The 71,485-nt window shown below is 47.5% G+C and overlaps 4 protein-coding genes across 4 annotated transcripts in view; 1 reads left to right on the forward strand and 3 right to left on the reverse strand.

The window, feature by feature from the left end:
• Positions 1 to 18,927: 18,927 nt before the first annotated feature.
• LOC149333556 (uncharacterized) lies at positions 18,928 to 22,679 on the forward strand. Its single transcript, XM_089558711.1, has 3 exons — positions 18,928 to 19,353; positions 19,996 to 20,069; positions 21,513 to 22,679. Exons 1-3 carry the CDS (start codon positions 19,105 to 19,107, stop codon positions 22,621 to 22,623), a joined length of 1,434 nt encoding a protein of 477 aa, XP_089414837.1. The 5' UTR covers positions 18,928 to 19,104; the 3' UTR covers positions 22,624 to 22,679.
• A 5,774-nt stretch (positions 22,680 to 28,453) lies between these two features.
• Positions 28,454 to 33,766, reverse strand: LOC149333557 (uncharacterized). The gene is made up of 4 exons (XM_089558712.1): positions 33,422 to 33,766; positions 32,359 to 32,511; positions 31,448 to 31,524; positions 28,454 to 30,381 (listed from the first exon to the last, which is right to left on the reverse strand). The coding sequence occupies exons 1-4, from the start codon at positions 33,633 to 33,635 to the stop codon at positions 29,320 to 29,322; spliced, it is 1,506 nt and encodes a 501-aa protein (XP_089414838.1). The 5' UTR covers positions 33,636 to 33,766; the 3' UTR covers positions 28,454 to 29,319.
• A 3,800-nt stretch (positions 33,767 to 37,566) lies between these two features.
• LOC149333558 (uncharacterized) lies at positions 37,567 to 38,397 on the reverse strand. Its single transcript, XM_089557751.1, has one exon. It carries the CDS (start codon positions 38,395 to 38,397, stop codon positions 37,567 to 37,569), a length of 831 nt encoding a protein of 276 aa, XP_089413877.1.
• A 32,668-nt stretch (positions 38,398 to 71,065) lies between these two features.
• LOC149333559 (protein Skeletor, isoforms B/C-like) overlaps positions 71,066 to 71,485 on the reverse strand; it is a 2,528-nt gene continuing 2,108 nt past the window's right edge. The window contains exon 1 of the mRNA XM_089556079.1: positions 71,066 to 71,485. This exon is cut by the window's right edge and continues 2,108 nt beyond it. Coding sequence (XP_089412205.1) covers positions 71,232 to 71,485 — 254 coding nt within the window. The 3' untranslated portion in view covers positions 71,066 to 71,231.

Below are 71,485 nucleotides of genomic sequence, written 5' to 3' on the forward strand. Positions count from 1 at the left end.
GAAATAAAATTGATTGATTGATTGATTGATTGATTGATTGATTGATTGATTGATTGATTGATTGATTGATTGATTGATTGATTGATTGATTGATTGATTGATTGATTGATTGATTGATTGATTGATTGATTGATTGATTGATTGATTGATTGATTGATTGAATGATTGATTGATTGATTGATTGATTGATTGATTGATTGATTGATTGATTGATTGATTGATTGATTGATTGATTGATTGATTGATTGATTGATTGATTGATTGATTGATTGATTGATTGATTGATTGATTGATTGATTGATTGATTGATTGATTGATTGATTGATTGATATGCTGCTTCTCGGGAATATTTTCCTCACAACGCCGACACCGACGGCGCCGATGCCAACACGGACGACGCCGCCGGATTTTCAGCATAACGGAATAATCCTTAACGCTATCACGTTAAAAAAGGCACCTCGCAGCAGTGGAGCTCTCGTTTGACAGTGCAACCTCCTCTCCTACTTGGACACAGGGATTCCATGAGCTCTTCGTCTGGAGTTGATTTGTTCAACATTTTCCTATTTGCATAATTCTTCCTTGGAAAGATTCGAGGCAGAAATCACTGGTAAATAAGTAAAGGCAGCATCCCTTTTATGAATTTATGGGCTTGACCAAGGTTCTTGATTGGGTTCTTACGCAGGCCGTGTTGAAATTGTTCAGAGGTAAATTTTGGCAGTGACGTAAATGCCGCTTTGGCTTTGAATATGACAGAATGAGCAGTTATGCTGTGACTTGATCTGTGTAGTGTTTCCTTAGTCAGTAGATATAAATTTATCGTCTTCGTTTTCGTCATCATTACTATACATTGTCTGTTTTGAAAGTAGTAGGACTGATTTTTTTAAACAAAATTTATTCAAGAGAATAATACAAACGATTACCATTTTTGAAGGTAGCACCCTTCCGCACCTACACGCTGCTGTCTGTGAGTTTTACATTTTTTGTACGCCTCCAGGAACGCCTGGACCGGAATGCTGTTTAGCTTCCTCGTCACGGCCTGTCGAACCACCTCTACCTATCCGTGATGTTTCCCCTCGAGCGTCGATTTTATTCTCGGGAATAGAAAAAAGTCTGGCGGGGCCAAGTCGAGGCTGTAGGGGGGCTGAGGCAGCGTTGCCGCCTTGTGCTGGGCAAAAAATCGGGGTCCTCATTCACATGATGAAGAACATTCTACCGGTTGGCCTTTTCCTCCTCTGACAACACTCCCGGCACCAACTTCACGCACGCTTTCCTCATGGATAAGTTTTCTGTCACGATCTCAAAAACTTGGGTTTGAGGAATGCTGAAGTCATCAGCAATTCTCTGATACTCATTTTAAGATCACTGTTAAGTAAATGTTTCACTCGCTACACATTTTCATTGGTCTTGCTGGTCGAAGGGCGTCTGGAGCGGTCGTCGTCCTCCACTCTTTCCCTACCTTCTCGGAACGGCTTGTGCCACTCAAAAAACACCTGATCTACCCATGGAAGCGTCACCGTAGGCCTCCTTAATCATACTGTGAGTCTCTTCGCGCGTTTTACCAAGATTTACTCAAAATTTGATCGCGTATCGTTGATCGATTAAACGTTCGACTATTCTGCGTGACGAGACGTTTCGACAGGGGTTCACAGTACAAGCGACCTCCTCTCTTCAGCGGCCGAGAGCCTACTGCCGATTTTCCCTCGCATTCCCGATATCCCCCTTCAACGATCCTGCACGCGCAGACCAGCTCTCTTCCGCCCGTTCGCCCAGGAAAAAACCAGTCCTACTACTTTCAGAACAGACCCTGTATATTCATCATCATCAACGTCATCAGCCTGACTACGGCCACTGCAGGACAAAGGTCTCTTCCTTGTCTCTCCATCGGTATTGTATCGAACGTATCGGTATGGGAACCGATACGTTCTCCCTCCTTATGCAATGCCTTTAGGCGCTTAAGAACACAATAAATAAAATGCATTTAACCCAGTCCTCTACTAGCTGCGGTCTCCTTATCCCCGCAAACTTTCTAATCTCATCCGCCCAAATAACTTTCCGCCGCCCTCTACCACGCTTACCTTCTCTTGGAATCTACTTCGTTACCCTTAATCACCATCGACTATCTTGCCTTCGCCTGGCGCGCCGTGCCCAAGCCCATTTCTTCTTCTTGAGTTCGATTAGGATGTCACTGACACGCGTTTGTTCCCTTACCCACTCTGCCTTCTTCTCGTCTCTTGAAATTGCTACATACGTAAAGTATATATACCCACAAATCCCGAAAAAAACGCGCAAAGGGAAACGATGACCAGCGTAGTAAGCATGTGAGTTTGCAGTTTAACCAGCGCGCTCGCCGTCTCGCGAAAGCAGAACCAGTGTGGCAGCGACAGCCAGAAATTAACAGGCAAGTCGAACGCCTTTAATCTTTCGTATCGCACTCCTATTACTTTCTACCCCAAAGTGGCTGGACAGCAGGTCTGAGCTCCTTGGAGAAAACGGTACCCGTCATTTATTCATCGGCGCGATTTCCGAGGAATGCCCTTCAGCTGTAGCGAGGATCCGCAAAATTTACGCGGGAAGTCACCACTATATGGCTGCACCTAGGTACAGCTTGATGACGTGGCGAAATACGGCAACTTCGCATCGGCTGACAGGTTAACACTACAATGCTTCATTTTAACTGTTTGAAATCTTACCACGTGAGCGTTTTCGAATACCCCATTCAGAAACTAGCAGAACTGCACCCCCGAAACACCACCGAACTCTGGAAAACTTACCTGATACAAGAATGGTTGCAAAAGAAAGAGCACCAAAAATAAAACGAGGTGGTGTAATTTTTGGTAGGCTCCCGCATATGAGGCGGATGCTGTACAGCTACACATAAGGCGATCGCACCCAAACACCCTTCTGGCTGATCCCGCCCTCGCTCAGCCTTATCAATGCGAACCTTGAGTTGGTGCGGGAAAAGATGAAGGTGGGGGAGGTACCTTCAAGAAATTTTACAGTATTTAAAGTTCCTCAACTTGTCATCAACGTGAAATGTCACATGCGGTATTCAGGGTTGCCAGATGGCTCTGACCTCAGGTAGCCAAATTGGCCTCCGTAGTAGCCCAAACGTAGCCGAAAGCAAAATTTTTGCGTAGCCCAAAAGTAGCCAAAAATATTTTTTTGACGACATTTCTTAAGCATATTGAATTAATTTTCGGCAAGAATATTTACATATTAGATTTATTTCACGCAGATGATGTCTGAGGGGGTGCGCACAGCGTGTTCTTTGCGTTGTTACGTTTCCCATCCGTAATGCGCGCTAACCAGTGCGGCTAACAGGTGCGGCTAACCAGGTCCTAAAGACGGAGCCGCAGTTCCAATTTGCAGGCGCGGCAGTAGGCCATATCACCTGAGGTGGTGGTGGTGGTGAAAACTTTTAATTTCTGAAATAGAGTTTGGGAGCCACAGAGTGGCCACGCTACATGGTCGGCGTCCCTAGTCCGGGACACCGCATGACAATGCCCCGTCTCTAGCCCGTTTCACCAGAGCCCTTTGGGACTCAAGCGAGGAGAAGTTGAGAAGGGCAGTCTCCCATGCCTCTCTGGAAGGGGTAGGGGAAGGGGGGAGGTGGGGATTTTGAGTACATGCCCACACCATGTGGAAGATATCACAGGTCTCCCCACAGTGTGGGCATCGCCCATCCGTGTTAGGATCGTAATGCTTTAAGATTGCAGGACAGAGTAGAGTACCTGTCTGCAGGCGCCTTAAAGTTCGCTCCTCCGTCTTACTCAGCCCCTTTGCAGGGGCCGGGAAAAGGCGGTGGATGTCGCTATAATGCGTTATAATTTCCTTGAATCGCAGCAGCGGCTGGTTAGTCTCCGAGCCAGAAGAGCTGGGATGAGGAGCCCGGTGAGTAAGCGCTCGGGCAGCCGCGTCAGCGGCCTCATTACCTCGTAAGCCCTGGTGGCCAGGAGCCCAAATGATTCTTTTGGGTGTTGGATCAGTGGCAGTCCGTCTTAGAATGCAAGCAGCTAAGGGGGAGATCTCCCCTGCCAAGTAATGATCACATGCTTTTCGGGAGTCCGTAATGACGATTCTCGAATTGGCGTGGGCGGCAGCAAGCGCTATCGCTACTTCCTCGGCTCGCATTGAATTCGGGGCTCGAAAAGAGAATCCATCAACGTGCATTTCCTGGTGAACGACCGCGGCCGTGTAAAATCCCGTGGGCGATGGGCCTGCTACGTCTACATAATATACACCGGGTCGGGAGCCGTGTTGTCTCTCAAGATCCCGAGCCCGCGCTTGTCGCCTGTTTACGTGCATGTCGGTGTCCATGTTACGAGGGAGCGGGGAGACCCAGAGCATATGGCGCCACAGTACTGGGATACGCTCCGCCTCCTCTGGAGTGCAGTCGTGTTGGATGTGTAAGCGGTTTAGCACTCATGGCGGAGGCAGCGCGCAAAAAATGTGTTCAGGCCAAGCTGACCGATTGGCACAAATTCCGAAATCACACTATCCCTCCCGTACTATTTTCCGGCGGCTACGCGGAGTGGGCTAACCACATATACAACATTCAGAAACAACACGTCACAACACTACAAACCACCGAAGAGATCCCCGCAGTGGACACCCACCTCCTGCATTTGTGGGAGGCGCGCCGGAGCTTAACTAAACGGTGGAAAAAGCAGAAAACTAATCGCAAATTACGCGACCGCATAGTCAAACTCACAGAGCAAGCTGCAGCGTATGCTGCCGAACTCTCAGATTCAAATTGGATAGCACGCTGCGACGCCGCAGCTCATCAGATGAGCTCGAAGGGGACGTGGCGTCTCTTTCGCAGTCTAATCGACCCCTCTCAAACGAGAGGGGAGACGCAAAAGCAGCTCCGGCGGGCTCTGCAAGGGTATCAAGGTACGACGGCGCAACTTGCGGACACTCTGTGCGACAGATATCTTTGTCGTACGGAGGACCCGCCTGGGCCTGAGTACATGTACTCTGGCAGGCCTAATGAAACACTTGATGCCCCTTTTGAGTTGCACGACCTTAAGGCGGCCTTAGCAAAAATGCGCCGGGGTACGGCTCTGGGACGGGATCACATAACAGTGAACCTGTTGGCGAACCTACCGGACTCAGCCTACCTCCATTTATTAGAATACATCAACCAGATCTGGGACGGGCGTCCACTCCCTCCCGAGTGGAAAACGTCACTTGTGACGTTTATCCCTAAAACAGGTAAGGCCGTGAATACGGACAACCTGAGGCCCATATCACTGACCTCATGTGCGGGCAAGCTTATGGAGACGATGGTACGGGATCGCCTCTCTCCATACCTGGAGAGTAAGGGCTTCTTTGCAGTTACCATGTTCGGGTTTCACCCCCACATGTCTGCACAGGATGTCCTTCTCCAGCTGCACAGGGATGTAATACGACCCACAACTATGCAACACAATGACAAAGCCATCCTCGCCCTTGATCTGAAAGGAGCTTTCGACAATGTTAAACACGGAAGCATCCTGGCCAACTTGAGTTCTACCGATTGTGGGGCTAGGGCCTACGCGTATGTAAGAGATTTCTTGACTAATCGCCAGGCCTTTCTTCGGATTGAGGGCGAGGAATACGGCCCTTACATGATGGGAACACGGGGTACCCCTCAGGGAGCGGTGTTATCACCGCTCCTGTTCAACATAGTTATGATGCACCTCCCAAGCCAACTGGCCCGGGTGGAAGGCATTCAACACGCGTTGTATGCAGATGACATTACAATTTGGACCACTGAGGGGAGCCTTGGGGACATGGAGGCCCGCCTTCAGCAGGCCGCTTCCATAGTCGATGCGTATGCCATTGACTGTGGGCTCCAATGTGCTCCAGCGAAATCAGAGCTTTTGCATGTCAGAGCGAACCCAAAGGATAGGACAGCAATTCACATCTCTCTGTCAGGAGGTCCTATTAGAGAGGTGGAGGAGCTCCGTATTCTGGGCCTTTTCATTCACCACAGACTCAGACCGGACTCCACCGTTCTGAAACTCAAGAGAGTAGGCGAACAGGTAGGGCGCATGATCCGCCGCGTTTCCAACAAGCGGTGAGGCGGGTGACGCCCGCCAGTCTGCATGCGGAAAAGAAAGGCGGCGCTAAAAAACGCAATTGCAGCTCTAGTTTAGGGATATTTCACCTTTTAAATGTTCGCGCGCAGATTAGACACATCGACAGTGGAAATACCTTACTGTATACTTACGCAGCCTCACATTTCAATTTTATGCTTTAAGAAAAAGGTTCTCACTGAGAGCGTCGCCTCAAAGCATCGAGCATGCGCCTTCTTGAAGCTACATTCTACGATATGCATGAGCTCAGAATAAATCAAGGATATATGCCATTAGATGATAATCTATGTCGATTTTATCTTCAGTCTAACAGTACGTTCACAATAATGAGAAAAACAATTACCCTTGAATTCCGGCTCCTTTTTTCATTTCTTTTTGTAGTTCCGGATGTACCTACATCGCCCACTTGCCCATTCTGAAAGTTCTCGTAGCGACGGATCTAATGCCATGTCATGCCACTAACTTCCGCCGCCTTCGATAGTTACAGTGGGATCCGCACAGCGCCGAAGGATGGCTCCGCATGAGTGCACGCAGATTACGCAACGGACACGGCGCTCTCGCGTCGCTTGCAATGAATCTCGAGGGCTGCACGTGTGCCTTTGAGGCTGCAGAAAAAGCGTAGGCTCTTGCGAGTGGCACGCTTGCTGTGTCCACCACGAGAATAGTAAGAAACAGAAAAGGACCTTATTAATGCACGTAAGCATTACTTGCCTCATGCGTGTCTTGAGCAGAATGTGTCCACAGAACCAGAATAAACAATACAAGAAAAGAACATGCCTGCCGGTGGGTTTCCAACCAGCCACCTACCGCAGCCGAAGCGGACGCCCAAACCACTAGGCCACGTCTATGGTTAACGGTTAACACGTGAGGATCACGAAACCAGGCAACAGAAGCGAAATAGTAGCATTTAATGCTTACGCATTCGCACCACGTAGGGAGACTTAAGTTCTCTTAATGTTTTCTCTCTATTCTGGTACCATGGTTGTCATGTCACCCGAGGTGCACCGTCAATGGGAGAACGCTCACATGTGCAGACGGCAACAGTCTATATTCGGTGGCGCGCGCGCGCGGGGGGGGTGGCGTTAGTTCGCGGATTAAGTGGAATCCATAGGCCGTGAAGTGTTTCCGGGGGGCAACTTTCACGTAGTGTCCACTCTTTAGAAATCGAAAGGCCATGATCCTTGACCGCCTGAAGTACAAGTTTTCTCGAACACAGCGTTTACAAATTGTCATTTTGTAGCAGAGGCGTTCAATTTCTTTAACCTTCTATAGCCTGCATTTTGTTCCAGCATGCCTTTTATTTCTGTCACTGTACAATTGTAACAGAGCACATTATAACTACTTTAACTTTTTTTTTCACGCATGAAAAAGATGTAGCCCAAAAGTAGCCACATAACCAAAACGAAATTTCTGACGCCAACTCGGACAACAAGTAGCCCAATTTGGCTATTAATAGCCCAATCTGGCAACCCTGGCGGTATTGCTACTAACTCGTAGAGTGGTCTAGCTTTGATAACTATTACCGATTTCTGATACAATCAGTATCTTTTTAGAATAGCAGATTGGATTCTGCGTAAGGAAGCAGGTAATCAGAAGTGCCAGAGGTCATGTCGAGAAATGAAACAAGGATGAAAATAGGTGAGGTGGAGAGGCAGAAAAGACCAAACAGAGATCAGTGGGAGAGACGATTTTTTGTAAAATGGACGCAACTCTTCGAGCGTTGAAGATGCTGATTACATCTCTGATAATCACGCTACGTTGTTTTTGCTGGGGAGACCACGTGTTCAGAGTTCTAGCAAGCATGTGGGGCAAAGACAGGCTTTAAGCAGCTCACGGAGAAAGCCTGGGCGACATTGCAAGCTGTCGGTCAAATGTTTAGGGGAAACCCCCAAGGTGGAGTAGATTTGTAATAAGGGAGTAATTACTCATTGGCATCCACCCGAGCGCAGCGATACGGCTACAAAGGAGAGCTATTCAGCTTTCTCAGAAACTTCGTAGTTAAAGAAAAATTCGTCCTGGTCCGGGGTTCGAACCCGGGACCACCGCTTCACCGGAGCAGTCGCTGTACCAACTGAGCTAACCGGGACGGCAAGCTTATGGTAGGGCGAGAGCGAATTGATCAGTAACTCGAAGTGGGAACAGTGTTGGTCAAATGTTTAGGGGAAACCTCCAAGGTGGATTAGATTTGTAATAAGGGAGTAATTACTCATTGGATGCCAATGAGTAATTACTCCCTTATGACATTGCAAGCTGCCGTAAACTAGTGCTCGGAGAAAAGTACCTTCCGCTGAGTGCCTGAAGCGGTTCCGCCGGGCGACTCAGCAGTTACATCTGTCCGCCATTTCATTGCGCGGTGACCTATTCACTGCTAATACGTATGCATTTGCATTTGGATGGGCATGAAGTGCGAAAGTGCCGCTGTACTGAAACTTCAGTTTACACTGAAGAATTAAAAACGGATTAGTGAGAGAGTGTACCATCATCAACCGCGCAAGAAACAACCCAGTCAGCGCATGATAGGCCTCAGTGATAGACCAGCTCGTCGTTCTATCTAGAAAGAAACCGTTCAATACCTCGCCTTTTTCCGGGAGGATGCCGCATCGAATATGAAATGCGCGGAGAGTTAAGAGGAAGTTCTAAACACTACACTTAACTAGAGGCGCGAGCACAGAGATTACAACCATACATCTAGCTCTTGTGATAAGAGGGAAAAAATATACGTTGAAAGCTTCATCGCAGCTAAAGATGCGTTACCCCCATCGCACACGAAATAGCCGACACTCCGGGAGCGCCGAGTGAAAACGCGGTAATCCTCCCCCCACGCGCACCGACAAGCCTGTAAACAAGCGGAACCGAAGTAACTTCCGTATACGCAAGGCCAACCGGCGATTCATCACAAGCCACTGAGTGCGCAGTTCCCCTTTGTGCTCGAGTCCACTCAATCAGCCGAGCCGCGGCGCTGCCCCCCTAACGAACACCCGGCCACGCTGAACATTCGCTCGGGACTAGAGGGACCCTGCGCCCAGCGCGTACTCTAAGACGGAGCACTGCGCTGTCTGGGCCTGTAGTTGTGTGCGCGTTTTGATCGCCGCTTTTTTATTGCGAAAGCAATACTACTTGCACTTTCACGCCTTTGCCGTGCCGCGGCGACGACCACCATCGTGCCGCGGCGGTGACCACCATTGACCTTCATTTGACCTTGATTGCATTATATTAGATTAGATTGGATTTGATTGGATTGGATTGGATTGGATTGGATTGGATTGGATTGGATTGGACTGGACTGGACTAGATTACATTACATTACATTACATTGGATTGTATAACCGATGCATCGCCACAAGTCTAACCACAAGCACCACCACCAGCTACACTACCAGCTGTACCATAGCGTAGGTACGGATATTGCTTTCGCAATTACCGGGCTTAACCAAGCTAAGCCACAGCGAATTTTTGTTTTTTTTTCATATTGGAAAGACTACTTGCACTAAAGGACTGACTGTTCTGCGAAATAAACAAAAAAAATTAAGTCAATTTTTGGCGCAAAACTACGTTTTTCGTTTTTAAATGAAGCAAGTTCTTTGCTAATTCCAAAAGAAAAATAGATCAAAATAGCTGCCAAGAAGCGTGTAGTAAACAATGCGACGGAATTAAGCGATTTTGATTGGATTACATGATAGATGATTATATCGCTTAACATGAAATTATTTTGAAAGATAAAAGGTTAAAATAACTAACTACTGCTACTGGAACGGCGCTGCAATTGTTGCAGTCAAAAGACGCAATAAGAATCTCTACCCGCTGGTAGACATTAGAAAGTGAGTAAATAAATCTATGATCCTCATGTGATGCCCACAATGAATAACCTAGCGTCACATCCCATGAAACAGGCAAGAACTACATATGAGCCATGTCTTGGAAGATCGCGCATCAAAGCAACCTTTGTTGAAACTTTCCTTGGTAGCCATGCAACCAAAGTTATGCTTCAGCAATAACTCATGTAAGCGTACTGAGTTGCTGATTCTCATATTCTTTATGCGGCTGTCTAAACGCTTTGATGCCTTCTTTGTGAGCTAAGTCCTACCAGTCTGCGCAAGTATCAGGCAGCTGAGATTGATTAATATCTTAAAAATTGTTATTTTGCTATTTTCCTGTTAAACTAATTCTACTTAGAACAATGTATAGGTGATTAGTGTTGTAATTAAGGATCCTCTCTTTCTTCTTTTCTCGTACTTAGTCTACCTATTATCGAATTGTATCAGTTGCGTAAGATAATTTTGCAGGACCTATTTTCTCTTGTTTCGCTCTCTATGCCTACACTGTTCGCTTTGTTGTGTTAAATCCAAGAGTACATGTTTTATTAGAATACAAAGCTGTCGCCACAGTATGCCATAAAGAAAAAAGGAGTTCGAACAAAATCAAGTGACCTTCTTCACTCCTTGTTGGAACCTCCTCCGTTGTTTTACTGAAAATAAACTGATTTTGAATTTGAATTGAACTTGAATGTTTCTTGTACTGAACATAGTACGACACCTGCAGAATATCAGCGCAAATATTTCGTAGAAATCTCCTGTGATCAAGAATGTGACCAAAAATGAAGCTTCGTTTCACTTCACTTACGTAAGAGGCCAAGGCCCGCGTTTGTTTTTCGACGAGAGCGAAAAACAGACTCACGAGTGAGACAATTCCCAGGGCGGTGTTCATGAGCAGTGACTCGAAGCAACACCTAAATATCCAGATTCCTTGTAAAGTATGTTAGCTTATTAGACAAACTAAAAGAGAAGGAAAGAATATATTTATAGATAAAAAAGACCGACTATGAGTTACACTTAAGAATAAGGAAGTTTAATATGTACTCCTGCTCCGGGCCACACAAAGGGTGATGTGCTCTCGGTCAAAGTTGGCGCTCTCAGAGTTACCAACCCACAAGTACGCTCAGAAAACACGCAGACACACACAGAGAGGACGAACCTGCGCAAGAGCCGTAGGAGATGGGAGCAGTCCCGCATCCGAGCTCCGTGCCTCCCTTCGAAACCGGGAGCACTAACTACTTCGGGGCACAGCACGCCCCGCCGCAGCTTTCGCCGACCGACTCTCGCACAGGGGAAAAGACCCGCACCACCTCGCTCGTAAAAATAAAGGAGGGACGGTTGTCACAGCAACAAGTGCAAAACATGAAAATGACACCCGCTAACAATTAGCACACGGAAACACGGTCGCTGATACTAAGCTCGGCAGGAATAATCCAGTTTCCCGAGTAAAGAAATTGAGAACGAAGCTACGCGACACAGCGGCGGAGCACGCAGCAGACACGCTTGACGAAATCAGCCGCTGGCATGTCGCCACATTTAGCGCGGAGCCGCATTCAGGGCGCTACCTCTCAGGCACACGAGACACCGTGGCTCCCACTCCCCAGCTCCATCCGCTTTAGAATTTTTCCCAACAAAACGGTTCTTCTCGCGGGACGCAGACACAACCTAGTTACGAAAGCTCAGTGAGGCTGAATGAATCAACGAGGCCCGCGAAGTTCGCAAAGCGTTGTCTCTTGTGTTCCGCACACGCAAGTCTTGCAATCGCTTTTTCCCAGCGAATAGGGAAGTGCAGTTCTGACTAATTCCATCTATGCAAAGAGAAAAGCGAAGAAATTTCGCACGTTGCGACATGCCGTTAGTTGCTGTCACGTTCAGCGTGGTGCTTAACATTCAAACTAACGGCGAGAGTTTCGAATCCTCGGTAGACGGCATTTATTTTCTATGACTGTCTAAAATTATTGGTGTGGCAGGGAGGGATAAATACAGTGCGATAGACGTTTTTTCTAAAATGTACTCAACTCGGTAGGCGGTGGAGATGCTGACTGCACGTTTGATAATAACGCTACGTTGCTTTTGCTGGGAAGATGACGTGCTCAGGTTTTTAGCGACCATGTGGGGGCTAAGACGGTCTTTAAGCAGCTCACAGGGAAAATCAAAGCAGCATTGCAAACTGATTTGCACTGCATGCATTTGCATCGCAAACTACTCCTCGTAGAAAAGCAACCTGCGCTGAAAGCCTAAAACTGTCCTGCCACGGCGGTTCAGAAGCTACACCTCTCAAGCATTCCAGTGCGCGGTAACCGGCTCACTACCCATCCGTAGCCGTCGTATTTTGATGGGGGTGAAGTGCGAAAGTGCCGCTGTACTGAAACATCGGTTTGCGCTCAATAATTGCAGGCAGATAAAATTTATTAGAATCTGTATACCACACGACACGTCTTTAGCCCTTCTGTGTACATAGATTTGGTATTTAAAATGTATCAGCGAGAGAACGTGAGCGCATGTGAAAGGAATTTGTGAGCGCAAGAAAATTTATCGTCGGATTTTGCAGCGTAGAGAGAGTCGGCTATGGTAATGATCAAGTTCACATGGAGTCTCTTGAGACTCGCTATAGTAATCGCAAAATTACCAGTTTAAAATGTCACCATTGAGTCACGCGGCGTTCTCTATATATACCCCCGGCCAATTGATGACGCTCTCTAGTTTCTGATATCCAGCAACACTCGGAATAGGCGGAGGCCAGAGCTGCTCAGACGAACTTTCCAAGGCACATGGACGGGGCGTACGAGCGGGGGGAAGGGTGAAGGGAAGGATATTGCCCGCCCATGTGAAGCAGCGAGTTCCACAGTCGATGAGTCCGGTTTTGGAGAGGCACACTTCTCGAGTGTTTCTCCGTCAATGGCGCTGTATGGGCTTGCCCGAAGACAATCAATAGCAATGCCAAGCAGCCGAAGAACGGAGCCGCGAATGAACATGGGACAAAGAGCGCCAAGCAATGCGCGGGGGCTACTGTAGAGTCAGCGGCGACCTTGGCTCCCTAGGCTGATTGGGAGCAACTATAAGATAGCACGTGCAACTAACAAAGCGCATACAGGCCCTCTAACATATGCACTGCACCTGGCTGCAGATTAGTTGGTTGGTTTATGGGGTTTAACGTCCCAAAGCGACTAAGGCTATGGGGACGCCGTAGTGGAGGGCTCCGGAAATTTCGACCACCTGGGGTTCTTTAACGTGCACTGACATCGCACAGTACACGGGCCTCTAGAATTTCTCCTCCAAAGAAATTCAACCGCCGCGGCCGGGATCGAACCCGCGTCTTTCGGGTCAGCAGCCGAGCACCATAACCACTGAGCCACCGCGGCGGGTGGCTGCAGATTAGAGACATAGAGTAGTGTGCCTCTATCGGTTAGGGGCATAGGAGAATAGCGAGGCGCCATTGCGCTGGACAGTAATGCAACTCCGGTTATTGTCCCGCGCATGCGCGCTGGCACTCTAATATTACCCTATGCCCCTAACCGATAGGGTCACCCTACTCTAAAAGTCCCTATTACATTAACTAGGCGGCTTCCTCCTAACCTCATTGTGAAAGAATGTATGTGTCATCATGAATTCTGCGCTAGGTACTCATTTGACACTCTTTATCACATTCTTGAGCAAAATGTGTTCGCGGTTGCCAGGATTAAATTTCAACGCTTTAGGTGGAGCACGGTCTTTTAATACCGTTTCCGGTTATGTGACTTTCCTCTGAAACTATGGAAAAAACTTCGTACCAGTCGTGCAGTCAGCGCGTCGTGGCACTATAACACTATAACATAATCGCGCCAGTAATAAAGCACAGTACAGAACTGGGCTACAGTAGACATAATGTCCTGAATGGCATTTAGAAACTACTCAGATTGTTTCGATATGCTTTGGAATGCGGTATTGAGCCTAAAGTAAGAAATCAAATGGGGGCTGTAAGTCAACGAGAGAGCGACGAAATATGGCACTCAGGGCAAAACCACAAACGAGACATTGCAGCTGCACATGGGCCGGACATTGTTTAGAGATCAGGAAGAGCCGAACAAAACCTATATGAAACGCGGTTAAGGAGGTTGGGAAAAAAGAGACACTCCGCGTGTTGACTTTTAGGGACGAAAAGCTGGAAAAGTAACCACTGTAGTCTTGGGGAACCAGAATGAAATATAAAGAGCATGGAACGTAACCCCAAAGAGGCAGATGGTGCGAACTGAATCATTTTTACGAGAAAGCAGGCTATGAGCCAGTAAGGAACAGAAACAAGTTGAAAAAGGATCGTTTCATAGTAATTCAGGAAACAGCGTCCTATGGCGTGGAGCAAAGTCAGTTACAACTCGCAGTTACAAATATATGTTCCCGTCGATGATTAATATGCAGTGCCGTAAGTGTGAAAAACCAATGCAGCGCATCTTGTCAGATAGTCGCAGCAACCGTGTAAATGTCAATGCAGGCATGATCAGTATTTCTGAAGCTGAGAGGTTGAATCATAACGAAGGTAAAGCGAATATATCCGCAGTAGATGGCAGTAAAAGGACTTTTGGCGGATCCCTTCCCTTACGGCACGGTTCGCATGTCCACCGAGATGTGTGACACAGTTACTGCGTCCCTTCCCTTCCTCAAAACGAGTTTTCTTTTTCGTTTTCATTTTTTCGGTGCCTGAAAGGCATGGAAGTGACGTAATGAAGAATCTGGCGATCCTGTTCGATGTAACCTAAATGTCATTAGAGCGCACATTACAAAATTAAGGGTGACGTTGAAATTGAAACCTGTCTAGCTTAAGACAAATTTTTAAGTCTCACGGCTCCCGCCACCACCCCGTTTCAAAGGGAACCCTCATAGCATCTGCCTATCCAAGGGAAAGGGACAGTTGGGAGGATGACTTTAAGGCCGTTCCTCGTTTACGGCCTCGTTGGCTTTGTTTTAATTACATTAGCTTGAGATCGCTGTACCACTCTGAACTTCGCAGAACTTTCTCGAAGCTCTCTGCCCGCATAGCCCGCACAAACGTACTCAAAAGAGGGGCGCATTCCGAAGTCATTGTCGGCTGAACGGCTCCAATATGATGGGGATGTCGTTTTGCATAATGAAAGCGGGTGCGGCGCTAGCACCTAGGAAGGAGAGCACACAACGCATAGCGAAAGGCGGTTGTTGACAGCCGTCTCCGCCCGAACGAACCGTTCGAACTACGAAGGTATGCAAGACTTCCCCCTATATTTCGTGGCATTCTCGCTGCGTCTACCTCGTCCCATGCCTCGCGCACCCATCGCCTCACGGCGCCTTTTCCCACCGCACCGTGGCCATCGACACTAAAGTAGATAATTAGCCAGCGTGTTTCGCTCGTGCAAGACTCACGTCCTCAAACATTCTGAAAACCCGGGAGGATTCACTGAAGAGAAATTTACGCGTCAATATCTAGCGTGTGAGGGCGGTAGGGGAGTACAAGTAGAAAGAGAGAAACCCATGTGTGGAGAGAGATTTCAAATATTTCGTTCTTTTTTCTTTGTTTTTACCACAAGAGCCCAGGTTTCGAGGTTGTGCCCAACCCTCATGAGATGGGCTGTATAATAGTTTCGCTGGTACATGGAAACCTGGGGCGGGTCATTTGAAATGACCGCCCCAACTTCCTTATTAACGGAACGTTTAAAATGGGATGCAAAATCATCAAACACCAGTCTATAGTCAATTTCTTAAGTTCCTTGCAGCGCTATGGAAGGTAAAGACGCCTTCAGCCAATCAGGAGAGCGCATCAAACGTGTTTCTCGCAAAGCCTAAATCGACGCCGTCTATGTACCATAAGCGTATATGCACGCTTACGATGCTAAGCGCAAGCATTTGCGGCATGTAACGCCTTTTGTCCCATTAGTATCCTTAGTTCAGCGTATGCAAATGAAGACGCAGCGATAAGCTCAGCCCAGTGGTGGCATCTGTTTGCTAGAACGAGAACCATTTTTGTGAACAACCGACGCTCCTTTTAAACTAGACGTCGTAGAATCATCCCTCTAAATAAAAATCAAGCAAATTTATAGGTAATGTGTTTTGTTATAGGCGACATCAGACGAAGCGAAAGGCCAGTGGCCCATTTACGACCATTCAACGCACTGAAAACGGCCGTAACAACGACGAAATAAGTACCAGGAGAGGAGTCCTGCTTCGATGGGGGCCGCCATATTGAAAACGTTTGAACGTACGCAATAATCGCACACGCTAAATTCGGGGAATTGCGTACGTAATGCGAGCGCACGTTAAGGCTCGTCATGAAATAGCGTTTCGCGCATGCGCACTTTAAAGCACACTATCCCATATACTCTTATACCTATATTATATTGGCACTACATTCTGCAGCGTTGGAACGTCGCCTGTGCACTCATCGCAGCTTTCTGTGCTTAACGCGTACTACTTCTGTAGAGTGTCATGTAGAGTGTTTTCTCTGTGTGAGATTGTTTAGTTTAACTTACAGTTTTGTATTCGTCTGTGTGATTTGTCTAACTTAGAGTTTGTTGTATATTTCTGCAAATACATTTCTTCGCTTCATCGTCAACTGCATCTGAGCTTCCGGTTTCATTACCACTGCATCATACGTGTTTGGAATGGTCTAAGCCGTTCCGAAAAATGAGAACAATTCGTTAACGTGGGGGCGCCACGAAAGTTCTGAGCAATTCGTTAACGTGGGGGCGCCACGAAAGTTCCTAAACACGGACGCGCAATGGAGTGTCGTTGTGGCTTCAGAAATGGCGAAGAAAGATCTCTTCTGGTCTTCTTTTCCGTCACACGGTAACAGGCAAAGCAAGACGTCGCACGGAACCAAAGCAAAAGAAGAGGATTGTAGAGTTAGCAGTAACGGAAAGAGAGTTGGCCGAAATAGAAGAATACTTCTATTTTGCCTGCGTTATTCTTTATGACGAATATATGGACGAGAAACCTGCGCTCCTGATACACAAGCAAGACAAACTCAACGCACACATTGCCTCTTAAGTTTTTCGAGTAGCAAAATGTGCATACTGCTGCGAGAAAAAATATTTTACCTTGCAGGGGTAATATGCTCCAAGTACAAGCTCCAGTACGGCGCGTTACATGGGTGCTTTCTGGCAATGTGCCTTTTATACTGTAAGCAAAACTAGAATATTCGTAGGACAGGTAAGCACACATCTCTCTTTCTCGTTTTGAAGCGACGGTTATCAAAATCACGATTAGCACTCAGCGCTGCGCGCTTAATGCCACAAAACAGAACGCGTGGTTCAACCGCGATTGTGTGTTCCGTTGCATTGTCCTGCAATACGCACGATACAACGGGTGCCTACGGGCAAAAGACGCCCTAATGCCAACTGGGTGCTCACAGTCGCGTCTTACCAAAGCGGGACATACCGAACTCGGGTGTCACACAAACAGGAATGAGTTTGAGGGCTTCATGAAAAACGTTTTTATCAGATTTGAGAAATGTCTAAGGAGCGTTCAAGTCACGTCACCAGAGTCACTGCGTCAGATGTATTGCGCAATGGTGATGTCAAAGAACAAATGTGACAAAAAAATAAGCAAGGAAGTTTGGTTTTTCACTGGGTTGTATGGTCATATGGCTCACATGGTTACGGAATCTGACGCATTGGCCATTTCTCCTTGCTATGCGACGACATCATTTTATGCGGACGTCGACCACAATAGCTGGCTCTGTATTTAACAGCTGACGCTCTAAATGTGTGTAGTATGAATGGGCACCCATGTAGAACCACCAAACGCATCAATATAGTTTTAAGATGAGCTGTATCGCTCGAGCTATGAGCGAATAAAAATTGCCCTCCACGGTCTCTACGATTTCCACAAACTATCGTCATCGTTCCTACTGTACTGGAAGGCAGTGAGTCAACGCAGCCGCAACGAGGGGTTCTCGATGCACCTTCCAGTGCCTTTTGTTCTTTTCCGCGTGTATACCGCGATTAAAGGGAAACTGCATAGGTTTTAGAAATCAACGAGCTTAAGAGGGTCGAATGTGTGAAACTCGCAGGTAAAGCATGCGAAGTCTTTTTGGGCTAGTACTTGAAATAGTGAAGCAATCGCCGATTAAAATCCGGACGCCCTTCAAGCTTCTCCGCAGCGCCAACACCAAGTGGGGGGCGCTTGATGACGCCATCGAAGGTATCGGTACATTTACAACACACAAACGCCTGCTTTGAAGGAAAAACAACCAACGCCACCGAAGGCAAACCCTGCCGAGATTTGTTTGTCAGCGTTTAGGGCAGGGTGTGACTGACGACAGCGGTAATTTGAATTCTTACCTTCCGTGACGTCACGCTGAATTTTTCTGCACTCCTCTGGTGCACTAAGGAGAAGCACAAAATTCAATCGTCGATTACGTCACTATTTTACATGCTAGTGCAAAAACACTTGGCATGCTTTACCTACAGCCTATACAGATTTGAATTCTTGAATATCGCGAAATTGTCAAAAAAGTGCTGCAGTTGCCCTTTAATGCCGGCTATGGTGCACTACAGAACAGACTTCTTCAGCCTCCTTCTTCTCTCACCTGCAACGCTCTTCCGCGCCTGCAATTTTGCGAATCTCAGCGGATTTATCCAGCTGTCTGCCGTGTCGTCAGAACTCTGGAAGCCGTTACAGCGGGGCGAGAAGCAACGCCGCGGGAAATTCAAAAGCACCAAGAAACGAAAACAGTTATCGAGAAGGTGCGATATAGTAAACGGGGTTTACCTTCCGAAAGTGACATGGGTTAATAGGGATGCCGTAGTGGAGTGCTCCCGAATAATTTCGACCACCTGGAGTTCTTTGGCGTGCATTGACATCGTTTAGCAGTCATGCATATATTATGGAATCAGGGTGTAGGTGAGCCATATGTCAAAATACTGGATATCTATAACGGCTGCACACCACTATATTCCTGCAAAAAGTAATCATTAAAAATTTCAGTAAGGAAGGGTGTCAGGCAAGGAGACGCGATTTCGCCAATGCTCTTGACCGCCTGTTTACAGGAGGTATTTCGAAGGCCTGGATTGGGAACCGTTGGGTATTCGCAATGTTCGTGGCCTATAGGTGGCGCTGTGAAATTCAAGATGGCTGTCCGGAAGAGGGTCGCGCGCTGCGCTGCTCACTGTAGCGCTGCAGTGGTCGCGCCTTGTTTACACCGCCTGGCCTAGCGGCGCTTAGCACGTTGTTGGAGCTGTGTGTCGGGCACCTTCATCGGCAGCAACATGCCGCTACCTTTCTCAAGACCGCTCTCGTTGGGAGACATAATGCGCCACATTGGCGCTGAAGACACCAGGATAAGGTGCTTGGTGGAAGGCGAAGAAGTGCTGGATGCCCGTCACATCATCTGCTGCGGTGTAAAAGCCTCCACTGCCGAATCGGTGACAGTGCAAGGGCTTTGCGTCCAGACATCACACGTGCATAAAGAGCCACACGAGCTGCAGTTCATTTACGGACTGGACGCCTCTATCAAGGTATGTGAGCTTGCCGTATTTTGCTTCTTCAACGCAGGCAACTAACAAGCAATGATTTGTCCTACAAAAAGCTTCGTGATCGTGGTGCGCTTTAAACATAGCTTCAAACAGCAGTCAGCCCACGTTTCACGTGCATTTAGTAGTTCTGTCGAGAGTTACTACGACTCGTGTGAAATTCGCTGGTAATTGTGTTGCCTGGCGCAGCAGGACTCGACAGTTGGACCGATCGGAAGAGAAACGATCTACAAGCTTGCGTAGTCGATGGGGTTGATTGAGCTAGAGCGGAGATTTTAGAAAAGGACGCTCGCAGCACCTACGTTACTTCGGAGGGAAGCCAGTATCCTGTCCGCTGCGGCCGCGCGTTTCAATGACGGTGAAATGACGCAAAGCACACCCGTGTGCGGCAAAATAATATGGTGCCTCTTAAGGCTGGTTCGCATGCAGGCGACTGAGCGATTGAGCGGCGCGTCGCAGCGAAATTTTCCAATTTGTTGAAACCTCGCCGCGACGAGAATCGGGATTTTCCGCCGCGGCGGCAGGATTCGCTAGCGTTTTCGCTCGCAGTGAAAACAGCGAGACATGAAAACTGCAGTTATAATTGCAGAGAACCATGTTTGTTTTATTCCTTCTGTGTATTTCTAGGGTCACTGCTCCTGCAAAGCTGGCAATTCTCAAAGATGCAAGCACCTGGTAGCAATGTTGCTGCTGGCTCACAGGCAAGAACACTTCCTTTCTTGTCATGACTTTTATTGAATCAGATATTGTCAGAAGCATACAAGTGCCGTGGAAAACATGACATCTAACGACTACATGATGCAAGCATGCAATTTCATGAAAATAACATCACTTGGCAAGTTGTGTTGAAAAAGTTGCAATCCTCTAGCACTTCATGGTTGCAGCAAACTTGCTTGTCACTCAGCAAGGCACGCTTTGCTAATACAAGCCCTCAAGAGAAGAAACATGAACAGGAAGACAGTCCTTGCGCAAATTGTACTTTTGTTACACCTCTGTCGCATCAACACTTTTGATCCTCATTGAACTCAACCTGCATTCAACTCAAACCAGATCGAGGTTGTCACACAGTAACTTTTAGTACAAACGAGCTCGAGTTTGCTTGGCTCAAAGCCTCTTCCTGTAGCGCTCTTAAGTCTTCAAGCACATTTGAGAGGGTGTTGACACCTTCATCCTCATTGAGTTCTAAAAAATAAAAGCGAATTAATGTAATAAAACCTCAAATATTAGCATAGAAATGTATTAAAAGGCATGACAAAACATTGTTAGAACATTATGCTTCTTTATATTAAGGCATTTTTATAATCTCGACACGACCTAATGCGCACAAAGGGAACTTCTCAATGGCCATTCAAAATGCCCGTGTAGAACAGGAGGCTTCAATCCTTGTTGAAAACCTCAGTGAACGTTGTGTTCAGTGAGGATTGAAAGTGGTCGTGTGACACATAACATATGCAGTTATGAAGTAGAGATTACTAGTGTTGCTCCAATGCAGAGGTAATATCCTACATTGGCAACTACTGTCTCATGACCTATTTAAGCATGTTTTAATGCGCTCCATTTGGTCAAATACACTTTTTCATATTTAGTTTCCTGAATACAGCCATATTATCACTGATCTATGACAGCAGCCTCTGAACAGGTGCACCTTATTGCGCACTAGTGCCATGACACAGAAGCATGTGTGCTCTATTAGTTTGTAAATAGTGAAAAAGTCAGCAGTTATACTGTCACAAAATGCTAACACGTTCCAGTAGAGGACTACTTCATTCTGACGTGGCTTAGTGTCCTGAATAATGGTCAGATTTATAATGGAATCACTACATTTCTCAATTTAAATCTTTTCAGGTGAAGCTGCATATAGGGCTCTTTCATATTAGCTATGGTAGCGTTGAAAAATTTTTTTTTTAGCACAATGGGGCCTAGTCGGTACTAAAAGTGTGATGATGCATTGATGCTTTGTAATGACAGACTGTTTGTGAACTAGCCATAGCACAAAACAGTGAAAGTCCTCCTAAACACTTTTTTAAATCCACAAACTATTTCTTAGCAGATTTCAAACCAGCATTGAAAGTTAGCATAGCAAGTGCTGGTGTTATATTCAGAACGACTTTTTCAATTAATAGCAATTACTTTTTTGCCAACAGGGTTGGCATCCAAAACCTGGAGACCCTGACGAGCACAGACCTGAAGCAAGCCTGGGGCAAGCTTAAGGCGACTCCCATGTACCAGGCACGGGAGTTGCAAGAACTGTGCCATGTACAGGCTGTCCCAAGACTGTGCCTTTCAAAAGAACAACAAGATGGCATAAGGCGCAGATTAATAGTAGGCCTGCCACAGAGTGCATTGGCACTACACTTCAATGGCAGACAACAAGAGAGAGATCGAAGTTCATTTGATGCAACTCTCCAGGAGCAGGCTTTACTGACTCACATGATGGAGCAAAGTATGAGCCCGTATACAGAAATGCTGTTCCATGATGTGGCATTCAGCAGTGCATTGCACTTTAAAATTTATAAGTTTGCTGAGGAACAACTAACAGAGCCTGAAAGGCAATTTTATCATAAACATGTGGTGGTGTCACATGACGAAGCACTACAGATTAGTGCCCAAACAAGGTGCCAAAATAACACAAAGTGGCACCGAGAACGGAAAATAAGGATTACTGGCAGCAAGTGCCACTCTTACTTTACATTCATTCCCAAGGAAAACAACACCTGGGAGATGAAAGTTGCCAGAATGATGAGTGAGAGCTTCCGGGGCAATAATGCCACCAAGTATGGCAAAGCCTCGGAATCAAAAGCCGTCGAGGCCTACTCGTGCTCATCAAGCAGCACGGTTGAAAGAATGGGCTTCATTGTGCATCCAAGTGTGCCATGGCTTGGCTACAGCCCAGATGGCATTATATTCAAGAAGGGCGAACCAGCCATCTTACTTGAGATCAAAAGCCCCGTTCTTGGCAAGACAAGGAAAGCTGCCGAGCTAGTTCAAGAGAAAAAGCTACCATATATAAAGAAGGAAAACGAGAACTTCGTTTTGAACTGCAGACATAGCTATTATTCTCAAGTGCAACTGGGAATGTTCCTACTTAACTTGAGGACAACTCATTTCATGGTGTTTTCCCAAGTGGAACCATTGACTATTATTGTGCAACGCTGTGATGAGCACATCGACAAGCTTGTGCGGAAGCTCCAATTTGTATATTTTAAGTGGTTATTACCCAGGCTGGCAGAATCAGCCCAGACGAGTGTTGCGTAAAGTTCATATACATGCATTGAAGAAGCGTAGCTTGTTGGGCCAGTTGGTGCATGGTAAGTAGAAAACCAGCGAAAAGGACGCATTCACAAGGAGGAGAAGTACACAGGACAACGCTGTGTTGTCCTGTGTACTTCTCCTCCTTGTGAATGCGTCCTTTTCGCTGGTTTTCTACTTACCATGCACCAACTGGCCCAACAAGCTACGCTTCTTCAATGCATGTATATGAACTTTATAAGAGTGTTGCATAAAGTTCATACGCATGCATTGAAGAAGCGTAGCTTGTTGGGCCAGTTGGTGCATGGTAAGTAGAAAACCAGTAGAAAGGTCCCGTGTACTTCTCCTCCTTGTGAACGCGTCCTTTTCGCTGGTTTTCTACTTTCATATGCATGCTCAACGAACATGCAGCACAGAAACACTTGTGAATGAAGGGAGAATATTGCTACGACGAAGAGGAAGTGGAAGTCGAAGTGGCCTCCCGCGTGAAAGGGTCGCACGAAGAAGAAGAGGTTGTTGGTGCTTTCTGCTGGCGTTGGTGCTTCCTGATGCTCGCCGCTAGGAACTATTATCCTACCGCTTGTAAATAAATGTAAATAGTATTTCCCCGTAACATCTTGGTGGAGGTGCGGCAAGACGGAACTACGCAGCGGGCACTACCTTTCACGCCGTCGCTACCTTCCACGGCTTACAATGACGGAAGCCGCTCCACCGGATTCGGCAGCATCAGTGTCCTCGGTGGTCCTCACTCACCCTCGGGATCCTGGACCCTTCTCTGGGGACGACGACGCTGACGTTGAGACCTGGCTTCGCAAGTATGAACGGTGCAGCGCTAACAACCGGTGGGACCAAACTTTCATGCTTGCGAACGTGGTTTTTTACCTTAAGGGCACGGCGCTGAAGTGGTACGACAGTAACGAAGAGACATTAACCAGTTGGGATGACTGTAAGCAGAAACTTATTGACCTTTTCGGCAAACCACTCGGCCGGCAGCTTGCCGCTAAAAGAGATCTTGCCAGTCGCGCCCAGTCATCCACGGAGTCCTACGTGTCCTATATTCAGGATGTGTTGGCTTTGTGCTACACGGTCGATAAGGAGATGAGCGAGGCTGACAAAGTCGGACATGTGCTGAAGGGCATTGCAGACGATGCCTTCAATCTGCTCGTTTATAAGAACTGCGACAAGATTGCAGACATCGTAAAAGACGTAAAAGAATGCCGCCGCTTCGAGGACGCCAAAAGCTGACGGATCACCCAGCATATCGCACGCCTGCCCAACACGGCTGCGTCTTCGTCCTGCCAAGAAATTTGTCCACGGAACCAGCCGACCTCGCCAGAGAACGTGACCCGTATCGTACGCCGTGAGCTTGAAGCCATTGCTCCGGCCTCCTCAGCAACACCTGCAGCCAACCAGCTCCTGCCCCTTCCACTTATTCAAGCCGTCGTCCGCCAGGAACTTGCTAACTTGGGTTTGTCCTCTGTCGCCGCTCTTCATCCCTCCCAAGTGCCCGAAGTCCCTCCTCTATACCCTGTCCGGCCTGTTTACGCCGCTTCTCGGCCGCGCAACCCCTCCGAGTGGCGTACGCCCGACGACAGGCCTATCTGTTTCAACTGTTCCCGTGTCGACCACATCGCCCGTCATTGCCGTAGTCGATGGTACTCCTCCCAGCGGAACCGTTACTCGACCCCACCTTATCGCCCCGACACTGCAGACTCAAGCTCTTTCTCGCGACCCTTGGACACGTCGAGACCCACCACCGACGTCCCGCCACCCCGCTTCAGCCGCTCACCATCTCCACAGCGCCGCCAGTCCCGTTCGCCGCAACGACCGCGCGCTTCCTCTCCCGGCCCCTACGGACGATCACAGGCGGAAAACTAATTTCTGCAGCGTCCAGAGGTGATGCTGCAGATACGACCCGGCTCCAAAATCCTTGTTTAGTTCTTCGTGCCCCGCGCAATTTACTGACCGTACAAGTCGATGGCGTTGCCGTCTCTGCTCTGATTGACACGGGCGCCCACATTTCTGTGATGAGTTCCGACCTACGACGCCGCCTCCGCAAAGTACTGACGCCTGCTCCTACAGCTGTTGTTCGAGTTGCCGATGGCACAACGTCCCCAGTCCTCGGCCTGTGTGCTGCTCGTGTGACGATTTCTGACCGCCAAACCACTGTGCTCTTTACCGTTCTGAATCAGTGCCCTCATGACGTCATACTCGGCCTTGATTTCCTTAGTGAGCACGCAGCCCTTATTGACTGTGCTACAAGTGTTGTCGAGTTGGACCTACCGTACCTCTCAGAACCACCTGCCCCAGTTGTGCACCGTCTCTGTACTGCCGAGTTCACCCGCTTACCACCTGAAGCCGCAACTTACGTATTGTTTAAATCTGTTCCACCTCTTCCTAACGGCCAGTATATCATCACCCCTGTCCTTGATTTGCCCGTCACAAAGAATGTTGCCCTTGCCCATACGGTTGTCGCAGTCTCGGCAAACACCACGTGGTTACCTGTTCTCAACTTCAGTACGCACGTCCAGACGCTTCCTCAAGACATGTGCCTCGCCACGCTGTCCCCTACCGATGAATACGTGATCTCTGCAGTCACAAATTGTGTATCGTCCTCTCCGGACGATCATGTCACAGCTCTTTCGAGACCTGACCACTTTGCCAATATGATCGCTTCAGATCTCTTTGCCGACCAAGCCGAGGCGCTTACCCATCTTCTGGCATCTTTTCAGGACATATTTGACTTCAATGACCGCCCTTTAGCTCGTACGACTATTGTGAAGCATCGTATCAACACTGGTGACGCCACTCCTCTGCACCGCCGGCCTTATAGGTTGTCCAGCTCCGAACGCCAAGTGATGCAACAGGAAGTCGAAAAGATGCTCGCTAAGGACATAATCGAACCGTCGTCCAGTCCTTGGGCCTCTCCAGTCGTCCTTGTTAAAAAGAAAGACGGCAGTTGGCGTTTCTGCGTCGACTACCGTCACCTGAACCGCATCACAAGAAGAGACGTCTACCCACTCCCTAGGATCGATGACGCTCTCGACTGTCTCCACGGATCTCAATACTTTTCTTCCATTGACCTTCGTTCCGGTTATTGGCAAATTGCCGTTGACGAGCAAGACCGCGAACAGACAGCTTTCGTCACACCTGACGGTTTATACCAGTTCAAAGTGATGCCGTTCGGACTTTGTAATGCACCAGCTACTTTCGAACGGATGATGGACTCACTCCTTCGCGGATTTAAGTGGACTACGTGTCTGTGCTACCTTGACGATGTTGTTGTCTTCTCGCCCACATTTGCCTCGCACCTTGAACGTCTCAGGAGTATCCTGACTGTCTTTCGTATGGCTGGGCTCCAGCTCAACTCGTCCAAATGCCAATTCGGCCGCCGGCAACTCACCATTCTGGGACATCTCGTCGATGCCTCCGGTGTACGTCCTGATCCAGCTAAAATTGCAGCGGTGCAACAGTTCCCTCGCCCAAATCCTCAGAAAGACGTGCGCAGTTTTCTTGGGCTGTGCTCCTACTTTCGCCGTTTTATTCAAGATTTTGCCCTTATCGCTCGTCCCCTCACTGACCTCCTGAAGACGGACACAGACTTTACCTGGGGCTCTGATCAACAAAATGTGTTTTCCACGCTTGTCCGCCTGCTGACATCATCCCCGATTCTGGCACATTTTGATCCCGCGGCCCCTACTGAACTCCGCACGGACGCCTGTGGCTACGGGATCGGAGCCGTGCTGGCTCAACGCTCCCGGGGCCCACACCACGTGGTTGCGTATGCTAGCCGCCTGCTTTCACCTGCCGAGCGAAATTACTCCATTACGGAACATGAGTGGCCTCGCTCTGGTTTGGGCTGTAGCTAAATTCCGGCCATACTTGTTCGGGCGTGTTTTTTCTGTTGTCACGGACCACCACGCCCTATGCTGGCTGTCCTCGCTGAAAGACCCTTCTGGGCGTCTTGGCCGCTGGGCGCTACGCCTTCAGGAATATTCGTACACTGTCGTGTACAAGTCTGGACGTCTCCATCAAGACGCTGATTGCCTGTCTCGGTACCCTGTCGAGCCACCTGCTCTCAGTGACACTGACGATATCCCTTCCCTGTTTGGCATTTCTGATCTACACAACATCGCCGAGGAGCAGCGCAAAGACCCATATTTGCAAACCATCATCGAGGGCCTCAGCTCTGGAAGCTTGAAGCGCTCCCTGCAGCTCTTCGTTACTAAAAATGACATTCTCTATCGCCGCAACTTCCGTCCTGACGGGCCCTCACTCCTCCTAGTCATTCCCCAGCAGCTGCGGTCTTCTATAATTGCAGAACTCCATGACCTGCCTGCAGCTGGCCACCTTGGTGTGGCACGAACTTACGACCGCATACAACGCCGTTTCTTTTGGCCTGGATTATACCGTACAGTCCGGCATTACGTCACCAATTGCGACCTTTGTCAGCGCAGAAAGAAGCCTTCGGCACCACCTCCTGGTCTTCTGCATCCTATAGACGTGCCGGAGCCGTTCCACCGTGTAGGGCTCGATCTCCTCGGACCATTCCCGACCTCGGATTCCGGAAATAGGTGGATCGCAGTAGCCACAGACTATGCCACTCGGTATGCAATCACCCGTGCGCTGCCTACGAGCTGCGCGACCGATGTCGCTGACTTTCTTTTGCAGTCTTATTCTACAACATGGTGCCCCTCGTCAATTACTCACAGACCGCGGACGCTATTTCCTGTCCAGAGTTGTCGACGACATCCTGCGTTCGTGTTCTACCAAGCATAAGATTGCCACAGCATACCACCCACAGACAAACGGGCTAACCGAGCGTTTGAATCGAACATTAACAGACATGTTGTCTATGTACGTCTCCCCCGACCACAAAGACTGGGATCTCGCCTTGCCCTATGTGACGTTCGCTTACAACACCTCCAGGCATGACACAACTGGTTACTCTCCGTTCTATCTCTTATACGGCAGACACGCCGTCCTGCCATTGGACACACTCGCGCCATCCGCTGACCGTCCCGTCACCGCCTTCGCCCGGGACGCCATTGCTCAAGCTGAAGACGCTCGCCAAATCGCCCGAACTCGGCTCCAAGCGTCCCAACAAGCGCAGAAGTCATTGTACGATAATCGCCATCGTCATGTCACCTACGAACCGGGGTCGCTCGTTCTTCTGTGGTCCCCTTCCCGTCGCGTCGGTCTCTCTGAAAAACTTTTGTCTCCCTACCATGGTCCTTATCGTGTTGTGCGTCAGGTCACCGATGTCACGTATGAAGTTGCTCCTCATACACCTGCCTCCTCTTCATGTACACCACCCACCGACATTGTTCACGTTATGCGCCTCAAGCCCTACCACGCCGCTCCTCTATCATCGGCCTAACGCCGGGACGGCGCTCATGCCACCGGGGGTCATGCTACGACGAAGAGGAAGTGGAAGTCGAAGTGGCCTCCGGCGTGAAAGGGTCGCACGAAGAAGAAGAGGTTGTTGGTGCTTTCTGATGCTCGCCGCTAGGAACTATTATCCTACCGCTTGTAAATAAATGTAAATAGTATTTCCCCGTAACAATATATTCTACACTCTTTGTTCTTTCCACACCTTTCACATGACTAAGCAATAACAAGCATCATGTGCTTCAGCCATCTCATGCTGACTTATGGGAGACTAGCTGCCCAATTCTTAAATGAAGCACTTCAAGGTGTACACATACATAGATGGGTTTGCATGGCCACAAATAGGGTATGAATAAGAAGCGCTTCCAGCAAGTAAATGGGAACAGTCCACAGTCAAGGTAACAATCCCAAAGCATTTGCTTAATGAATGCAGTAAAACAACTGATTTTGTCAAATTTTGTCACCATGTTGACATGTTCATGCACTAATACAAAGGACTCATATTACAAGCACATCCAATGTGTTTCATAACGTGAACAAGGTGAATAATGTCCACAGAACAGCATGCAAGGAATGCACACACCCCGTAAGCAATGTGTGCCGTGAACATTGGGGTGAGACGGGCTGGGTTAGCAGGGCTAGTGGGAGTGGTTGCAAGTGTGCTTCCAGTTGTGCTTAACTGATATTGCTGGAATCATACTGAATGCAAGCAGTGTTCCCACTGACAACCTGCAATGGAATCAGACACGACTACATGCTCAAATGACTATTTTGGATATTTCCCAAGTTGGATGCAAAATCTGTTTGCTGCAAGCTGGATTTTAGTGTGTTCTCTAATCTTGAATATGATTGCACCTTTTCAGTAATGTCAGTGTTAAAGCACATTTCACAGCACTGCCTACATTGTTGTCACCAAGAACATAACCAGCGAAAAAAGCTTTGTTTCACAACATGGTAGCATACGCTTTCATCTATTCAGTGAGCACAGACATTAATATTCACTCAGCCATCTATCTTGCTGTTTTATCTCTTTTTCACCTATCTGCAAAGCAGGTCTTAAGCAGACAAAATAGAACAAAAAATGTTGCATACATGGGAGAGAGTCGTCAAATAGGTGCCAAGCAGGCAAAACACAACAAAGAATGCTGCAAACATAGAGGAGAGATGAAGCTCAGGAAATGGATAATGCATACAGCAGCTGGAAATAAAGAGCAAAATGTGCGTTTGACGAATGCAAGACTTCAAATAAGTCTGACATCACTTCAATGAAAGAATGCATAGAGGACTCATGGCTACTCACTTAAGTGATAACTAGAATCTTTCACTTGAAAGAATGGGAGATGAAAGGTTCACTATGCCAGCAATTATGATCAGTATTTGGTCAAGTGACCCAACCATCTCCCAGGGCACAGGGCTCTTTAGCACCTTGAAAACTTTCAATCTTTGAATGGCACGCTCCACGTGCACACGTGCCCGTGCAATTTTTAGAGTCTTATCAGAATCCTCAGCTGAGAATTGGGCTTGGTCACGCAGAAAAGGTGGCTGTATAACACCAAGCCCAAGCTGCCCACAAATGCCATCCAAGTTGAAACCTTTATCAACCATTACGTCATCCTGGAAACTGTCAAGCTTATTCAGCACGCCTGATTTCTCTACGCAGGCCTTGTCAGATGCCCTGCCTCCAAAACCTTTGCTAATGAAAGTTATTAGGCCGGCAGGTGAAACGCCAACAAGCACCTTGGCAGTGTGCGTCCCCTTGTAGTGAGAATATGTCAAAATCCGGCATGATGCACAATGAGATTTTTCGACTTCCACTTCTGTGCAATCCAGCACAATGCGCACTTCTGTAAATGCAGCAAAGTGCTGGGGCATATTGATCTGCACTTCTGCCCTGTCAGGCCACGGTACGGCTGCTTCAAGCACGGCTGCCATGCTCCGCAAAGTGCTGCTAAAATTCCTTGCAGCTGTGGACCTGCTGACACCAAACAATGTGGCCAGACATACAAATGGCAGGCATGTTTTTAGTCTAATGAGAACAAGCACAATACGGTCCAGAATGGGCATGCTAGTGTTCACGTTGTCAATTGCAGCAACTTCCTGAGCAATCAGCTGTAATATGCTCCTCGACTGCACGCCCATGAAGGCATTCACAGAACTGTCAGTGGTCAACAGTTGCACAATGCTAAATTTTTTTAGCGAAAGGTCCGAGTCCACTTGGACACCTACGTCCAGCAGCCTGTCTTCATTTAGCACTTGGTGCATGGAGCCTGCACCTGCAAGCTGCAGCAGTGCTTCTGCCATCTCACACCTCTGCTGTGTACAGCTCTCAGTGATAGAAGAGCCTGAAGCCGCTTCTGGAGTGCATGCTGCCACCTGCGCAAGAGAAGTTTACAGTCAAAGTGTGAATAATATGACACACTGTCTTCAAAATGGCAAAAATGTTTAAATACCAACTGTGCTAGCTGTACACTTCTGGACAGAGGCCATGTACTTTCTGGTTTTAACCACAAAATGCCAGTAAGCATCCGCCAGTGAAAAAATTTCGGAATAAGTTAAAACTGAAAAACATCTGTTTTTGGTATGCTCATGCTATCATGCTAGTCAAGCACCCATTCTCAAAGAAAAACTTCCAATTTCCTTCCCTTCAGGGTATATAGAAACGGGCTGGCAAGCACTAAGAAATTCATGGCGGGGGGGGGGGGGGGGGGGGGGTACGCTCGAGGCTCTATCACGCCAGCTGCCAAAACGCACCTGCTTGCATCTAAGTTGACGAATATAGCAATGTGCCATCTGCGTAAATCTTTAATTCAGCTTCTCCCCAAGATTTATTTCAAACCAACAGGACTCATTTTTAGATGACACTCCTGTGTTCTTCTTGTGAGTAGTAGTAGGAAAGCTGCCGGATGAATCCAATCGATGCGAACAGATCTACTGGCTGGTAGTGTGGGGTCGACAAGTGCAAAATGATGGAGCTGACACCAGAGTTCCTCAGCTACCGGTAGTACACTGCGAGCGCTATTGTCCAGCTTCCTTTGTTTTGGAAACTACATTCATGTGACTGGCCAGCATTGGCCAAGGCGGCTTTGGACATTTTAGGATTTCTTGCGTAGAGCGCTAGTGTTGAGCAAGCAGTCTCAAAATTGCATGCTGTCAGCGCAAAGGAGTGCGCTCGCATAGCTGACGACAGCCTAGGTATGCTTGTATATACTACAATTAACTGTAAATAGCATTTATAATAAACTGATTCTAAGACACAACAGAGGAGTCAACAAAACAGCCACTTCTGATGCAAATCACCTTAATAGGCATACTACCACTTACTGTGCTAGATGCGCAATAAAAAGTAGGATGGGATAATTGAACCCGTAGCCCTCCACAGGTTCTCATTTTGTATGTAGGGGGTGTATGACCAGAGAATGATAAGAATGGCAGTACTTACATCATTTGAGCTATCGATGCTGTCCACTTCACTTGGCAAGTCAGGCAGTGCTGAAGGAGGCTCCAAATTTTCGGGGGCTTTGCATAAATGAAATACAAGATTAGAGGTGTGAAAGTGGATCCAAAAATTTGACAACTGTGGCATCAGCTCAAATTGTAGCAGGGCAGGTAAACATGTGCAAGGGGTTTAATGTCCCAAAACAGTTCAGGCTATGAGAGAGACTGCAGTGGAAGGCTCCAAACAGTTTAGACTGCCTGGAACATGCACTGACATCATGCAGTATACAAGCACATAGAATTTCCCCTCCATCAAAACGTGGTCGCCACGGCTGGGTTTGAATTTGAATACTATGATTGAGTAGCTGAGCGCTAAAGATCTGATCCACCCTGCAAGGTTGAATGTAGGATATGGTACAATTAAAAAAGAAAGTGCTTCATCTTCACTGTTTCTCATGCACTTTCAATCTATAAATGCTTTCGATTATGGTTGGTTCCTTAACATATACTCATATGTCATAATGAGCCCCTAGTTCTTTATGCTTGTTCGCCCCAAACAATTGCATGATTGACTTCCCACCAGACAGTCGTGCGTCAAAGGCTTGTTACTAACTACACAGGATAGAGTATCATTCAGGGCGGCTACAAACAGCGTTCACTTCAAGGAGATAATTTTAAAGCTAGGACAACTATAGTGATGTTGAGTTAATATGGACATTGCTGCATGATTAAGAATAAAAATATTGGTCAGAAGCCAACTACATACTGTTTCATTCATCTACAGCACCTCTTGCTTATTTTGCCTCATTCTTACAGCAGGAAAAAAATGCAAAAGTAGACGTGGACATTTTACAGTCATTGGAAATCCATTGTGCAAAAAAAAAAGATAAATATTAGAGACAAGCCCTGACATACCACGGCCATTCCTTGCAGATGCTCTTGCAGCACGGTCTGCTTTGGCTTGCACCCTGTAGCTGTCTTCGTGGTCATGAGTCCTCTTTGGCAGAAGCTGTGAAGGCACAGCAGTGCTGAGGAGTCTTCTTTTATCTGGCGTCCACACCTGGGGGTCTGGGAAGTACAAAATTAGTTTGCTATCTCATTTTCTTACTGCCCGACGCAGTATGCCCTACACCGAGTGTTAGAGATGACCGAAAAAAGGAAGGGGGAGCGAGTAAGGGCACTCGACGCACACACAAACTTGTGAGAATAAACAACGGATACATTGCAGTTACAAATCTTGTTCGCGCACTTCATAGGGCTCGCACTTACGCACGACCGCTCAGATCGCTCGCTCACCACACACTCTGCGCTGCGCTTCCTGCCGCCGACGCTGATGAGTCGACGCGCCGCACTCGCGGAAGCACAAACATCACAAACACAAACGGCGTCCTGACAGTGCCGGCAAGAGATAAGAGGATAGGCAGGCGATGCGGCATGCACTCTGGACCGACCAGCGCACCGAGCCAGATTCACGTGAGCGCCACTTGAGTCGAGGAAACGACTGCCGCCGTCTGAACGGGAGTAGGCGCCGATGTAGAATTGCGTCGTACGATCGCTTACACGAGCTCCTCAATATTCAAGGGTCACTGACAAACAACACAAGGAAAATTGACGTTTCGAGAGCGCTACAGCTTTCCCGCTCACGGTCATAAAATTTCAGCACCGAAACTCCCGCATGCACCTATCAGATTGACACGGAAGCAACGGTGCAGAAGTCGTTAGCGGTTCCGCGCGTCAAGCTAGCATCGGCAATGTGGCCCTACAAGCAATCCTATGCATACAACTCTTTTGAGAAAGCAAACATAAAACATGACACGACTTAAGGTTTAATGGAGAGCTAAACACATAGCAACGAAATTGCCGAATTTCTTGCACTACTCCTCGCACCATTGCTCACACATGCGGCCAGTAGCATACATTAAGCATTAACCAATGGATTGGCATTTTGCTAACATATGCGAAATTATTTAATTCTTACCTGTGTTACTCCAGAAAAAATCTTTTGCGGTGAAGTGTGCACTGCAGACCTTCATTGGCGGCGTCACGGGCTTTCCCATCCGAAGTTTGACCGCCCATTCTTTCTTCAGTTGAGAATCTCGTGGGAAAGAATGTAGACTTATCTGGTTGCGGATGGCTCGGTTCGTACATTGAGGTACGCAACACATTCGTTTACTTTTGTATTTCTTTTCCATCGCCTCGGAAAGAAAGCAAAACAAAAGTTCGCCGATCGCAAAGCCGCCGAGAATGCACGCATTCACTTGTCAGTCCGTCCGCGAACCCTCTTCCTGGCGCTTCTCTCACTAGCCGCTAGGTGGCGCTACCATCTATGAACATTGCGAATAAGAGTTAACGGCGAATACCTTTGTAATCAGGATCGACGATTGCGCATACCCCTTGCAGAAATCAGCCTTGAGTTTCCGTTCATTTTGTAGAGCCTTTATTGACTGAATGAATTCTCAGTGAAATGTCCAAACTCCTACAGTCAAGTGAAACTCCAGCAATGAAGCGACAAAATTCTCGTTCAGCACTTCACAATGAAACACTCATTGAGTATTAACTGTTGATTGTTGGTTATGTATTAATTGCGGCGTCTGCAGTGCCGCGCGCCATCCTGTTGTGTTGCGTCGTTCCGCCGTCATCGTTCCCGTAAGAAAACGGCAGCTGGCTTTATATTCACGCATTCAGCAACATGGTTCAGTGCGCGCCAACGCGTTCCTTTATGCTTGTTTGGCAGTGTTTTTTTAAAGTAATGTGATCAAGAGTTGTGTGTTTCGTGTGCATAGGTCACGGTTATAGTGAACTGTAGTTCCGCTTCTATCATCATGGCGTAGGTCATCATAGAAGCTTGTCTGTCCACGTATATCTGTCGGCGCGCCGTACGATGTACGCGGCGAGTGCGAGCCGACCTAGTTAACTATACCGAATAGTTAACTTTTAACTATTACCGTCAGGTTCCTTAATTACTGAGGCATGTAGCCCACTGCAAGTGATATCCATATCAGTTCTAGAATTTCTAAAACGTGGTTTTCCCTTGGCGTTGTGGCCCAAACATTTTTGGCTACATCGCGACAAAATGCATGCGGTTTCGAGAAGCTTGCAGGCAGAGCAACCTCTCCAGTGCAGGTAACTGGCCGAAATAGCCAAAATTTGTTGGGTCACAGCGCCAACGGTAACCGCGTTTTCGAAATTTTAAAAACTGATATGGGTATTTATTTATTTATTTATTTACTCTCAGGGCCGAAGCATTACAGAGAGGAGTGGGTGGTACAAAACAAAAACAGTACAGGTAACGCAGCACTACAATGTAAAATCAATTACAGCGTTTTTAAAGAAGTCGGCGTTTGTAATGGAGGCGATGGAAGCGGGAAGGTGGTTCCATTCCTTAGCAGTCTTGGGGATAAAAGAGGCGAAGTGTAAGTTGGTGCGACTGCTGGGTACGCCAACTTTGAACTGGTGGTCGCTGCGGGATGAAATGTAAGATGGTGGTACAAGCAACGTATCTCTGAGATGATGGTTTGAATGGTAGATTTTGTGAAATAGGCATAGACGGGAAATTTTTCGACGAATTGAAAGATCCGGTAAGTTTAAATTTGCTTTCATTTGAGTTACACTTGCAGTTCTATGATAGTTAGAGAAAATGAAACGGACAGCCCGATTTTGAATGGCTTCGATTTTCAGAATTAGTGTGTTAAGAGGAGGGTCCCATACAGACGACGCATATTCAAGTTTTGGTCTGACTAATGTTTTGTACAGTATAAGTTTCAAGTTAGTGGGCGCCATAGAAAAGTTGCGACGTAAGTAACCGAGAGTACGGTTAGCGTTACTTGTGACATAGTCCACGTGAGCTTGCCAGGAAAGGTTACTGCAAATATGCACACCAAGGTACTTGTATGTGGAAATATGGGTTAAAGGAGTATTACATAGTGAATAATCACAGGAAACTTGAGTAGGTGAGTGACGGGAAATTCTCATAAACTTGCATTTACTTACATTCAGCTTCATTAGCCAAGTGTTGCACCAAGAGGAAATCTGATTAAGGTCCGACTGGAGGGTAAGGCGGTCAGCACAGCTTTTAATTTGACGGTAAATAACACAATCATCAGCAAAGAGTTTTATGGAAGAAGAAATGTTAGTAGGTAAGTCATTAATATAAATTAGAAAGAGCAACGGCCCCAGCACTGATCCCTGTGGAACACCAGAGGCTACACCGCAAGGATCAGAGCTATGGCCGTTAGCAGTTACAAATTGTGTGCGGTTAGACAAGAAGCATTCAATCCATTTTAAGACGTTCGGATCAATGTTAAGTCTGCTTAGTTTCAGAAGTAGTAAACTATGGCAAACAGTATCGAAAGCCTTAGCGAAATCAATGAAAATGCAGTCAATAACTAAGTTAGAATCAAGAGCTGAAAACAAGTCATTTGTAAAGGCTAAAAGTTGAGTTTCACATGAATAGTTCTTTCGAAAACCGTGTTGATGAATACTGAAAAAAGAGTTACTCTCAAGAAAAGTTACTATATGGCTATAAATTACATGTTCCAGTAGCTTGCAGGGAATGCTTGTTAGTGAGATCGGTCTGTAATTTGTGGGAGAATGAACGTCACCTGACTTGTGCAAAGCAACCACCTTCCCCACTTTCCAGTCCTCCGGAAGTTCACCACATTGCAAGGACTGCGAAAAAAGTTTTGTTAACAATACTGCAGAATGCGCTTCAGTGTTTTTCAGGAATTTCGGACTAATATCATCGATGCCTGGTGAGGAAGAAAGCTTAATTCCAGATATTAATTTGCATATACCGGTCCAATCTAAAATGACAGGATCCATACATGGGTGATCAATCTGAGACACAATAGGAAGGGTAGAGGGAACGTTTTTCAAAAAGGACGCTGAAAACACTTCATTCAAAACAGTACAACAGCTTTCCGGAGAAACGACAGATTGATCAGCAGCGAGTAATTCAATCTGCGTAGTGTCATCACCGCGCACAACATTCCAAAATTTGCGCGGATTTGAGGCAAGCATCGATGGCAATGTGCGTTCGAAAAATGTGCGTTTGGCGATTGAAAGTGCGTTTGTGTACGCTGCTGCCACGCGATGATAAGCCTCCCATCTTTCTTCGCACGTGGATAACTTGGCCTTCCGGAAGATACGCTTTTTTTTGTTCAGTAATCGCTTCAGTGACGCTGTAAACCAAGGTGCATTGGAGCTGTTTTTTATTCTACGTAGGGGAATAAATCGGTTAGTAAGCTCCAGTATTTTCGATTTTAAAGCAAGCCAGTTTTCTTCTACTGATCTGTCAGAAAATCTAGAAAAGTAATCACTTGTAAATTCTGCCAGTCCTGCGTTAATAGATGCATAGTCCGCTCTTCCGTAGTCCCTAATAAATTTTGTGCTTACTTGCTTTCGAGGGGAATCATTCCGCATATTAAAATGTATGACGGAGTGATCACTCAAGCCAGGAAGCTGAGAAAGTGACTCAACGAGGTCCGGATGTGTGGCAAGTACTAGATCAAGGATACTAGCGCTAGACTGAGTAATACGTGTTGGACTAGTAACTAGCTGACACAAATTAAAGTCGGAGCATACTTCAAGAAAGGAAATGCATTCAGCGGAGTTGTCATTTGCAAACGGCAAAGGTACGTTCCAAGTGATGTTAGGAAAGTTGAAGTCGCCTAAAACGAAAGTGGGTGATGAGGGAAACCTGGTGTGCAATTTACTTAGAACATCATGCAAGTCAGATGAAAAGCTACTACATGAATTGGGAGGACGATAACACGCGACAAAAATAATATCTTTGTAGTTGAGGCGGATGTTCACACAAACCAATTCAAGCGAACAAAGAATAGGAACATTAAAGGAAACCAAGCCGTCCGCGACTGCTATCAAAACGCCACCTCCAGGTCGAGTTCCACGGTCACACCTGTAGAATTTGTATTTACGTGCGCAATTCAAAATTTCTTTATCATTGATTTTAGCAGAGAGCCAAGTTTCTGTCAGGATCACCAGGTCCGCTGTGCATGTGTCGATCAGACTGGAAAGGGCGTCGCGTTTATTGTTAACGCTCCTTATGTTGCAAAAAAGAAAGGAAAAGCTGCGTGCAACGGATCGACTTTCGATATCATCTAGTTATGGTGACAGCGGGGAGGCGCTTGCGCCGGGATTAACAGAGCTAGCCGTGACCGGGGAGAGTGCGCTATCAACATGTACCTCGCAAACGCTGTCCGTGACGGGGCAGTAGATGTAACTTTTCTTGTCGATGACCACTTTGTTGTATTTCATGGAATAATTCTGCCCAGTACTTTTCGCGAAATCAAACAGCTTTTTGCGACTAGCTCGCGTGGCCTTACAAAAGTCTTCGCTCATGCTGATTCCCGACCCTTTCAGCTGAGATCTTTGGGTGAATATTGCATCTTTCGTTTTAAATGCTGAAAAGCGGACTATAATGGGTCTACTTTTGTCCGAAGCGAACGAGCCTAGGCGATGCGCGCGAGAAATTCCATCTTCTGGTAACTGGAACTTGAGATTATCTGATACAACTTGCCGAATTTTTTCTTCGGATTGCGTCCAAGTTTCATCAGCACAATCAGAAATGCCATAAAAGACTAAATTATCTCTCCGCGAGCGATCCTCGTATTCATTTAGTCGTGATTCTAGATTGACAGTTTCGGTGCGAACTGCTGTAGAGACCATTTGTTGTAGGCGAGGTTCGTCTTGCAAATGTTCAAGGTTGACTACTTTTTCTTCTAGCGTTTTTAATCTTGACGTCAAATCAGACACCTTGGAGTCGAGCAGCTTCTGGTTTACTTTAAGCTCATCCATAGATTTCAAGAGCTTATCGTGCCGGTCGTCTAGATGCGCGGTGAGGCGTTCGATGGCAGACAATACATCAGTGTGAAGCTTTTCGCAGGCCCCAGAAGGGCCTGGGTTTAGCTCGACATCTCCGCCCAGAAGAAGCATTTTCGCAACATGAACACAATCAACAACAGTACGGACCAAAGTATGTGGGCATGGGAACAGCAGCAGACAAACGTTGTTCGATCGCTTTGCGAAAAGAGATGGAACTCCACCAACCTGGACAAAAAAGCAGAAGTGGTTTTGGTCGACGAACATTGCTGCTGCCATTTCATGCCCACTGAAGGGTGCCGGCTTAGGCAAGTCGTTTATATAGGCCAGGTACGGTGTTGTCGATGTCACAGCGGCTGTTTGTTCCAGCGTCGATCCATGGGTTAGGCGAAGTGAGGCCAGCCCTTGGTCTGTGGCAGGAATCGCATCCAGGAACGGACACACATCAGCTGCAGACGCCCCTTCGAATGTTCCAGCGCAGGCAGGAACGCACGTGCCGACGGCGATAATCGTCTGGACAAAAAAGCAGAAGTGGTTTTGGTCGACGAACATTGCTGCTGCCATTTCATGCCCACTGAAGGGTGCCGGCTTAGGCAAGTCGTTTATATAGGCCAGGTACGGTGTTGTCGATGTCACAGCGGCTGTTTGTTCCAGCGTCGATCCATGGGTTAGGCGAAGTGAGGCCAGCCCTTGGTCTGTGGCAGGAATCGCATCCAGGAACGGACACACATCAGCTGCAGACGCCCCTTCGAATGTTCCAGCGCAGGCAGGAACGCACGTGCCGACGGCGATAATCGTCTGGACAAAAAAGCAGAAGTGGTTTTGGTCGACGAACATTGCTGCTGCCATTTCATGCCCACTCTACTTACTGTGGGCTACTGTGCTTACTGTGGGCTACATGCCTCTCAGTAATTATGGAGCCTAACAGTAATAGTTAAAAAGTTAACTATTCAGTATTAGTTAACCAGCCTACTAATTAGCGCGTCCTAGCTGCGTTATTATGTACTCACAGCTGACAACGCTATACCGAAAAAAGCGCTCTTGAAACTAAAAAGCCAACTTTTAAAAATTTGTGCAGTCTGGTAAAACACCCTGTATACAACTTCCCAACGCGGGGCAGTGGGAAGCACTGCTAGCCAGCGACCGCTGCAAGGACCAAAGAGGTGCAGTACAACGAGCTCAAAAGTCAGCCAAGGCAAGCGGAGCCCTGGACTGAGGGCAGTCGACTTCACTTCACCTCACTTTGTTCACCTTATAGATCTCTTTCGGGGATATTGCATAAGGGGTGGGTTAATATATTCATCAGCTAGTAAAAGTCATTCCCTTGAAATATAAGTGCATACAGCCTCTGGAAATACAGATGGGGACGTGATGGGGACGAAAACCCCTGAAGAGTATTCCTGGATGAAAGACAACGCCGCCGAATACATAGCCAGCTTTTTAGGCCACAATAAACTTTTTCCATTCCATTACATACCATGGCGCAAGACCGGTGCCCGAGCAGCGCGTTCCTTATGTGTGATGCGCAAACAACTTGAATTGCGTTAGGAGAAGGTAATTGACGCCATCCAAGTAAAATACAGGAAAAACACGACGTTTCGGGACCGGCTCGGCCCCTTCTTCACGGTGTGACTACGGGCGAGCGCAGCTTGGCTTTTTAAGCCCCTGCGTGGAGAACCTCCGGGTCAATGGCCGCAGCCCATGGACGTATGATGAGGGGAGTGTCCCCAGGGACCGATTAACATTCTGTCGTGTTTGCTGAATGTGCCACGACTCGAGTAGAAGCCTCCTGCGTGGTTTAGCTTCCGTTTCCAATACAATGGTGCTGTCAAAGTCAATTGGATGGTCGCACCCTTCGCAGTGATCGGCCACGGCGCTGCGTTGACGATTCATGTGACGGACGTCCGCTTTGTGTTGGCTCATCCTTTCCGCAAAGTTCTTCGTTTCCCCTATGTACGACGCCGGGCGGACGGAACACGGAATTTTGTACACGACGCCCTGGGCCTTTTCTCTGGGCTGCCGGTTTTTCGGGCGGGGGAGAAGGCGACCGATAGTGCTGGTCGGTTTGTGCGTTGCCAGCACCCCTTCTTTTCCGAGATTGCGAGCCAGCGTCTCGCTCACGCCTCTCACGTACGGGATTCAAACACGTTTTCGCTTCTGGCACGCGCCTGCGGAAATAATAGATCGGATTTTGTTTTGCCTTTCTTGTTTCCTGATAATGCGCCGGATGAATGAGCTTGGGTGGCCGTTCTTTTGGAGGTCAGAAATGACTCGGTTCTTCTCCTGCCTTTTTTCTTGCCAAGCCGCTCGCAGGCGTCTCTCTCGTGGCGAAGCAGACGCCAGAAAAAGAAGCCTGTTGGCAGTGAGAAAGCGTCCGAACAGGTTGATGGGCCAGTCTGCATGCGCAAAAATGTGACTAGTGGAGCGATGCGCCTTGCAGTCTGGATTTAAGTGTAATTGTAGGTAAGCACGGATTGAAATTCTTTCGTTACAGACAGGCTCAGCAGTCCTTCCTGTCTCCATGTAGTCTCTAGCTTCTGTTGTGAATGCTTTGTTCACAAGCCTTCCATATTAAACACTGGACAAAATCATACGGACCGCAACAAGCCCAGTACAGAACAGCTAGTTTCCATATAAACGAGGCACAAATGCTTTGAGAAATCTTGATCCCTTTGAGCCCTTGAGTCCTTCATCCGAGATGTCCATACTAGCGGAGGCACCCGAACCATCACAATGTTGATTTGCATCACGTTAAATAATTACAATCGAGAGAGTAGCACGAAATACGAAGAGGCATCCTTCTTCAGACCGTCCGCGCGACATGCTGCGCAGTGCTCCAGAGGCACATGCCGCTTCTCTCTTCATTTCAGACTTCTGTTAGCGCCACGTTAGTGCACCGATTAATTGCCTCATACACTTCTGTCACCAGTTTTTAATCGCGCCGCTCGCTTCCCGAAGCGTAGTACCTGGCAGTATGGGAAAGCGATGGTGCGGAATGCCTTCTGTGTCACGCTAAGGAGTTCAAAGAATGGGGCGTGACATCTTCCCGCAGAACGAGTGTTTCAGGCACCGAGTTGCGCTGACAGTAAGTGCCATTCTCCCCAACATGAAACCGTATGTCGGCAGAATCAGGATTCTCTGAAACAAAAGCTGTATTGAACGTGCTGTGAAGCGGCAGCCATCCGTAACGCCCTACGGAGCGCTCTTTCCGACTGTGTGAGCGTCCCTATGCCACAAAAGGAATGGAAAGGGAAACTGAGTTTCAAACAAATGCACATAAGTTGGTTTCCCAGTGGCGCCATTTCAGCACCAAAGCAGCCAGAACGGTAAAGCAAGTATAAGCGAGCGTAGGCAGCAGCATTTTTCCATCTGCTCCGTCCCGCGGCACTGCCCGTTCACCATCGTTTTCTACGTAGCACAAATCCGTCCTTTCGCTCAGATTCAAATGTACTAAACATTCTGCGTAGTTTTTTCGTTCGTGCTCTGTTTCCTTCTTTTATATAAGATTATATAAGAAATATATAAGATTTGAATATTTTTTCCAAGTACTCTCATTTTTTTCTTTCTTTTGTGTCCTATCGCATTCTAAACTTTGTTGCGTACTTGTTCCTTTTTATTATTTTTATTTACAATACTCCCAGTCTCAGTAAGAGACCATAGCAGGTGGGCAATCAGTACAATATAGAGTTCAGTACAATACACATAAATTACAAGCAGAACAAAAATGAGAACTCTTACATAAGTGTTGCATAACTACTACTAGGCAGGTTACCAAAGAATACCTTGCAGATTCAGAACTGAAACAAAAAGAAAACAAGTCCAGCAGGAGCCGTCCATTCCAACAATCATGCTAGTATTTGAAGTATTTTACAATAGGAACTAGAAGAAAGCGAAAAAGAAGGTAACGGGTGGCAATAGTCATGCAATCATGTCAAGAAATGTCAATAAGTAACTGTTGGGCAGTCATCTGGTAAAATGTAGGACTATTGGTACTTTACTGACTCTTGTTGCATTCTACTAATCTTGAGGTGAAGGAAGATAGTGAGTCCGACATTGTAATCGATGGATCGAGCTGATTCCATTCGCTGATGGCTAAGGGAAAGACAGAATGCTTGAGTGTGTTCGTTCGGCATGAGTATTCAGTCAGCGTGTGCGCATGCTTGTGCCGGGATTACCGTGGCTGTGAGAAGGATGCATATTTAGACACATCTATACTGTAGGTGTTGTGCAATAACTGATATATAAACTTCAAGCGGGATTCTTTTGCCCTAGATAATAGTGATGGAAGGCCAGATGATGCGCCATCTGGCCTTCCATCACTAAGGTAGGGGAGTCAGAGGGTTTGTATTTGTTATGAGTGAACCTTAAAGCTTTCCGTTGCACTCTCTCAAGCCGAGTGATGTTAGTGGTAGAATACGGGAACCAAACAGTGCTTGCGTATTCTAAGATTGGCCTTAAGAGGGTTGTGTAGGCAAAAAGCTTGGTATTTAGAGGGGCCAAACGTAAGCATCTTCTAAGGAAGAACAGCTTTCGCAAGGCAGCAGAGGTAACATTGGCGATATGCGCGTCCCATCTTAGGCCAGAAGTTAAAGTTAACCCTAGGTATTTATGTTCTGAGACCCTTGAAAGCGTTGAATCATTCATACTGTAGTCATAGTTATATGGCTGTTTTTTCCTGGTGACTGTCATGCAAACGGATTTTTTATTGTTTACACAGTTCCTTGGCCAGTGCCAAATCTAAGACTGCATGTCCCGATAATATTAGAGATCATTCAATTATGAAATTCTACATCGCACAAACAAATTAGGTACCGTATGCGCATAACATACGGCAGAAAATACGCTTCACTGGCATTAACTGCGGTCGTTTCTCGCGCATTTGTTTTCTTCATTTCGCTTAGTCTTCTGTACTACTGCTACTATACTATACTCTGTATACTATACTCTGTATACTATATTCTGTACTATACTATACTCTACTACTGTACTGTGTACTACTGCTCTGTACTACTGCTAATTCGTTCCATACTTTTCAAGGCTTGTATAACATCACATTTTCATGACACTCCTCTCCGTTCCTCTTCGCAGAGGTCAGTGCTATGCATGATTCCGTTGCGTGAACACCCATGCAAGGTGCCCACGCAAAACCATGGTGCCCTTCTATACAGAAGCCTCTCAAGTTTACAGTGAAGCCTCTAATGTTTTGTCTTCGTTTCAATCTGACAATGTTGACGGCATTTTGTTTATCTTTTCCTTCTGCCTTATTCGCCTAAAACGATCCTTTCATGCCGCCGACGGCGTATCGCTAACACCGCGTGCGCGATTAACGACCTGCTTCTGACTAGGCCCAAAGTGCTTTCAACGCATACGCGCGCGGTGATGAGACGCAATAACAAAAACGCACTAGCACCAACAATTTTGGAAAGGTTCAATGTTCTTGCCTGGATGACTCCAGATAGGCAGCGGGGCAGCCGAAAAGTGAAAATCGATGGCGACTTTGTCAACACGTGGGCAAATACCGCGTAGCCGGCAATGTTGTTAAGGCAGCTCTGTGTTGTTTTAACGCTAGCTGCTGTTGCGAGAAGTCCTCAACCTTTCTGTCTTCTTTGAACCCCTTCGGCTATGGGTAAACGAACGTGAGGCCTCTCGACACGTGTGTTTTTTGACAAAGGGTAAAATTACAAGCTTTTTGCAAAGAGCTCTTGAGAATGGAGCACTTTGATCTGTCAGTGGCACTTTTGTTATCTTTTGAGAGGGAGTCGGGCAATATCCAGCGAGCAGATTGGAACAATGGTCATTTTTCAAGAATCCAATCATACTCCACTTACGTTTGTCTCGTTCCAAAGTGAAGATGGAATTACAGTTTACCTCTTCGGGTTGGCCTTGTGCAGAGCATCTTCATCGTAATCTGACAAATTTGTTTCGGGTACACGTGTACTTTCAAGGGAACAAAATGTGTACTGTCTTGAATGAAATTTAGCCAGGTGCGGTACAGAAGGCAAAAAACATCATTTCGGCGCTTCCCCGCCGCCATTTCAGCTGGTATTGATGCAGCCAAAGGTGCATCCGCGTACCTCATTGCTTCAAACGTTTTAAACTACCTGGTTGGCCTGACCAAGCAGAAATCGGTTTGCTTTTGTTCCCTGGAAGAGCATCATGTGAAATTTTCGTCGTAAGTACACGCGCCCTGGGTTGAAAATTTTAGGACCTATATACTTGCTTTAGAGCTGTGTAATAGCGCAGTTACTGCCCCCCGGACATTAAAGATATCAGGATGGAAAGGAAGCACTTAAGAAGGAAAAAAGTATGAGAGAGTTCCTGAAGACACTGTTCCGAGCAGAATCGTCATAATATATAAAAGCGAGACAACGCATGACGCCTTTCACTGGCCACGGCCGTGTCTTGTTCCTAGCCTAGGGATCATTTTTCCGAGCCTTGAGAGCGAAAAAGGAAAGGGAACGGCTTCGAGAGCGTTTGGCTTCATTGGCTGGCCACTTGAAAAAACACTCCCCCCCCTAATTTTTTTTTTTTTTTGCTCCATGGAAGCAAGGCTCTTCTACTCACCTGCATCCAATTATCGAGTTTAGAGGATTGCGCAAGTACGAGTGTATAGAACCCAAAGTCAGATCATGTGGGCTAAAACTTTTTCGTCAAGACTGTACATGCTACCGGCGAGGTAAGCCGGTTCCCCCGTGTCGAAGTCCTTGTCCTCTGGATGTCGCGGTTCGAAATTCTCGAAAACACAAGCGTAAACCTCGAACTCGCGCTCTTGGTTACGCTTTAGAGTCGGAGTATCCAATAGTTTCGAAAACCGACGCATTGGCTAGAAAGAGTTGCGAAAAGTGTTCTTTTATGTTTACGTGCCCTAATAAAGCATGGCGGCTGCCTTCGTGGCACCGAACACAGCCCAGTGCCAGCTGCTCAGAGAAAGAAAGCGACAAAGAAAGATCACTCTCGGAAAACCTTCGCGTGCTTTCGTACTGCTCAGTAAACGCGGAGCAAGTTGCCGCTTATACTCGTAATATATGCAGCTATATGCATATGAGATACACTCGTGTGAAGTGCCAGCGGTCGTAAACAACGGCGCCTAAATGGTGCTAGCTGAGAGTTTAGTTTCACGGTATACTACCATACGTTTTCTACCGTGCCTTCGCTATTTTCTAACCATAGTTCACAGTTCTCTCTCGTCGCGGCAACGACAAGGGTGCAAGCAGGCAGGCAGGCTAATGAAGGCTTCCTAATCGGAGTCCTAATAAGGCAAACTTCTCCCGGAAAAAGGAACTTAACTCGGCGGTGGTGACAGGGTCACGCCAACTTTGAAATTGTCGAGACCAGAGCCCCCGTGGCTGCATAGTGGCGCACTGTTTAAGCATGTCGCGGAACTGTCCAGCTAATATACTGGGATTGTCACGGACAGCGTGGGTCGATCAACGCAAAACCGACAGCGTGCCATCGCCAGTCTTTGATAACAATCTAGTCGAGTTGGCTAGCGTACACAAGATAATAGGCCCCGTGCAGCGAAGAGAAAATGATAAACCTGAGTGCCAGCGGCGGTAAACGCATGCAACGCACCGATGAAGTAGTAAATATTGCAAATACCTCCGGCATTATTGACTGAAATTCGACCCCTTCTACAGCCTCACTTGAGAGACGCAACGAAAGACAAAAAAGGCCTCATGATCAGCTTTCTTGGTTCCCATATAACGAGCCAAATGAACGCTTACATAAAAAAAAGCAGCACTGGTCAAGGGAACTTCGTTTAATCAATTTCAGCCAGCAGGCTAGACTCCGTGAGAAAAGTTTTGGTTCCGCGTCGGCGTTCTTAGATTTCAGTAGAAGAGAACTAGCGCCACAGCGTGGTGCGCCTCACTGTCAGAAATAAGCCGGGCACATCAAGCATATGCGAATCAGACAGCCGTGGTGCGGCGAAATTTATTTCCGCATGCAGTTAGCCCTACGCGTGCTCGCCAGACGCGTGCTCGCCCATACAGCCTACGAAACGACACATGTGCTTAATGGAATGTGAACTACCCTTTCTTCCAAACTCAGCCCTCCTTCAGGTCCCTGTCGAACTCCTTCTCAGATACCCTGCATTGTCTTCATTTTCTTTCGCTCGCATACGGCTGCGAGTTTCTACGAAACGATGACAGATGAAACAAAAGAAAGGCTGTGACACAGTTTGATTCTTTCTGTTCTTTTGTTCGACTTCTTGTGCTGTAATAGTTATTCAATATTTCGATCAAGAAGGAAACTTTTCCCTTGCGAATTTCTTCTGATCCTTTCAGGCGACACGTAGTTGCAGCACGCTGTCATTTCTACTGCTACTGGCGGCTCATGAGTTGCGTTGTCCCGGCATTGTTTTCCCCCGACTTGTACTGGCGTTCTGTCTTTGCGATAATGGCGGCTCCAAGGCAACAAGCTACCGCAATAAAACATCTTTTCATTCGCTGTGGGGTGAGCTCTTCTTATCGATCGCGTAGGTAAATATACTTTTAACGTTCGGAGGTTTTTCACTCGCTTAGGAAAGCACAACACGTAAGCATTTCTATCTGCTTTAACAGATGACGCAAATAAATGAGTACTATAGTGCGCAACAAAGAATAGAATAGTAACTGAACAAAAATCAGCGTTTGCATTCTTATTTTAGTTATGAACGAGTCTTGACTTATGTAGACTAAACTCACTGTCCCCCGTGAAAATGCGTCGGCAATACTTCCACAACCACGTTCACAAGCATCATGGGCCTTCACTGATGTCCTCAAGGGGAAAAATAAGCTCAGAAAGAAAGGCTCTAACATATCCCCACAGTGGAGCGAAGAACGACTTATAAGACGGGTATCACCTGTCGTGTGCGACAGTTTTCTGCTCCGGAAGCAAAAGCGATCGTAATGTCAAGGTAGCGTTAACTGAGACTCCATATGGTTATCATTAATACAATCTTTTGAACATACCAACCCCTTTAGAGCGAAAGCCGTTAGGGCTGTCTCCACAGGGCCGCTAAGGGAAGCATTCCCACTCAGAAGCTCGCTGACGGGTTCAGGCACGACAAGAACAAGGTGCAGATAAGAGAGACCAACTGTCTATAACGTCCGTAAAATATGCGCGTGAAAGCACCAAGCTTTAGGCGAACATGGCCAAAGAAGGGATCAGTAATGATCGACTGCAAGTGGTGAAATAGAGGTGTAGAGTTCTATCCAAGCAAGAGCTACAGCTAGAAATCAGGCCAGGCAAATGGGCGTGAAATCAGGTAACAAAAGGCAAGAGTCAGCAAATGTGGTGATTACACTCAAATCTCCCCTTTGAATGCGGCGAGAGGCAGCGGTTTTAATTCTGTTAGTCTGTAGGGGGTGACTGAGTGATCATAAAAGAGGTTTTTCAGAGTACATGGAGAAATAAACAAGATGCCAAAGCAGAAGAGGGTAAATGTATCCTGGTTAACAACTCCACTACAGCAGCGCCACACGGATCAGAAACTTGCAATGTAAAGGTCAATAGTACATGCAGTGCACACAGACTACCTCTGGGGGTAAGCAGAACGCCAAGAAAGAAGGCCTGCTTAGGACACGATTTTAAATAGAAGCAAATATATTCGGTTCATACAACGCCGAGCCGCTTAATTGACTCTGCCCCGAACACCGAAACCAGTCATCCAATTTCAGCTCCCGCGATAACGCTCAAAATTCATAGTTCGCGCTGTTTCTCTTCACGTAGGGTTCCTCACATCCACCCGTGTTTGAGGCTTTTCGACCGCCTTTTTATGATCCCGGCGTACTCTCACAACGTTCCCGAGCCCGTTTTCGAGAAGTGCGGAAATCGAAAGCATACGCTTGGGAAGATCGTGCATGATCACTCAGGAAGCCGTGCGTCCAGGTTGGCAATTTTATTTTACATACCTTATCAAACAGCGGTGGAAGATATTGAAGCTGAGATTAGTTGTTTTTCCTTCTGAAAGCTCAATCCCTAGAGCACACGTTCCCTTCCTCTAGCGATGGCATGCGATAACATGTTTCATATTTCACTTCTATAGTCCGATCTTGCGGGAAGTGTACTTGAGGACCACCAATCATGCATCTACCAAAAACAGTCGAGAATTCTTCCCACACGCCCATATTTATTCACGAATTCTCAAAGCAGCTGGAGAGCGAAACCTGGAGAAAACATTGAAGCGCTATCAACCGCGAAGTTAAACATATCCGAAATGAAGTTTCTTTCCAAGAAGCCGACGTGCTTTCATCGTCCGCAGCATTTAAAGATAAAGAAAAAATCGGTGCACTTTAAAGTGCTGGCTATATCGTTTATGCTGGTTGGAAGGAGGAAAATAAGAAAGAAATGGAGCGAAAAGCCTGCGCTTTAAATATGCTAATCAAGATGTCACAGAGGAAAACTGAGGCACGTGTCTGTTTTCTAAAGCCCGCATGGGACTGAAAAGCATCGGTTTCTCCCTGGAAGAACCGATCGGGGTGTTTTTATTTGCGTCTTCGGTGTGCCAGGAGCGAGCTACACTGAATCAGATGAAACGGCCTCAAAAGGATGGAAGGTTCGTGCGTCTACGTGGCAAAGAACAAGCCACTGCTTCACATGCAACAAAAATGACGTACCATAAACGAGGCAGTGAAGTCAGCTATGCTAAATGAACCGATTATAGTCGCCAACACCGGTACCTCGCGAAGGGTGCGCCACTTATTTCTCAAAGCGAGCTTAATATCATGTCAAGAACATTATTCCATTTGTACTTAAAGTTTTACCGGGCATTTGTAGCCGTGGAATAAAAGTAAACCTGCTGACTCCTCAGCAGTGGTTACGTATGAAAACCGGAAGTCCCTAAGAAGGCACACTTCCCTTGTAGATGCGAGTCGACCATCGTGTACACACAGCAGCTTGCAGAAGGAACTCGCAACATTTTGCAGTCACGCGGTGTGTTGCATTATTGGTAGATTGCTCTGCACAAGACCACAAGAATTATTTATCAGGCGCTTTCTGTTCAAGCTAGTGAAAATAAGTCTGCTGAGGAGCGTTCCAGTCATGCGATACGACAGAAGCACTCTGTGCAAGAAAGCCATTGATTTTTATAAAGGCCTCATAGCTGAAAAAGCTGGGGGAGAGAAAAATACGCAACACATACAGTCGCCATTCAAAAACACAATCTCAGAAATGAACTCTAGCTCGCGTAGCCATGTCTTCAAGCACAGCAGTTCAGCAGAGAACTGACGCTGGGCATGCGAGCAAGGCAAGTCGTGAGTGAAGAACCAGAGGATAACGATAGAAAGCTGGCTATACAGGCAATTTGACATTACGCGGCAGCGGATTACGAGGGGAGGAGTTGCTTCTTACGCAGGAATGCATTTAACGCTACATTTTCACTGCTCTTTGTCCGCAACTGTTGTGCCTCAAGAGCCGCATTTCAAGGACCTGCATAAGAGCACATAGGCCTGTTTAAATAAGGTTCAAAAATTCTCATTTTGTGTTTTTTCTTAGCGTTAGTTCACGATATCACCGATTTCAGTTGAGTAAGTTACGCAGGGTTCTATTATCACTTAAAGCAACGACATTGCGAAGGCAGACACTCACGGCATCCCAAGAAAGATATTGTAACACCAGGCAGCGGCAGTCCGGAGGAGCCTCCACGGTACACGGCCCTCTTAAAGACACCATTGTGACTCTAGACTCTCTTCAGCCCTGTAGACAAGAGTCACCACGAGGGCACCAGATGGTGCCGCGTGTCAACAAGGTGAGTGCATGCCTGCTGCGTCATGACCAATCAGCGGGTGCGCACTGGCTGTGCGTGACTATTATCCGGCCCTCGCGACGGAACGATCATTTACTCGGCGTTTAAAACTTCACAGGCTCTGTTCCAGCGTCCAAAATCAATGGCGTCGTCATCGCCGGAACCTCCCTGATGTCCTTCTGCCAATCGCTGAGAACACGATCGCCTTCGAAAGAGACACGAAAGACCTTTACCACGGAAGAGGACCGACAGCACGATCTTAATTGACCCCAGAAGCGAAGCGAGAGCAAGAACGCCCTAGGAAACGGAAACACGGTTCAGCACGCGTGCATTCTGCTGCTTCTTTATTGCCCAATAAGAAGTGTTTAAATATTAACAAATATTTTCTATTAAAGCTACGCTGAAGCCTGAGCTCAACTTTTTGCAACCAGCACGCCGGCGTGCCTGGCATACTGTAACACTGAGGCGGAGGGATGGTATAGAGTCTATAATAGCTTCATATGTGTGTACGTCGGGGGGTAGGGCCCTTTTCATCCGCCACTGATTAAATCTGCATGGCAACGTTACTGCAAGGAATTCAATAGTGATGCGCTTCCGGCTGTATAAGTCGTTCACTGCGGCCCTGTTGTATCTATTCAAAGCTGCCAAATTTTGAAGAAGCTTTTAGCTTATACGCCGCGGTAAGTGTCTTGTGTTTGATCATTTCATTCTTTTTCCGCGGCGCTCCCAGTAGCCGACGAGGACATTGGTCGGCGCTTGAAGAATTTCCGCCATGAACATACCCGACCAGGCGGGTTTCCGTCAAACTCTGGATATCATGGCACTTAAGCTCCACATTAAGAATATGAAGCAATAGTGTTAATGGGTTTATGGAGGGGTTTAATGTCACAAAGCGACTCAGGCTATGAGGGACGCCGTAGTGAATGGCTCCGGCTATTTCGACCACCCGGGGTTCTTTACCCATATATGCTGAATTGGTAACTCTCGCCCAGTAGGTAGCGGCGGTGCTGTCGTTCACAATGGACAGCCACTTCCGCGAGGGCAGCGCCCTAGACAGTAGTTGCAGCTGGAAATGAGCGGCGGCCTTACACGCCATCTCTAAGAGTATAATCTAGCTTGCTATCAGCTCATTTATACTTACTAAGAAACAGGCCGCAGCACGTTCACCGCACGCACTGTCGGTCCTCCCGGGGCACAGTTTCTCCGGGTTACCTCGACACTTCGAGAACCATTCAAACCAAAAAAAAAGTATAAAACACAACACTGGTGCATGCTGGCGTACAGATCTGCCAAATATGCGGCCACATTACACTGCGGAGAGTCCACATTCTCGCGCACAGACACACACCGCTCCATTGCATTGTTCACAGCGGTTCACAAGTCCGCACACGACACTCATTAACACAGGCTGAGTGTTCTCATATAGCAGACTTTCACAAGTCTCGTCATCACCACACAGTTCCGTGCACCAACCACGTCGGCTGAGTGGGAACATTCACGCCTGCCGAGGCCGGCCTGGTTGCACCACTCAGTCTGCCACAAAAGCTGACCGTTAGGCTCTCGCTCCAAAAATCGGGCCTACCCTTCCATGGCGGCTTGGGCGGCGGAGATGGTACATAGCCCACTCGGTCCATTTGGGCGGTGACTGGACTACCTCCGAATAGTCCACCGCACCTGCACGTATTCTCTGCGGCGAATTTCCGCATTTCTGCCGCATCCGAGGCACTTTGTGCTACCAACTCTGTCACGCAGGTGTCTTCGCAATCCCTCAACAGAAGGCCATTGACACAAGCTGGGCTGCTCTCGCGCTTACCCTCTATCGGACACGATCTTTCTCGGCTGCTGGATGTCACTGCGTTCCTGTGACCTCTTACGGAATCATCTTGGAACCACTCACAGAGACCTAGCTGTGCCTTGGCCGTTACTGCCTTTGGTTCAGTGCCTTGGAAGCAGCAAAGCTGGTCGCTACTGATTGCTTCTTTGCTTGCGCTTTCTCGGACATGCTGAACCTTGTTCAGGAGCTCCTGTGAGCCATTAGAGCTTGGTTTGTCCCCTAGCTCGCCGTCCTGACCAGTCGCCGAATCAGTGCACACTTCAGGTTGAGTGCGGCTTACTGCGGAATCCTCAAAAATAGCTCTGTCCGGAAACGACTGCTGCGACTGCGTTATAGGGAGCTCTGAAAGTGTGCCGGAATTACCGTCCGTATTTTCGCAACTTTTATCTCCCAACATTTTGCTCTCAGAGCCCTTCAATAGCTCTACCTCGAGCGCTGCTTTTAATGGCAGGGTTTTTTCAACCTGAATTAACACAGCCTGAGAGGTTTCTGCCATCTGGATCTCAATGACCTCCTCATTATTCTGGCCTTGTGCCTCTGTCAACTTTTCAGGATGGTTATCACCCTCGCCACTACACTGGACTACTGGGCCTAGGTATGCATGGTCTCTGTCCTTCAGTTCGGACTTAGTGCCATGCTGCCCGCCGCCCGCATACCTCAGCTCCAGCTTTCTTAGCTCTTCCTTCTCATTGCACTCAATCTGTCGCATTCCCTCGTGCAATTTTAATTCAAGGCGGCGAATAGTATTCTGTCCTGCCTCTGATAGGGTAACGCCTTGAAGCGCTTCCCACTTGGGGACAACTTCAGATCTGAAGGGTCTTTCATGACTGAAATGTCCTTCCATGTCAGTCGACATGCTCCGCGCCTGGGAATGAGTTCTTCCTCTTTCGCCCTGGCTCTCTGCCTCCGTCAATTTTTTAGGGAGGTCCTTATTAACCTCACCAGTACTCTGAGCTTCAGGGCCTAGGTCTGCATGGTCTCTGTTCGTTTCATTGGAAGCAGTCCATGCTGCCCGCCGCCCGCATATCTCAGCTCGAGCATCCTTAGCTGTTCCTGCTCCTGCCTCTCTATCTCTCTCATTCGTTCCTGATACCTAAACTCAAGGCGGCGAATAGTCTCGTGCCCTGCCTCTGAGAGAATAACGCCTTGACGCGTTTTCAATTCCAGTCCTTATTTAGAACTGAACGAGTCCTTAAAGGGAGACTGAAGCACTTTTTTTGAAAATCAGGCTGGCAGCGGCGTCCTATAGTTTTTCATGCTGTATGCTCGAATATCGCATCCAAATAAGGCAAAAACAAGCGCGAATTGCCTTTTTTAGCAGAAATATGCGGCCTCTGCCGCGGGGAACGCCGCGCGGCGCGCCGCCGCCCGTGATTGGTCAAGCGAGGTCGTGACGTCACTTTGAGGACTGGAGAAGCTGCCGATGCGGATCCGGCGCTGCGCTGAGTGCAGATCGCAGCTTTCCGTGGTGTTGTAAAAGCGAATATGGCGACTATTTTTTTACTGACCTCTAAAGAAAAGGATACTACAGTTTGTTCATTCCACGCATCACCTGAAAGCAAAAAAGACACGAGCAAAAAATTCTACGCCTAGCACAAGCATACGCTAGCGTGAAAGACACGTACGCAGATCATGCGTGAAAGGTGCCAGCACAACCTCGGCTGGTATTCTCGGAAAGGAAGGGGTGCGAACAATACTCAAGTCAATTACCACCACCGGACGACTCCTGGCTCGCCCGAAAGAGCGTCATCCTAAAGAAAAGGCCCAAAGCGCTGTGTACAAAAAATCCTATTCTCACTACCCGGCGTAGGTTGGGGCAAGAAAGTATTTCAAGGAAACGATGAAGCAGCACAAAGCTGATGTCAAAATTAGCGAAGCGCAGTGGCCAAGCACTGCGAGGCATGTGACCACAGGATATTGAAGGAATCATTGTGCGCTGGAAACCAAGCTAAATACGCGCACAAGGCTGCTGCTTCACTCGTGGCGCGTTCAGCAGATGCCAGAAAATATTAATCGCTGGCTCGGAAACGTTTGCCCTTCCTAGATTTGCAGTTTATGTTCAGTGAAGTAGTGGCCAACTATATGTGTGTTTAAAAGCCAAGCTAGCTGCAACTCGTTCGTTGCCACAACTTGAAGAAGAAACGGACTAAGGTTGCGAGACATGTTTTTTTCCAAAAACTTGGTTGGCATTCATTTCTCTGTTAAATTTGCATCCGAAATCAGAACGTCGAACGCTTTCATTTTAATCGCTTAGATACGATTAAACGAGATGCCGCATATGAAGAGCTTCAATGCTTGCTTGCTTTGCTTTATTGTGTTTTGCTTTGCTTGCTTGCTTGGACACGTCGAACCGAGTACAAAATCACTAACCGAGCCTTGCTGAGCACGCCTCAGGTAGTCTGGCCGCACCTATAAGCTGAGAAGAGCAACACATGCTTGAGCCTCTATTAGGTTTCTGCAGGGGCGTGTTTCTAGTGAGCATGTTTCTGCTTTTAGAAGAGGCGCTTCTTCGAAATGGTGACACGCCTCTCATGCGCGAGGAAATGAAAGGAACTGCGTCATGGTTCAGCCGCGACCGAAATCTCCAGAGATCACATTATGGACAAGCTCTGCATGTAGCCGGTGTCACGAAAGTGTTACGAGCAGAGTACGCTTGCTTCGGTCGACTTGAATTCTTCGTCAAAGCAGCGAGCGCTTGCGCTGCGAGCGTATGATCTTGCGGAAAACAGTGGAAGACGACACAGTCGCGGGCGTAGTTGTTCGTGGACACGAAAGCAGAGTAGTACTTCGTGTTGAATCTGATTCTCAAGGTCGGCTGACACACTTTGTACGTCACAACGCACGCAGTACGAGGAACAACGCATGCAGCACGAGAAACAACGCGCGCTGAAAGCTCTCTCGGGTGCGCCGAAGTATCCTCGGCTCCTCAACGTGACGTCACGTTGGCCGACATGGACGAGGTTTCCCTCTCCGCTGTTCTCCTCTCCTGCGGTCGCGCGCGGCGCGGGAGATTTAAACATCGCGTTTTTAATTGGTGATTGCGCCACTGTTTTGGCCAAAATCGAAAAAATAATTTCACAGCCGTGATCAGCAATGACACTACTTCAAAACCCTAAAAAATTAGCTGATTCGAAAACCGCCTCAGTCTCCCTTTAAGACTGAAATTTTCCTCCATGGTGTTCACGTGTTCCGCGTCTGCACCCTAAGCTTCACAAAATAGCAACCATGCCAACCTCGACAAAAAGCAAGAAATCCCACTCACCCGGCGCAGATCTTCTGTTGTCTGCCGCCCAAAGCCCTGATGATGCGTCCGCTCGACCAGCGTCGGTAGCAGCCGAAGTGAAGTCGTCCCTTCACAGCTCCTCCGCTGCTCCGTGTCGGATGGCCTGTGGTTGTCGCTGCGATGACAGCTCTTGGTGATGACACGTGCCGAATCCTGTCGACTGCGCCAGTATAGTTTAAGATCTTCTTTCATTTAATTTAAGATCTTCTGTTCGTTTCTTCAATGGAAGGTTTCCAAACCCTTCCTCTAGTTAATTCGGCGTGGAGGAAGACCAGGAGGCATTCTTGTAGACGATGACAAATATAAGGAGCGTATATTTACAGCAAACATGTACAAATAGTAAAACTGGGAACAGCAGAAATGAATTTACAAGAAAAACAAACTTTGCGCTACTTTACACTTCTACCTAGCAGGTTAGAGCCTAACCCCCAAACTCTGAAAGCTTCCTTACCTCAGTAAGGAAGCCTTCACTGCCATGAGGCGCCCTCATGTCAATCTGAAAGCTTCCTTACTGAGGAGCCCTCAGTAAGGTCGTCCTTGGTGCCTCCTGACAGTTGAGGCATCTGCCAGCTGCCATCATGCGTCCTTACGTCGCTCCTGGCCCTGGAGGAGCGCTTCACCTCACTGCTGCCACAAGTGACTCCGCACACTCAAGCGGGCGGCGAGACGCGGCGCAAGGACGCGAGCCCGGCGTGAGCGCAGTTGAGCAGGCGCAATTTTTTAAACGTGCTTGTGAATACGCATTCGATGAAGTGTACATGTATCCTCCAACAGCTAGGTCGCTTCGCGATGCGGTGAATCCAGTGGAAGTGCACTCAGAGGAAGAATTTGCGTTCAGATTCCGCACCGGTGCGGCTCGGTCACACTTGCGGCATTCGGCGGCGAGAGCGAGCGAAATCCGCCGCCGCCGAAATGTCGCCTCGTTCACACCTCCCGGCCACCACGTCGCTGCTCGTGCCGTTAAAAGAGATGGCTAGCAAATAGCATAAATCGACACTGTCAGCGTGTGCATGCTTACGTGCGCTAAACGCAGGTATTTTGCGGGACGTTACAACATTTCTCAAATTTACACTTTTAATTCAGCTTATGCAAACAGCGACGCAATGACACAGCTCAGCCTAGTCGCGCCATCTGGTTGTTAGGACGGAAACCATTTCTGTCAACAAACCGATGGTCGTCTTTTAAGCCTAAAAGCGGCTGAATCACCAATCTAAATAAAAAAATAAGGCAAATTATCGCTCATCCTTTCCTTAAAGGCAAGATAAGACGAAGTGAAAGACCGATGCCTCAATTATGGCCAGCGAACGCACTAAAAAACGCAGTAACGACGACGAATTCAGTCCGAATCAAGGGGCCCAGCTTCGAAGGGCGCCGCCATGTTTGTTGTCGCCGCGGGAATGACACTTCCTACTCGGCGTCCTATTGGCCAATGTGAAGGAACCCTCAAACCCAGACACGCGGCATGCGTTCCTTAATTGGGGAGAGGCGAGGGGAGCTTTCAGAGTAAGCTGGCTTCCTCCATCGAACATTCGCGGAAAGGCGCCCTCACGTAAGGTTAGGAAGACTTCGAAGGAAAGGAAGCTTTCAGAGTTTGGGCCTAAGTAGCAGAATGTTACATGCTAAGCATGGAGCCCCAGCTCAGGCTGGTCTCCATCCGTTCACTTCGGTTTTTATAACCGTAACAAACAAAGAAATAGGGGTGGTCATTTTCAGTGACCCGCCCTAAACATCAATTCCTCACTCAAACATAGACCCACCCGTGGGTTGGGCACAGCCTCAAACCCAGGGTCTTGCTAAGAGCACAAACAAACCAATACTACACCACTCTCTCGTCGGTAAGGGCATGCACATCCTCTCCCGTCGGGGCTCCCCTTCCGACCTGTCCCAAGCACACCGTCGCTCCCCCTCTCCACTCGCACTGCAAGTCAAGTTCTTGGCACAGATGCGTACCCCCTGTCATCAGTGCGTGTCATATGCAACCAATAGATGAGAGAGAAGCCGGTACGGCACAGACGGCGGGGCGCTCGGACAAGAGTGATCGATGAGCGGGCGGATAAAAAGTGAGGAATGCATGTCGTTCCCCACGTCGCCAAAAAAAAACGCTCGAATCGTCCTTTCCTGGGCTCTCTTTGTCGGCTCGGCAAACCAGCTACCGAAGGGTTCCTGTTTTCCCCCACTCATTGATAGAGACACCGTGAAGATAGCAGTGCGTCAAAAGACCAACTCCCTACTGCACTGTGCTTGGAGAGGCTGAAGCCAATCGGCAGGGACTGAGTTACTGGATAGCCACGGATTCTCAGGCTGCAGCAAGGGCGTACAGAGATGGAAGGATCGGCCGAAAAGCCGCGAGTATCCTCTTCGAACAAAAACAACACAGACATGGATCAAACAACACAAACATTCAACACACCATCATTTGGGTCCCTGACACTGGGGTGGAGGGAAATCTCATGGCAGACACCGTTGTCCGAGGGTTCACGAACCGGAGGGCGGGTTTGCCGGTGGAACCCTTCAGCACGCCAGAATCTTACGGGGAGGCAATGAAGGCGTTGTTGGGAGCGCGCAAGAAGTACTCGGCTCCGGCGGATATCCTAGACAGAGAGCAGGCCACCACGCTCAGACGACTACAAACAGACACCTACCCAAGCAGAGCCATGTATCACAAAATGTGGCCGAAAAGATACGCGAAAGAGTGCGTGTGGTGTGGGGGCTACGCCACAACGTACCACGCCACCTCGGGCTGCGAAAAAAGCCCTTTACTACCAAAGGTAAATAGCCCTAGTCTAGAGCAGTGGGAGGCCCTCCTGGCTGACTCCGACCCGAGCACTCAGCTTATGCTGGTGACGAGGGCCAAGGCAGCGGCGGAGGCCAACGGTATCCTGGACTAGGGAAGACCGACCACTGTAGCTCCACATCTATCTATCCCCATCCCCCTACTCCCTAACTCTTCCTTTTGAAAAAATAAATAAATAAATAAATGTTTTTACTACTACTACTACTGGAGAGGCTTTCGTTCATAATGGCAGCCCCTTCCGCGGGGTCAGCGCCCTGCACAGTGGTTGTAGCTGGAAATGAGCGGCGACCTTTCAAGGCCGCTGTGGGCCATCGGGCGCCTTTCCGACGTTAGCGTATGCGTAAGGGGGGATAGGGGGGGGGGGGGAGGAGCGCCGTGCAGGTAGCGGCGGTGCTGTCGTTCACAATGGACAGTCACTTCCGCAAGAGCTGCGCCCTACACAGTAGTTGCAGCTGGAAATGGTTGGTTGGTTGGTTTATGGGGTTTAACGTCCCAAAGCGACTAAGGCTATGAGAGACGCCGTAGTGGAGGGCTCCGGAAATTTAGACCACCTGGGGTTCTTTAACGTGCACTGACATCGCACAGTACACGGGCCTCTAGAATTTCTCCTCCAAAGAAATTCTAGCCGCCGCGGCCGGGATCGAACCCGCGTCTTTTGGGTCAGCAGCCGAGCACCATAACCACTGAGCCACCGCGGCGGCGGTGCAGCTGGAAATGAGCGGAGGCCTTACACCCCGCTCCTATTGGTCGGTCCGTCGGCCCTGATTACGCCCGACCAATAGGAGTAGGGCTTTAGATTGTTCTGGGACTCTCTTTAGATTGAGAGCGTTACGTCGGCCGTTGTCGTCGTCATTACTAACTTCGCGATATAAAACACAGTCATAAGTGTATACGTGCATGCTAGAAGAAATACAGTTGGGCAAATAATCATTGTGCATCAGAAAAAAAAGGACCTCTTCCCGAATGCTGTAGGACACCTGATGTTACTTCAGATCACGTGACTATGCCCAGCTTTCCATCAACTGGCGCCCTCTGTCAACAGCAAACTCTGTGTTACAGAAGGGGAATATTTTAATTAGCAATTCACACAAAACTAAAACCTCCCTTGAAATAGTGCGCGAAAATTTCGATACCAATGACTTATTCTTTACACTTGCTGCATAATCTGATTTACAAAATACTACATCCGCTCGCATCGAACAGTTTTGACGACCATAGGAAACCAATCGGGTGTACGAAAGTTCAAAATTCCCGTGGTAATTTTTAACGCGACTGGATTAATACCCCTGTCAAGCGGGCAAGTTAAGTGCACTTAAGGAGAGTGTACTTCGCTGTAAGTACACTTTGGCGCATCTAAACGACGCAAGTGGAGTGTCACTCGCGGAAGAGTGCACTCCGCTGAGAGTGCGTTCACGGTCCACACTTTGCTGGCCGAGTGCGTAGCCTCGACGCTAGCGATTCCAATGGTACAAAATTTACAGTGCATAAAAAGTACTTACAACTTTTTTTTATGTGCTATAACACTGTTTTCAGAAAAAAGTTCCTTGGTTATAGCTACAAGCAAAGCAACAAAACAAGTAAACGTGATCACATGGAGGAAGGAAAGAACTAAGGAAAGTTTTCCTTGCTCCATGCGTGATCAGATGCAACATCGCTGCCCACCGCCATCTTGTTTGTTGTCGAAATTCTGGATAGTCTTGGCTGGTCTTGGCTTTTCTTCTATTTTCATTTTTTTCATCGCTAAAAACTGTTGAACCTCGTTTTGTTTGCGCTATCACGTTAAGCAATGAAATATTATGAGTATTTTTTTTTCTTTTCCATCGTCCTGTTCAGAAATTCCGCTCATTTTCTGTCGCCATTTTTTTTTACTATGAGTGCACTTTGCTTTCCCGGTTAGCACCGCGTAGCCCAAAGTGTCACTCGGGATGCCGAAGCGCACTCCCCGTAAGTGCACTTAACTTGCCCGCTTGACAGGGGTATAAGGCTCCCGTTCAGCAGAAACTCTGGCGCGGGAGTTGCGAGTGAAAAAGCAGGTACGTAGATCAGGTGAGCTTGTGACGTCATCGCAACCCGCCTACCGAGGAAGGTGGAAATCTTTGCCCCAGATTCCAAGCAAACTATGCCCCGTTGCACGTGGCAGTTAACAGAGACTTTTAGTACACCGTATAAGTGCTTACGTACGTTATACGCAAGCATTTAGCGGGAGATTACTGTGGAAGTCGCAAGAGCGCTTTTAGTTTACCGTACAACAACCCCAACGCAACGATAGCTAAGGCCGCAGTGGCATAGCTTACATCATTACTCGCCATTGCATCCTTAGTACTCATTTCATGGCCGCATTTTATCTTCGTTTTTTTTTTGCCTTTTCCACTCTGCTCTCCTTCTGTCTTTATCTCCCAAATTCCCCTCCCTACGCAGAGTAGCATGCCAGCGATTTTTAAACGACGGCTAAATTCTCTGCTCTTCATTAAAGAGTCTCTCTCTCTCTCTCTCTCTCTGGTGTTATAACGCAAAAACATTTTGTGTCACATTTTTCGCGCTTAGCCAAGGAATTGTCCAAGCTTATCCAAGTCGTATCACGTAGATAGCCGGTTGCATGGCGTCCCTAAATGAGTCGTGCTACGAGCACGGCGACGATGTCAGCACCAACACGTGCTACGAGCCCTTCGACGGGCCAGCCATGACCGGTCGTGGGCCAGCTGACCGCCGAAACGGCTACTTTTGGCTAGGCTATGACTGCCTTGGCGCAAAGATCCAAATCAAGCCAATCCACCACCGGCGGTGTTTTGTTAGGGTTACAACGGCGGAATCGTTACACAGAATCGAAAATAGGGCAAGTTTATCACTCATTCGTTCTGCTGTCGGTGAGAGGAGGCAAAGCGAATATCACATGTCCCCTTTTAGGACAATGAATATGCCTAAAAACCCAATATCACCGACAATTTCTCTCCGAAGCGGGCGACGTGGGCGCCGCCATGTTTACAACGCTATTTTTCTTGGTGTACGCAAGAGCACGCACGCTAAATTCGAAAAATAGCGTACGTGGCGCGAACGCAAGTAAAACCTCGGTTTCAAATAGCGTTTGGCGCATGCGCAGTAGGAAGGTAACTATGCCTTTGCGCATGTATACGTACGCTGTACTAAAACTCTCTAATATCGCAAGACTGATTTCTCCGGGGTAGGAGGGGCACAAGCGAGACAATATAATTTCACATTCGAGCAGAACTTAACACATTATGTGCTGCACAATAAAAGTATATAGAGGAAGGCGGAGGAAAAAAATACACCGAAAAAAGATACAGCAAGTCGGAAGTACAAGTTACCAAATGCAAGAGTAATGACGCAAATCATTTTTGGGCCGCCTGTTATAAGCCAGGAAAATAATAAAAAACGGATTCCGGAAGCTCGCTCCACGCAGAAATTGCTTGAGTACAGAATAGTGCGTTTCTACGTGTTTGTTTGCTTTTTCGAAAAGCACAAAGATTGCTGTGAACATTTCTTGTTTGGGGGGAGGTCCTCCTCGTATAGTGCAAGGCTAAAAAACTGAAGGAGGAAAGATACTAATCTGATTTGACAAAACTTTGTGAAGGAAGGAAATGCGGTCCAGTGCTCTGGGTAGTTTCTGTGATATCGCTTAGCTCGTTGGAGAGTTGCATGCGTCACACATCTTTTTTTTATGCAACCGCATTGTCTCTCTGTTTCTCCCAGCCTAGATGGCGATGCGGCAGAGCACTATTCACCACGTCAGCGACGTAAGTACGCCCCGCTAGTATGAGCACGGCGTTGCGCTGTTTTCCGGAAACAGCATTTGTGACCTCTTTCTTTCTTCCATTCTTTCTTTCTTCCTTTCTTTCTTCCTTTCTTTCTTTCTTTCTTTCTTCCTTTCTTTCTTTCTTTCGCTTCCTCCTTCCTCCCTTCGCTTACGGCGTGGTCTGGGTGTCCGCCGAGGTATGAGACAATTTGTGCGCCATTTCATTTCCTCAAAAAAAACGATTACTCCTTCCATTAAACGAAGCATTACGGCCGCCGCGGTAGCTCTGTGGTTACGGCGCTCGGCTGCTGGCCCGAAAGACGCGGGTTCGATCCCGGCCGCGGCGGCTGAATTTCGATGGAGGCGAAATTCCAGAGGCCCGTGTACTGTGCGATGTAAGTGCACGTTAAAAAACCCCAGGTGGTCGAAATTTCCGGAGACCTTCACGTCCCTCATAGCCTGAGTCGCTTCGGGACGTTAAACCCCAATAAACCAAACCAAACGAAGCATTGTTTGCCGCACATATATATGTCAGTAGTTCAACTCACGACGTACTGCAAACTGCCTCAGATCATCTGCGATCTTGAAATGCATAAAACATTTCCTCTTTGGTAAAAACGCATGATCCTTTGTCAACGCTGTAAACGCCAGACGCAGTAGAAAAGCTCCGAACAGGTTCTCGAAACAAAGGGCGTAACTTCCTACTACTTTTTTTTTATCGTTTCACTGACTTGGGTCGCAAGCATCTCTGCCGTGATACGTGTGTTTCCGCTTTCATTGCGTTCGCATTTGAGGCGTTCACCATTCATTAACAAGTAAACCGCAACGTGTGTAAATAAACAAACAATATCCTATTACTCGATGTTTATCATCGCGTTGGATTTACTAATGTATTAGCTTGGGGCAAATTTCGTATCGGGTGTATAGCTTACGTGATGGGCGTCCCTGAGAGCTGACGTCACATTCTAGCGGACGGCGCTCCGAGTTCTCACTACTAACTGGTTTAACAACTTGCTGTACGTGTCCTGTCTGCCAGCTTAATCTGACCTCGATCACCTTGGCTCGGCTTCTTTACCGCGACCTCCAATGCAGCCATATAAACATATGAAATATGCGCGCCTCGCCCATATGTCGCAGTTGCGCTCTTTGGTCGCTGGCTTTTCAGCTTCGCCCTTGAATTCGTTCATGCGTAGTACCTGGCAGCTTCGCATCTTTTATGATCTAAAGTCGCTTACAAACTTTCCTGCCTGATAATTGTAAGTTTAAGCGATCAATCACCCGCTTAGATGCGGCATTCATACAAATATTTAACATGTTTCGGTAGCAGCACACTCTCGCGCTGAGCACTGAACACCGTCGTTTTCATCAACTTACATCTGCGGCGTGAAAATATCACATGAGCTTAACCTGAGCGGATATCAACCCGAGTCCAATATCGTCGCCGGACGTGCGGAATACCCAGCAAAGTAAAATCATGTGACAACCAGGCTAAACACTTGCTTTCGCATGTCTACTCGGTTTAACTACGTTAAAATCATGCTTTTTAATTCTTTAATGACATAAGAAGCGGCATTACATCACCGATAACAACCCCAGATGACGGCTGCGTGCTACATCGTGTAATTAGCAACAAACGCAATTACGAAGTGTTGCAAGCAATTTGCATATTACAAAATCGGTTCATGCTGCCTTCGCGACAATGTGTGCTTAGCGCTCTTTTAGTTAAGAGAGAAATAACATTTACGCCGGAATGGATGGAATAAGTACAACGACTATATTCCCCACGGTGCAGAATCTGTATTCGGGTTCCTCTATCTGAGAATCTTAAAAAGTAAGCTTCAATACCAGCTTAATTTTGTATGTGTTTTCTTCCTGCTGGAATATACACATTTTTTTTTGGGTCCTTAATCGCACTGGCGAAATTATTAGTTAACCTTACCGTTTTAAACAACTTGAAGAGATTCAGAACAGAGCTAGCAGCATGATTTTTTTAACAATTATGCTCCGGTTTACATGACAACAACTCCACACAACTTGCACCGGAAGTAGCTTATATTCCAGAACATAAATCTGAGGCAGAAACTTTTTCTTTACTGCAGTTCTACAGTGAGAATTCACGCCTTTTACTCTCTTTATGGATAGTTAGTGTACTCCACGTTTCGATCTGAAGGCCGATCTTGTCTTCCGATCGAAACATCGAGTCAAATAAATGTTTACTTTAACGAAGCGTATACTTCCCTATTTACTCCGTTGAAGGTACTATGCACCGAATTAAAAGTCGCTTGTAAATGTTTTCAGTGCTTAGAATTGATGCTAAGAAGCATTCACACCAGGTATGACTTTGCAGAGCTGAGCCGGCAATTTAATATGAATTTCTAAAACTGTGTTTTTTTTTTTTAAATTCGCGGGCCGATCGGTGTCATCGTAGCGACCGATTTTGAAACTAAAATCGGGAAAATAGACGTCACTAGTCCCGTGACGTCGGAAGGCCGCCACACGCTGTCATTTATCTAGATCGTTTTCTTTAGAAAAGATAATACAGGGACTTTAGCGCGAGCCAACTAGGCATTGTCTTCGCGCATATGGTTTCAATTTACCTCTGCCGCCTCTTTCTGCCGGGAGTTCGGGAGCCACTCGCAGTGCCTTTGTCGCAGTGACAAGCAAACAAATCCGACGTGCGCCGCGATCCAGGAAGGCGAAGAGAGACCGGAAAGACGCTGCTGCTGGGTCAGCTGGGTGCGACAAGCGGAAGTCGCAAACCGAACGTCAGCGAATGACGTATTCATGGGCAGGGCCCAGTCCCGGAGCTGTTTTCTTTATTTTTTCTGGTGCCCCGGGTGTACGATTTGAGGGGGGAGGAGAGGAGCGCAATTTTTAATCATCAATATCTTCGTTGTTGTTGATGCTAGCTCAAATAATTCTTGCCTTGGGGTGAGGAGTGATGGAATGCCTATCTGCAGACTGTTTTACGTAATCTCAATTAATTTATTGCATACTCCCTTAAAGCAGTCAACTACTTCATCAGCCAAGTACATCGCTCGAGTCTCAAGCGGCATCAATTAAACAGTGGGCCGACTGTCATGCTTTCACCCTTAATAGAGTAACAAAAATAATTATCGAAGACATACTGGGAGTAGAGACTAACAGAACGGGCGGCAGAAAGAATGGCAAGCATTTCTTCCCACGTCGCTTCTTTTATCCATGTCACTCATATTGCCATCTATTGTTTTTAGCCCTCTTCATATATTTTTTGTATTGCATTTTCATGCATTGTATTGTATTGTCACGTTTTTTGCCTAATTTCCTTTGCCTAATTTGTATTGTCACGTTTTTTGCCTAATTTTCTTGCGCTCTTTTTATTCTCATTTTTGCTGTTATGCCTTCTGTTATGTTGCTATTCGAACATCGATAAACTGCCACACTGTTCTGCGCGCTCTCACGCACTGAGGCAAATTACATTCCCTTAACCCTGAATAGCCGTGCAGTTCCATTTGTCTTACTGCAGTTCGTTTGTTTTTTATGTGTGTGCGCGCGGAGTGCTTGTGTAAGGATTGATTTGAAACTTGTGATTCTTGCGGATGTCCTATTTTGTATCCTGTTATGCTGTCACAGCCCTCCCTGCGTGGGATTTTGTAGTCTTGTGCAATAGCGTTTTTTTTTTCTGTGGTGTTCGGTTTGGCATTTCTGCTTACCCCATCTCTACTAGTTTCTCTTGAAATGTTACCTGTTAGTTGCACAGGGGTTAAGCGCTTCACGCTTGTCACCGAAATCCGGTAACAGGCGACACCTCAAGCGGCACTCCCCAAGCTGTTTTTTTATAAGAAGGCACTCGGCCTACCCATGAAAGCATCTACGGAGCGTCTACTAAAACTAGGGGTACACAACACGGCTGATGAATTGATTAGCGCCCATCTTACAAGCCAGGTAGTGCGACTGGCCACAACTACGACCGGCCGCAGGGTCTTAGAAGATTTAAACATTAGCTTTCGGCAGCAAGTGGCTGGGAGACAAGATATACCTAAAGAGTGGAAGAGCAAATTCCTTACGCTTCCGCTTCCCAAAAACATGCACCCGGAGCATCATCATGCTAGACGAGTGGCGAGGAGCAAGAAGATGAACGAGTGCTATTCAACAAAAGAAGGAGCCTTCTTCGTGGACGCTGCGGGTCCTGTACAAGGAATATCAACAATCTCAGTGGTGCACCAAATGCAAGTCGTGGACGGGCTTTCAGTTCGTAACGGGGATACACAGGCTATGGAGGAAGTAGCGATAGCCCTAGCCGCAACGCACTCCGAATCTAAATACATAGTTACAGATTCCCAGGCGGCTTATAGAAACTATATGCGTGGCAGAATCACGCCGCTAGCCTGCAAAATTCTTAGTCAATGTAGGACTTCAGCTGAACGGAAGGAATTAATATGGGTACCAGGTCACCAGGGAGTTGAAGGAAACGAGCGCACACACGCTTCGGCCCGAGCTTTTCTTCCCCGGCATCCTTCTACGTCCTCCCTTCCTGATTCTGGCTCCCCCTCTCCGCTAACGACATATTCAGAAATATTGCAACATTTGCGCCTTGAAAGGCAGACACTCCCGAGGCCCGCTAAGGGTCTCAGTAAATCAGAGGAATGTCACCTTCGCAGGCTACAAACTATGTCTTTCAATAACCCAGCTACGCTTCACGCCATTGAGCCCGAGTCCTTTTCGGCACAGTGCAAATTTTGTGGCCAGAAGGCAAACTTGTACCACATGGTATGGGCTTGTCAGAAAAATGACAGCATTGAGATCATAAATCAGCCAACGCTGGGAGGGCTGGGAGGCGGCCCTGTCCAGCTCGGACCTCGAGGAACAACGAGCCCTCGTCGCCAGAGCACGGGCAGCGGCTTTCACCAACGGCGTCCCGGACTAGGGACCCGATCAGCCTTCCCTTCAACTAAGGCTTTAATAAACGTTTTCATCATCATCATCTAAGAAAGCCATGAGATGGTGGGGAAAGGAATTTTCATTCTCCCCCCCCTTCCCTTATTCTTTACTGCCCTTGCCTCCTTCCGAACACCTGCATCCGCGTTAGGGCATCGCCCCTTTTCAAGTTGTCACCGATTATTTTTTCGTTCTCCCATTTATTTCAGCCTTCCCCCTTTCCCCATTGTTTGCATTTGTGCTTCCGGTATTCCTGTACCTCGCGCGAGGTGTAGTACACTTGAAAAAGACTGGCCGTCCTGCCCAAACGTTGTGAATTAAATCTTGTACGCTTTTTTTCAATTTTTGGTGGCTTTATCTGATATTGATCAATCAGCTGCCAACAAATCACTTCATAAAAACCATGTGCTAAGAACAAGGGCTTATATGCACAAAAAAAGCTAATGTGTCTTTTTTTTCGTGTGAAATAAAGTTTGCGTTATGCTTGTACATTTAGTCAAGCCTGAACGCCACTACCCAGAGTTTTCAGGGAACAAGACGGTGTCCCAATCTTTCAGTTCCTCTTAATAACGACTGCTTTAGAAGGACGTACACTTTTTTTGTGTTCCAGCGGTAAAGCTCAACATCGTGACAAATTTCAGCTGTATGTTATAATCTAAGGAATCTGCTATAAGACCAAAGGTCATCCACTTTGGAGAAGCGTGTTTCGTGGGAAGTGTGTCCTTCATTTTCACGTAATTATTTACGCCTAAATATTGAAATTGAATGCTCTAACACTGAAACAGTAAAAGCGTGACAGTTTTAGCTATTTGCCGCCGCGGTGGCTCAGTGGTTATGGTGCTCGGCTGCTGACCCGAAAGACGCGGGTTCGATCCCGGCCGTGGCGGTTGAATTTCTTTGGAGGAGAAATTCTAGAGGCCCGTGTACTGTGCGATGTCAGTGCATGTTAAAGAACCCCAGGTGGTCAAAATTTCCGGAGCCCTCCACTACGGCGTCTCTCATAGCCTTAGTCGCTTTTGGACGTTAAACCCCATAAAACGAAACAAACAAACAGTTTTAGCTATTCAGCATGAAAATAAAAGAAAAGGTGTACTTGCTGTTTAATTCGCAGAATGTTCGTGTCAAATAATTTTGCTCCAGCCTCATGTCGCATGCGGCTTCTTAAATCATGACTCTTGTGGATGATAATTTGGGCTTAATCACTCTGTAAAGACGCTTTTTTAACAATCTTGAGTAAAAGCCTAAACGTAAGCCAAGGATACGAATGAGATAAAAATTACTTCTCAGTTTGTTTTTAAAAAAGTCCTTTAAGATATATTACTCCTGTTGCTAACGCATATGAACAGTGCAGGCTAAGATATAAAAATACTGCAGCCCTACATTATCAGGTGTCGTCAGATTGCTTGTATATCTGATGGCAAAACAATGCTGCTCCACATTTATTCCACTTCACTACGGCGTCTCTCATAGCCTGAGTCGCTTTGGGACGTTAAACCCCATAAACCAAACCAAACCATTTATTCCCTTTTATTCCCATAAGTCGCCCCTAACAATGCTTCGCGGGAATTAGTGAGATTATGTGGCCGTGTATGTTAATTTGAAAATATAATTTTACCCTTGTCCGTAAACGCAGCTCGAAGAGCTTAGGTTTTCAGCAGTGCATAATCGAAATAACAGATGTACAGGTTTGGTCAAAAGTTCGCAGGCCACAGGGTATGCGTACACAATGTCTGCTTTTCATCGGTATATCCTGACACTTAAGATGCCAATAAAGCCATCAAGGTTCTCAGAGGCTAAAACGATACTTCTACCCTCTGTCGATGTTTTTTGAGCTTCGGAGGTGTCGTATGTGCCCAACTATACTGCTCAAAAACAGACCCTGTGGCCTGCGAACTTTTCACCGACCCTGTACGTGGTCGATGGAATCAGAAGCCGGCTGACGTGCGCACTGCGCTGCGCCCATAAAATTGGAACGCTAAAGGAGGAAGAAGGAAAGAACGCACAGATAGGAGCGGTGGTTTTACGGCTGCTCTCGAGTCGAAGAAAAATAAAAACACAAGGAAACGGGACTGAAACGTGCGCTACGTGGACGGGAGGTCACGAAACGCGGATTCTGAAAACTCGCAGCAGCTGAAGGAGCGCTTTCAGCTCTTGTAGCCATTCAATTCGTACGCGCCTTTTGAAGCCTGGGTATCGAAGAATCCGCCAATAATACGGCTAAGTAGCGCACGTGTGGTCGACGTTCATTGTATGTACCTTGAATTGCTTCTCGAGCCGAAGCTGCTTTTGAGAGGCAGCGCGCAGTGGTGACCTGGCCTACCGTGGATAGAGTTTCTGCTACCATCAAAGCATTAAAAGCGCATTCCTGTACGTATATATATAAAGTGGTTAATGGGAGTGCGCCGTAAACGTGTAATTCTTTGCACGGGAAACGTCGTCTCCACAGTCTGGTGAAGTCCGAGTGTGCTAAAGCTTGTCAATGTTTCTAGCCCTTTGTCGCGCGATAGAAACGAGACTGTCAAGGCTACGCTTACAGCAGAGCCGGACTGAAAGCACTCCACGTAAATTCAAAAGAAAACATTCGACAGAAGTCTGTCTGGTTGGGAAATTTAATGTTAGGAGAAGGTAAGTGACGCCAACCAAGTAAAATACAGGAAAAACACGATGTTTCGGGACCGGCTGGGCCCCTTCTTCACGGTGTGACTACGGGCGAGCGCAGTTTGGCTTTTTAAGCCCCTGTGTGGAGGACCTGCGGGTCAATGGCCGCAGCCCATGGACGTAGGATGAGGGGAGAGTCCCCAGGGAACGATTAACATTCTCTCGTGTTTGCTGAATGTGCCACGACTCGAGTAGAAGCCTACTGCGTGGGTTAGCTTCCACGCAGGAGGCTCCTACTCGAGTCGTGGCACATTCAGCAAACACGAGAGAATGTTAATCGTTCCCTGGGGACTCTCCCCTCATCCTACGTCCATGGGCTGCGGCCATTGACCCGCAGGTCCTCCACACAGGGGCTTAAAAAGCCAAGCTGCGCTCGCCCGTAGTCACACCGTGAAGAAAGGGCCGAGCCGGTCCCGAAACGTCGTGTTTTTCCCGTATTTTACTTGGTTGGCGTCACTTACCTTCTCCTAACTCCACGTAAATGTCCCAAAAACGACTAATAAATACAGCATTCTAAACAAACTCTAGCGCATCGAGACAAGGGACACACTAAAGGCAACACAAGCACTTCGGTTGCCGTTTTCTTTCGCTCTGTCCCTGGTTTCTTGTCTATCTCCAGCCTTTTTTTTTTTCGAAATGTTCACATGTATTCGAGATCAATACGCACTGGGGAGGTTACCTGTTACAAAAGTTACAACATATATTGGATATGGCAGACTATAGCTGGGGTGTCCTTTTACCAGCTAACATTATCCAAGCTCGTGCAGACAGCTCTTTTTGTATGCGAAGCTTATCAGCAAAATCAATTTTTAGGCCACTTCATTCTCAAAGGTACACTGAAGAGGAATCTAAACTCGTCTCTTTGCCGCGGGAACTCGAGCTACACGTTCCGAGCATTCTCAGGAGCTTTCAGTTATTGTCCTGTGCGGCCGATTTCCTTAATTTAAATCGGATTAACGTCCAGATCCCGCCTTTTTTTTTAATTCCCCGCAGACGGTGAGAGGAGTCGAGCAACGCATGGAGTGCCTTTCAGGCAGTCGCGTGGCGACTTTGCTTTCGCTTTTATTTTGTTTTTTTTTAGGTTTCTGTGAATAAATAGATCTAGTCAGAGGCTACGGAAATTAGGCCCACGGAAATACAAAATATGCGTGAACTCTTTGCTTTCGCGATCACTACGTATCACTCCGCCGATGGTAGAGCAGCAAGCCGCCACGGGACTGGTTGAAAAGTTGGTCGTCTCCTCCCACCGTCTGCGGGGAATCCAAAAATAAAACGTGGGAGCCGGACGTTTAATCCGATTTAAATGAGAAAAAACGGCCTCAGAGGGCAATAATTCGAGGCTTCTAAGAACGCTCGGAACGTGTAGATCGAGTACCAGCGGTAAAAATACTAGTCAAGATTCCTCTTGAGCGCACCTTTAAAGGTATATTGCTACGCAGTTTATCTCGTTGCTGCATTTCCTCGGAATGAAAAAAGGCGAAATACTGTTGCGATGTCTGGTATAGATCCCTTGTATATCATATCGTCCTTATGTAACTTACACGGTAACAATACGATAGGCCGTATTGCCACCAATTAAGAACGATTCACCAGCACGATTGAAATATCTCGCGCTGCAGGAGAAACACTTCTTCAGAAGCCCAGGCCTATGATCTTCAAGAAACGTTGCCTGCAGCCGGGAAGGCACAAGGGGTACTAATGTTTCGCGCTCAACCGCTACTGCAGCTATCCGCAGCGATGCTCTCACCACAGGCCTTGGCAGTAATGACTGCATGCAGCACAAGATGAGGTGGTAACCGGTAGTCACACACGTGCGAATGTTTCACAAACCGCTACGAGCGACTTTAATCACAAAATAAATAGGCTTAGCACATACACACTCAAGCGGCGTCCACTGTGGCGGCACTGCACGAAGTGAAGGATTTTAGACAGGCTAATTAGTAATAAGACGACCAGTCTCAAACGTCCGACGAGGTACTTGCTCACCTATGCTAGATGAATTCTCACTAACAGCGACAAACTTGACAGCAGCACAGCAAGCACAATACTTGCCGATGAAACGTGGATGTGAGAAACAGCCCCACTGCCAGTGATTATTTCATCCACGACAACAATCTTCCAGCCGACGTACGGTGTCGTGTAGCTCTGGTAGTAGACGACGTCCGGCGTGCTCTCGTTTGGCGACCAGGACAGCACGGCTGGTTGGCCGTCATCGCATTGCAAGCGCAGTGTGTTGCGGA

The sequence above is a fragment of the Amblyomma mixtum genome, chromosome 8 (assembly GCF_055824585.1).
Source record: "Amblyomma mixtum isolate Tamu chromosome 8, ASM5582458v1, whole genome shotgun sequence".
In the NCBI taxonomy this organism is placed as follows: domain Eukaryota; kingdom Metazoa; phylum Arthropoda; class Arachnida; order Ixodida; family Ixodidae; genus Amblyomma; species Amblyomma mixtum.

Bases quoted from the DNA above. Each gene is read 5' to 3' on its own strand.
- LOC149333556 (XM_089558711.1), top strand. From the start codon at position 19,105: ATGCCGCTACCTTTCTCAAGACCGCTCTCGTTGGGAGACATAATGCGC. The intron at 19,354-19,995 runs GTATGTGAGCTT...GTGTATTTCTAG, and splicing joins GACTGGACGCCTCTATCAAG to GGTCACTGCTCCTGCAAAGC. The intron at 20,070-21,512 runs GCAAGAACACTT...TTTTGCCAACAG, and splicing joins ATGTTGCTGCTGGCTCACAG to GGTTGGCATCCAAAACCTGG.
- LOC149333557 (XM_089558712.1), bottom strand. From the start codon at position 33,635: ATGGAAAAGAAATACAAAAGTAAACGAATGTGTTGCGTACCTCAATGT. The intron at 32,512-33,421 runs GTAAGAATTAAA...TGTACTTCCCAG, and splicing joins TTTTTTCTGGAGTAACACAG to ACCCCCAGGTGTGGACGCCA. The intron at 30,382-31,447 runs GTAAGTACTGCC...TCTCTTGCGCAG, and splicing joins GCATCGATAGCTCAAATGAT to GTGGCAGCATGCACTCCAGA.
- LOC149333558 (XM_089557751.1), bottom strand. From the start codon at position 38,397: ATGCTTCTTCTGGGCGGAGATGTCGAGCTAAACCCAGGCCCTTCTGGG.